The sequence below is a fragment of the Telopea speciosissima genome, chromosome 5 (assembly GCF_018873765.1).
Source record: "Telopea speciosissima isolate NSW1024214 ecotype Mountain lineage chromosome 5, Tspe_v1, whole genome shotgun sequence".
Taxonomy (NCBI): domain Eukaryota; kingdom Viridiplantae; phylum Streptophyta; class Magnoliopsida; order Proteales; family Proteaceae; genus Telopea; species Telopea speciosissima.
Window position 1 is genome coordinate 60004312 of NC_057920.1, and position 72089 is coordinate 60076400.

Below are 72089 nucleotides of genomic sequence, written 5' to 3' on the forward strand. Positions count from 1 at the left end.
GGAGCAATTGATTGAATGAGATTTTTTAATCTAATGTTTCGTAAATTAGATTTTTTTTTTTTTTTTCAGATCTGTGCATGCTAGGGTTTTTTTGTTTTTTTTTTTTTGCTAAAGGTCAGTAATGAATTGATTATGGAATGAAAAGAAGATGTTACAAGATGAAAACCATAACAGGAAAGACCACAAAAGAAGGGCGACACCCCTTAGGTGAACCTGTAATAGGGCCGCCCCATGGCATCCCAGCTTACAAAGTGGGCAATGAAGCCTGGTGAAGGCTGCCAGGAATTAGATTCTTTTTTCTTTGAGGCGTGATTCGCAAGTGCATCTGCTACAGCATTAGCTTCTCTGTAGCAATGAGTTATTCTCCATTGGCTAGAGCCTAGATAGGGGGAGATTGACAACCAGCTTTGCAAGTAACTCCAGGGGATCTTACCGGAAAGAATAGTTGACACTACTGCTACTGAGTCACATTCAATCCAGAGCTTGGGAATGCCCAAGGTCACAAGCTTCTTTAATACCCACCATGAATGCTGCCACCTCAGCCATGAAATTGGTTCTAACTTCCAGGTAAGTAGCAAAGCACTTGATCGGAGTGCCATTGTGATTTCTAAAAATACCACCCGCACCCGAGGAGCCTGGATTTCCCAACGAGGACCCATCAATGTTTAACTTCAACCAGCCTAGAAGAGGATGCTTCCATTTTACTTCCAAGATAGGCCTTGCAGGAGATTTGGAGATGGGAATTTGCAGCGTTCTAGCCAATGATAAATCATGCACTGACTTAATTCTTACCCCATCTGACTTGGAGCAGTACCTCACTTCTCTGAAACACATTGACACCACCTGAGAGTGAGGTCTTTTAATATTATCAAATCTCCTTCTATTGCTCTCCAACCAAATCTGTTGACATGCAATAACAATGAGAGGTCCCCAGATAGTAGGAAGGGGAACAAGCTTAAGTTTTTTCCTCCACCAAGAAAATAAAAGCTGGATACTTGGGAACCCAGTCCAGCTTTCATTGAACTGAAGCAATATATTCCTCCAAACATCACAAGTGAAGGAGCAGTTCAGAAAGATGTGTGTGCTAGAATGACCCCGAATTGGTGTGAGCCCATACACGTCGATCTGGCTTGTTGGAAGGGGGGGCGTTCAATCTTTGGATGATGTTTAGAACATGGTGCATGCTAGGGTTGACCATTACTTAGTACTCCAATGAAAGGACGAGAAATAGACTAAAATGGAAAGTAGATAAGAGTAGAGGGCGCACACAGATCTTCTACGGTGCACTGCCCTGTCCTGCCTATGCTGCGCAGACACAGGGCCACGCGCAAGGACCGCCTTACCCCCTCTCGGGCAAGGCGCTTAGGTAGGGGTAAGGCGATCAATGCGCCGCCTTGTGTCTGCACAGCACGGCAGGGCGGGTAGCCCGCACCGTAGATGATCTGGATCCGTAGAGGACAGGGGCTGCAGGAGAGAGAGAGAGAGAGAGAGAGAGAGAGAGAGAGAGAGAGAGAGAGAGTGCTAGTCATTAGTTTAATTCCTCTCAAGTGCATTTAAATTTTTGGTTTCTATATTTTTAAAAGCAAAATAATTTGGCAAAATTAGTAATATAACATTATTGAGATTAGTCATTTTTGCACTAAAAAAAAAAAAAAAACAAAGATTAGTCATTTAATCATTCAAAAAAATATACATAAAAAGATGATATATATTTGTAAAATAACTGTATTAAAATTTACTATATTACAAGGTAAAGACTGTGTAAGAAGAATTTTTATCCTAGATGGCTCCCTGCCCGATATAGTTGTCCAGTTCCTTTTATAGGGAGACGAAAATTACAACTTAACCTCACTCAGACAGTGTGTTTGAACAGGGGGTTAGGTCATCATTTCCGAACCCCTATGAGAGAAACCAGACAACTGTTCCAAACAAGGAACCGGAGAGGATAATGATCCTTCACTTGACCCTTATTAAATCCGTCCAGTTTGAATTACTCAAAGAATACTTCCAGTCTGCCGATGTTGAAAGCGGTGGCCTCATTGACCATTGCAGGCCTTCCTCTCTAGAAGGTCTTAGTAGATTAGTAGTCGTCAAAATTGTCTCCTTTGACTTTCTCCTACTTAAGCGACCAACATGGAAGAAAGCAAATAAAATAATTCAAAGGGTCGGATTAACAGTTTATACTCTTATAAATAGCCTGTATCGATTCTCAGATTTCATCAAAACATTACTCTTTTTAAGAACAAGTAGGGTGAAGATCCAGTTCCTCCTCCATTCTATTAAGTCTATCGATCTCAATTTCTCAACCATGGCTAGCAAGGAAGATGAGAGAGCAGGAGCTGAAATCGTGCGTGGAAAAGAAGCTTGTGATCGATTTTCGGAGGAACTGGTTAAAGAGTTGGGATTCCCTAGTGGTGTCCTTCCCACCGGAGAACTCGAAGAATGTGGGAGGGTGAGAGCCACTGGTTTCGTATGGTGGAAATGCAAGGCCGCCTACGAGCATTTCAATGTGGCAACCAATACCAAGGCAAGTTATGCTGCTGAGACGACCGCGTATGTGGAGAAGGGGAGGATGAAGAAGATGACCGGCGTTAAAACCAGGCAGTTGATGGTGTGGGTTCCTATAGTAGAGATGTGCATGGATGGGAATAAGATCACCTTCAAGACACCCATGGGGGTTGGCAAGTCTTTCCCTCTAACCTCTTTTATGAACGAAGAAGAGAAGAAGAAGTATCTCCAGCAAAAGGGTGCAGCAAACTAATCAGTTTATAGTCAGTCCCCGAGGGTTCTGAATTCTGACCGATTATACTCTATCTACTCCATACAAGTTCCTTATTTATTTGCCTCTGTGTATCTTTATCATTTCATGAACCGATAATAAATGAAGTATTGTTCCTAGTTAAAACCAAACGATTAAACGCCACAGGTCAATGGATCATTTCATTTATGCATAATGCTGCGCCTTTGTGTTTGTTTACTCTAAAAGTTAGTCCACGATAACATAGTTGAGAATGAATGATGTACGTGCAGGTACAGGTGAACGTATATGTGAGAGGTAACCATTTGTACATTTTGTTTCCATTAATACCCCTCCTCCCCTTCTAAATGGCAAAAATGGGACAGGTTGTTACCTCTCGATCAGTCTCTCACACATACATGCACCTGCACATAAGTGCAGAGGAACTGGAACCCAGTTAAACAGTTTTTAACTGTTGAATGGGATGGGGGTAGAAGTGTAATTACACATCCCCATGTGCACATACGTGTAGAGGTTTGAATGGGGTAGGGGCAAAAGTGTAATTACACATCCCTTTCTCACCCTTCCAACGGTTGGAGACACGGCCGTGTATGGCTGTGCATAAAACATTTTGCCATAACATTTTGTTAGTGAATGATTTTCATTGTATTCATTGATCTCCTCAATGAGAGTATAAATAGATTATAGAGATGTAGAATCCTAAGATATCTCAATAACTAGGAAAGAGGAGATTGACTATAAACCATTATCACAAGTGATACGGTTACTATACAAGATAGACACAATATTGAGTCTCCAACTATAGTAGGACTGATGTGGCAATATCATGAACGTCAATACACCCTCTCAAGGTGGAGAGTCGGAACTACGAATCTTTAGCTTGTCTCATAAAAACTTGAACCGCGAAGTGCCCAAGGGCTTGGTGAAAATATCGGTAAGCTGATCCTGGGTAGAGATGAATTGCATAGAAAGCTGACGCTTCGCAATGTGTTCAAGTACAAAATAAAAATCGATCTCCACATGCTTTGTGCGGTGTGGATGACAAGGTTGGCCAAAATATATGTGGCACTGATATTGTCGCACACAAAATGGATCAACCACGTAGCAGATGACCAAGCTCACGAAATAAAGACTCAAGCTAGATAAGTTCAACCGATGCATCAGCAAGCACCTTATACTCAAACTTGATGGATGAACAAGCAACCGTCTTTTTCTTGCGCGACAACCAAGAGATAAGGTTAGGGCCAACAAAAATGGCATAAACCCCTAGTGGAACGCCAATCAGAACCACTACCAATGCAATCCGCGTCAGAAAAAGCTTGAAGGGTGTGGGATGAGGATCGGGCAATGTGTAACCCATGATCAACAATTGCTTGAAGGTACCAGAGAGTACATTTCACCATGACCTAGTGATCAGCTAGCTGTTGGAGACTGCATAAACTGGCAAACCTTGTTAACGACAAATGAAATATCAGACAGTGTTAAGGTAAAATACTGCGGGCCCCAACTATGGAGTGATACTGAATAGGATTCGGATGTGGCGCACCCCTTGAATCAGCGTCCAACGCAGAGGTAGGCATCTACCTGTCTTACAATAAGCCATGCTAGCCTTTGTAAGTAAATCTCTGATGTACCGAGTTTGTGACAATATAAGACCATTCGACTGAAGAACAACCTCAATTCCTAAAAAGAAATTAAGCTCACGGTGGTCCTTAATGGAGAATTCTTTTGCAGGCTGACGAAAAAGCAAAGATATATACCTGCACAAAGTCGCTACCGGTGACTAAGATGTCATCAATATATATTAAAACATAAAGAACATGCGAACTAACCTAGATAATACATAATGAAGGATTTGTCTAGCTTGCAAAGAAGCCCAACTGGAGAAGGAACTGTGAGAGACAATGAAACTAGGCATGGGTTGCTTGCTTCAACCCATAAAGAGACTTATGAAGACGACACACATAATCTTGGCGGTTGCGATCCTCAAACCCTGGTTGTTGGGACATATAGATCTCTTCAGTCTGTAGGCCATGTAGAAAAGCATTGTGAACGTTTATTGTCGGAATAGACAACCTTGAGAAATTGCAATGGTCAGAACAGATCAAATTGTTGGAGGCTTAATCACAAAGCTGAACGTGTCGTTGTAGTCTAGACCATGTTGATGATGAAAGCCTTTATCAACAAGTCGAGTTTTATACCACTTGAGAGTCATTTCCGTTTAATTATGTACACCCATTTGCACCCAACCAAATTCTTCAGGGAGGAAAATGTGACACAAAAGACCACATGCTATAGCAAACTAGGACATCAAATTCTTCAGTCATCGTGGCGTGCCATTAGAGATGCTTGGAGGCTTGCGTGAAACATGAAGGTTCAGTTGTAATGGTGGTGGTGGTGAGCACGGTAAGTGGTTTGGTATAGAGACAAAGTACCATGGGATGACGGTTGGTGGAAAGGGCAGATGGGTCAAGGGGAGAGCATGATGAGTTGAAGTCTAGAGGGTGGGACGAGCCATGGGTAAAGAGGTTGTAGGACCAGGTATGGGTGAGTGGGCGGTTTGGTATAACTTATGAACTAATCTAGACCAAATAGATGGTGAAGATGCAATGCTAGTAGGACTGGTAAGGGATGCAGCCAAAGGGATTGCGGGAAGCGATGGAGAGGAGGACCTTGGGGAGGGTGAGACCACTAAAGAAGACTGGGGAGTGGCGGGAAGTGTTGGAGAAGGGGATCAAGATTATAATGGGGGAGGGGGGGGACTGACTTCGAAAATGAGACTCAGATAAAGACAATCTACTAGATTTACCCAACTGACAGGATGGACAAACAGGATACGTGCAGATTGACATGGGAGACTATTAGACCACAACATATAGCAAACGAGGTGTTCATTCGGATGACCCAAATTGCCATGTCAGCCATCAATATAGGTGCACTCAGCTACGTGAAAAGATGGAGACGAACTGGATGGACTGGATTGGAGAATGTAGAGACACCCTTTACTCAGACTGGACAACACTGTTGATTTGGTGTCCTAATCCTTCACAAGAAAATAAGAGGGATGGAAACCAAAAATACGTACATTATTATCCTTAGTAAATTATTGTACAGAAAGCAAAGTTTTGGAAATAGACAGGACATGTAAAATATTAGATAACTTAAACAAAAGAGAAGAGGGGGGGGGGGGTGATGAAACCATATGTAATGTTATGTTGTAGGTGGAGGTGATGAAGCATGTGTAATGTTTGTGCATTTGGGTATGCCTGGACGATAACTTGTATTTGTAATTAGGTTTTTCTTATTAATATACTTCGCTGACTTTTTGCCGAAAAAATATAGGCTTAAAGAGGAAGGGAATATAGACTTTGAAGACAAAAATGATTCTTATCAATTCTCGTATGAAAATGAGGTCTGGCTTCCTCAATTAAGCCAAAGACGTTATAGCTTCGTCCACAAAGCTGTTTATGCTTCACCCCTCCCCCCCTATTTTATCTCCTTTCGTTTCTACCCTATTTTCTCTTTTTCTAATCTTATCTTGTATCCCTACTGTGCATGTGTTATACACATTTAACATTTCATATACATTGATGTGATTAAATGAGAAGCCATCCAATTTTCCTTTATTCAATTTCCTTTTATTTCTCCTTTGACATTTATCTAGAATCTTCTTGTTTCACATTTGGAAATGAAAAGATAGTAATGAATTGTTCCCAAAAAGATATTACGATAGATAATACTAACTATAATAGTTGTCAACATTGATAATATGATCAATCTCAAAGTATTGTTGACAGCCATAGTTGTCAAGGTGTTGCCTAGGCATCCAAGCGCTTTGGACGCCTTGGACATCTTGGTCGCCTTGCATCTGAATCGCCTCCATCGTATTGGGTCGCCTAGTCGCTATGACAGCTAATGACAACTGCTACTACTTTTGTAAATGAAATTCCTTATAACAAAAATTATTAAAACACATGTCAGTTGGGAATGTTGGTATTGGTTCCACGAAGTTCTGGGCTTGGTAAACTTACTTGACCCGGTCATTTCTTTCACCTTCTGCTAGGGGAACAGGGTTGCAGATTATCTGGCAAATCTAGCTTGCGAAAGGAAAAGGGATTTAATTTTCCATGGGGAATCACACTTGCCTCAAGAGCTTCGACAAATTGCACACGAAGACGCAATTGGAATGGCGGTTATTAGATGCTAGAGCACAGTGTACAAGGTGGGAGTGAGCTTTACTGAGCGCTAGAGAGTCAGATAAGATGTTATTCGAGTTGGGAAAGGGGTAAGGCGGGCATGTCCCCCCCTCTTGTATTCTGATTCTTTTGATTTACATTAATAAAAGCTTAAGGGCCAGCCCCGGTCCTAGAGAATATTCGGGTTAAAAAAAAAAAAAACAAACAATTATTAAAACCTTAATGAAAAATCGCTTACAAATCAAGTATTGGGACTTATTATTCCCTAGGTTTGGGTCATTGTTAGTTGTTCCTTGTGAGGAGATTAAAAATCTCGTTTTTGGATGGGTTCCATCTAAGAGATTAATTAGAACAAAGATACACATCTATAGATATCAAAGTTCATGTATTATTGCATTAAATAATCTCGAAGAATCCTAAACAAGTTTGAAACTCTAGAAAGTAACATTCGGATTAGATGATTAAATATCATTTATTTACCTTATAAAGAAGGTCACCCGGTTGCGTAGCATGGTGTGTACCTGCGTCCAAGCACATTCGTGCGCACAAAATGACCGACGCACCCCTGTGTGTGTGGGCACAGGTATAAACTGCGCTGCGCAACTAGGTGGCATTCTTTCTCCCAAAGAGAGTTGGGATCTTTATCCCCTACAATTCCCTGCCCGTCCATTTTCTCAAATTCCTCTCATAGGTGGGGCTGAAATGACTACCTTATCCCCTGCCCCAACCTACTGCTTGGGTGGGGTTCGCCCCCTATTACAGGGACTTGAGAAAATGGACCGGACAGAGAATTGTAGGAGATAATTAATTTGTCCGGAGAATTGGAACTCTTGACCTCTTCATTATTGTGAGGAGTTGGTCTTTGCAAAACAAGAAATGTTTAGACGTATTAATGTTTGGCTACACCTGCACACACTACACAGTTTTCTTTTTTTATTGGCCCCAGCCTAGAAACAGCCACTTGGGACAAAATATAGTGGCATTCTCTTTATTAATTGTAAATAATGGGGGCATAGAATGACTTACGAATCCTCAAGCCAACTGTTTTCTGTTCAATCGCCTTTCCTATATCCGCGCAGAAGGTTTTTATTATCCGAAGAACCCAATGACTTAAGTTTGTTTTTTGGGGATCGGGCTCCTATATAGCGTGGGGATCGGACCAGCTGGATGGTGCACGTCAAACTGGAAATCCGGATATCAAAATTAAGAAATCTTTAAAAACTTCTTAAAGAAAGGGGTCGTGGGTTTGGAATAGTATTACAAATATTATTCCAGATCTTGAAAAATCTGTCATTAAGAAGGTTGACAACGACAGAACCACCTTTTTCTGGATTGACAAATGGATTCCTTTCCTTCCTGGGAATTGCTAGAGCACTCTTTAACCTTTGTTAATAAGGAAATGCTGTCTTTTTCTATTGAAAGATTTAGGGTAAGAGACTGTTGGGATGTCAATTCCCTGAACCAAATTTTACCTCCTAATATCGTTTCTAAATTAACTCTTCTCAATTTTTCTCATTGTGAAGATGGCTGGTGGTATATATCCTCCAAGCAAGGCCTCTTCAAAACAAAGTTTGCGGCCACTAGTCTGAATCCTTCCATTAAGCATACTCATCTGATTAACAGTACTTGGTGCAAAATTTTTTGGAAGCTTCACATCCATCCGAAATTTAAAATTTTCTTCTGGCGTCTTCTGAATGCAGGACTCCCTATCAAGGCTGCTCTCTCAAAATGGCTCCCGATCGACCCTTCCTACGCTCTTTGTGGAAATTGTGCAGAGTCATACGGGCACTTATTCTTATCTTGTGATTGGGTTAAGCATCTTTGGGTGGCAGGATCTCTGGGTCTGAGAACTGAATTTTTGGATTCACCAAATTTGCTACATTTCTGCATCTCTATGTTCCTTAAAACCAATCTTGAAAAACAATCTCTAGTCTGATTTTTTAGTGTGTTCATTATAACTTGTTATTTTATTTGGACAGCCCGGAATAAGGTTGTGTTTGGGTCAGAGAGTCCTACTCCGACTCAGATTATGTAGTTAATTTCACGTTATTTATCTGATATGCAAATATCTCCCCCCCCCCCCCCATACTGCATCCCCGACTGTAAATAATGATCCAGATCATTGCATCTCTATTTTAGAATTTCATGACTTACCAAAACTAGATTTTCATGTTTTAATTTGTGTAGGATACTACATACTAGAGCTAAGTACAGCAGGATGGTCCTATCTTTTTTTGAAAAGAGGAAGATTTTACTTTTTTGTTGCTGGTTATCAGACGGCTGCATTGGAACTAGAACCAGTATTGTATAGTATTCGGACCGGGTTGGATTAAGCTTCAGTTTTGGGGTTGCAGTTTCAAGAAGTATGGTGCTCTTACCCTACGATCACCGATGTTCTTCCATCTCCAACTAAATCCGCTTGGCCCTTGCAGAATCTTAATGATTTGCTCTATATTTTAGACTCCTATAGTAACATTAGGTTTATTTCACAGGGAGACCCTATTTGTATATCTATATCTGTGAATTTGGCTCGTCATGCTCTAAGCACAAAAACTGTATATAGTTTCTTATATTAATATATTGTTTTCTTTTTTATCACCAAAAAAATTAAGAAATCTTTATGTTCATTGCATGTGTACAACACTCGGCTGATACAGTTCGATCCCTACAGTCCAAATGAGAGCTCATCCAAGTGGCAAGCTCCAGTACCGCACTTCAAGATCTGTTGCACACCTGGATCCCTTTTTTTGTCTGATTGACTCTCAAGTGACCAACCAGGTCAAAGTCATGATTTGGGAAAAGTAAGTCTTGGTGTGGGACACCGGTCGAACTGGATTTCTTGGTAAAATGGTTCATCCCAAAAGTCAGGTTTAATGGCTGTCAATTTGAAAAAGGGAAAGGGAGAGGGAGGGGACTCCTCATGTTCATGTACGAGAACCGTCTTGTACACTCCTTAGGCACACAAAAGGAATCCAACTAGCATGGTTCTCGTTCGTGAACTAAGCGGGAGTGGTGACGAGGAGGTGGAGCCCGGAACCCATTCTCATTCTTGTACGTTTTAGAGGCCCACATATGGAATCCGCCATGTGGGACCCAGTTGAGTGTATTCCATGTGTGCGTTTGTTAGCATTCGAGATCCATTCTCGTACTAGAATGGGAGTCAAACACTGAGGTATTTTTATCTGCTCCATTTCCTGCCCGTTCCATTTCCCCAAGTTTCTCTAATAGAAGAGGTAGAACCCACCGAGACAGTGTGTTCGGACAGAGATAAGGTGGTCATTTCCACTTCCTCTATTAGAGGAATTTGAAGAAATTGACCTCCCAAGAAATAGGGCAGATAAAGGTGTCCAAAGCCCCCAAAATCTTTCGAGAATCAAAACTTTTGGGAAGTTCTTAAACATTCATAAAACGAAAACGAACTTTCCCTTAAAATAGAAAAATGTGTCCTCTCTGTCGTTGTCCTAAAATTTACGACTACAATAAATCAACCAATTCCCACTGTTTTCTTTTCTCAATCTGTCTCCTTCAGGCATCTGTCAATTGCTCTTTCATCTCTTCTTTTCAGTTTTCTTTGCAGTGTTGAGAAAATGGTTGAGCGTTACAGACAACTGCTCAAGAGTTTCGTTCAGTCCATGTACGAAGAGGTATAACCAATCTTTCATTTTTGTTTGGCATTCTTTTGTTTACGAATTTGAAGTTTTTCCTGCAAGGTTTTAATGGGTTCATTACTTTGTCTCTCCCACCCCTTTTGTTTTCTTTTACAGGGAATATTGGACTTCCAATTTGCTCAGCTTCAAGCATTGCAAGGTGCAAGCAATCCTTCAATTGTAACTGATGTGATCAAGTTGTTCATCAACGAGGCTGTAAAGATCATTGTGGAACTGAACACATATCTGTACTTCCCCTCCTTACATCTTTTTGGTGGTTTTTGACTTAACAAACTGGTTTATTAATTAGTTTTGTTTGTGTTTAATCCATTAGGAGTGCACCGATTGTTGACTTCAAAGGGATGGAGTTATATGTTCACCAGCTCAAAGGGAGCAGCTTAAGGTAATATCCGCAGTTTATTTGTCTAACCAATTATTGTGCAAGTGAGCTTGAATGACATCTTTTTGAAGTCCAAATAAATAACAAAATGCATGAGAAATCATTCTATAGGAAGGAAGGAAAGAAATAAGTTAAGGATGCTAAGATCTTTGGCGGCTGTTTCCCTCGTTGAGTTGTTCAATTTGATATATTATTTGTCCTATGTTGGTTAGGAACCCGGACTAGATCGGGTGGGTTTCTGGGGCAGTTTGTAATTTCATGGGTTAGGGATTTCTCTATATTGTAACTATAAAAGTTGTTTTCTCTTTGAGAGATGACTAAGGGTGTGAGAGAGGTTTTGTATTTTCTTCACAGAAATAGTGGATCTGGATATCTATCGCTCTTTCGTGGATGTAGCCTACCTTCTAGGGGGTGAACCACGTAAATATTTGTCTCATGTGTGTGTGTGTGTGTGTGTCTTTCTCTTTCTCTTCTTCTTTTGCAAGTTGCCATTCTGCTGCGTTGTTATTTTCTAATTCCTATGGCGTTCAATATTTTGTTTTTTTTCCCTTTACAAACCATTGATGATTTAGTTGAAATTCTTGATATATCATTCCTCCCCCCCCCCCCCCTCCCCCCTTGTAATCCATAGTCATCGAGCTTTTTGTAATTGCATCATTAGTAGTTTCTATGGTATTTCTAATAATTATCAATTTAAAGAGTTGGCAAAATCTTGTGTAATTCCACACAATGGATGGAGGGGCCAATGACATAAATGGCGAGAATCAAATCGGAGCTGGGTGATTCCTCCCATACCTCCTGGTCAACTTTATAGATAGTTGATTGATTGTTTCGGTATGATATTTTCTTTGTTCCTCTTTGCATGGTCTCCTTTCAGCTTGACTAGGCCGTAGGTTAGTCCATTGGTTTGTTGTGGAGCTTTCTCCTTGTATTCTTTCACGTTCTTTCCCTCCCTCTTTTTTTTTGTGGGAAAAGTTTATATGTGCTTCGTTAGTATATTTTCATTCATCTAAAAAAAAAAATGATGCTTTGTCCGACCAATATTAGGCTCTATGTTTTCATTTACCTAAAAAAAATAGATTTTGTTTAAAGAATTTCAACAAATTACAAATGGTTCATTCTGGCCTCAAAATTTCTTAAGTGTCATTTGAACAACGAAGGAGACGTGTGTTTACATATCCTACCAGATCATAATTATAAATTCTATGTTACTTTGTGTACATTATGTATTTGGTGATACAGTATTGGGGCTCTGCTTATCAGGGACGCCTGTGATGAACTTCACCAAGCTTGTGATTCCAATGATAAAGGAGGGTAAGAAGTTCCTATTCTTATCACTTACTTGTCAATATTTTTCTCTAAGCTTTACATATTTTTTTTCACCTATAAATGGCTTATGTATTCTTCTGTAGTTATAATGCATTGCTAAGGTGCCATCATTTCAGTACAGTAGTTAATATCTTCTTTGTTCTTTATATTTTATGTATAATTTTTCATTAAATTTCTCAAAAAGTTTGGATATTCTCTGTATTTTCAAGTGTTTTATTGAAACCTTTTCTCTAGTATATCAAGAGAATGAGTGGCATGGTTGCATTACCCTAGATTGTAAAAACTTCTTTTGGAGAATAGTGAAGTTTTCCATGGGCACATCTCCATTCTTTGTATAGTTAGTGAAATAAGTACAGCCAAACAAAGATTGATGAGGCAACAAAATCTTTCTCCAAATCTTAGAGGCCCAGGGGACCTTAGTATTTCTTATACGAATCTCTATCCCAAGCCGAAGAGATAGAGAAAAGCCCCATGTATGTAGGTATCAACCGTACTTATCCTTATCTCTTACAAAGGCTCAACCAACTCGATCTCCTACAATCACTCACCTACCTTATCTCCACTACAAGTGAAACTCTATTTACCGAGATAAGATTGGATCGTGATCATTTACTACAAGGTAGTTGCGGCTCAACCTCTTATCACATGTGATAATAACATATCTGGTTTAGGACTCTTATCATCACATGTGATGATAATCCAGAACTCTACTTCTCATATGTGATAACACTTCATGTACTCAAGGACTCTATCATTGTATGTCAATAGGACTTGATACATCATAAAACCGGCACCTAATTATAGAGGGAAGACACGTGTGTCCTCTCGGGAGAGAGGGCGGAGAGAATGAGGCGTGGGCACTCTACTAGGTCGTTGCAGGAAGGATGAGGTGGGGAAAAGGCCGACCTAGTATAAATGGCAACCCAATCCTAGCAGAGGCCCGACTGCACCACGATAACAAATCCGGATGAAACGGCGAAATCATATCCCAAAAATGAAGCAGGGTGGCCCTAACACCCTAAAATAACCCGCCAATCCAGCCTGATAAGGCGTGATAGAGTGGGGACTCATCCCTAACCCTAAAAAAACTCCTAGTCTCCAAACTTTTTTTTTGCTAGTCTCCTAAACTCACGCCAAGGGATCTCCTTTTCCTATTAAGTCACGTCACCGCCTGCAGGACTCTCCCAATCGCCTATAAATAACCAGGTAACCTCCTTCCATGATCATCTGATTTCAATCACTACAATCTGTTACTAGAGAGTTCTGACTTAGGCATCGGAGCAACTAAACCGGCTCAGCCCAGTCCTCTATTGTTGTTTTCTTCTTTGCAGAAACGGCACGCTCCACCCCAGTTCTTGTCGCAACAGACTCGTACCTATATATATGCATTGATGTAATTGGATCAATGAACTAATTCTAATAGTAGGGCACCAATAGCACCTATCCTCCACCTGAGAAGAAGAAAGTTTGACCTGCGCCACTCGAGAAAAAATGTCACTTAGCCCTATCGAATTAACCTGTGGCAAGATCCAGCTGCCCTCCATAATGAAGTCCTTCACATAGAGGATCATAGGAAAAAGAGAGGCATCTAGACCCAAACTCTCCTCAATGGAACGATCTCCAACCCACAAATCTTTCCAAAATCAGATCCGCTCTTTAGCCTAGTTAAGATGTTTTATTATTCAAAATTAAACTAAAATGTTTTTATATTTTATTTTTAAAATTTTACCTGACACTAGAACCTGCATGATCATAAATAGGCTGGTCGGTTTGCATGTCTATGCCTATTTTTTTGGGCATATATCACATTGCACCCTGGCTCAACCTGCCTGGATCCAACAATGGAGGCCCCACAATGCATTGGAGCACATGTGAGCAAACTGCCTTGCAGTGGTGGTCAAAATTCTCATATATTTTGTTAGGCAAGAGATCTCTACTTGGTCGCATGGTCTCTACACAAGCGGCTGGGTTAATGGGGGAGCACGTATGGGTATCTACGTAGGGGGTAGAGTCGTCATCTGATGGTACCATATGAGAAGACATAGGAAACTCCACCAAGTAGACATCTTTTTCCCTATTTTGTTTGTCCTAACTACAGAACATCCCAGAATTATCCTTCTTTTATGTGTTATACTTTTAGGTGTATCCAGGCTCTAAACAAGATCAATGATGAATACCAGCGGTTGCGTCTTAAATTCCAGACCATTATTCAGGTAATACAATGATGTGCCTTTTTTTGTTTTCTGGACTTCTAATTTTTATGAAAATATGAATAATCTAAAAAATTCCCTCTTTTTTTCCCTCTCCCCCCTCACCATTTCTCCTCTTTGATAGATAATGTTTTCTTATCTTCTTTTGACAAGGTTCTTAAAAGAGAAACTAGAAATTACCCAAAGAATAAAGGGCGTACCTAGTGCACAAGGCTCCAGCCATTGCGGGGTCTGGAGAGGGTCATAATGTGCACAGTCTTACCCCTGCTTTTGCATAGAGGCTGTTTTCAGACTCGAACATGTGACCACTTGGTCACAATAGACCAACCTTACCAATGCACCAAGGCCCACCCTCTAAATTACCCAAAGAATAGTTTTTTGTTTTTTGTAGGCGAACCAAAGAATCATTTATAAGAGTTAGGTGAATACTCTTAATTGGTTGAGTGAGTCCCCACCCTTGGGTTGAATGAATCCCCGAATTTTCTTTTGATCTTGTATGTTATTTGGTTCATATTAAAATACTTCAAATCTCCTTCTACCTTAATTCTCTTTGCATTTTTTAAATTAGCCTGCATCACTTTTGAGTTTTGACATTTTACCTTTTTAAAAACAATTTCAATGGTGCCTGTCTCAAGGAATTAGTTAGTTAATTAGTTGTTTACTAGTGTATTTAGATTCAATTGACTAGATATTGACAGTTGCTTGTTCTAACAATTTTTTCTTTCTGGGCTCTTGGATGCAGTTGGAGGACACAATAATTTCTTGTAGTGGTGGAGGGCAGTCCCCAGACCCCGCAGTGTTAGGAATCTCGCGCACTAGGTTCGCCCTTTTTAGTGGTGGAGGGCGGTAGAGACTGAACTGGTGTTCCTTTGCACCATTCTTATGTTTATCAATGAAGTACTAGAGAATCGGGTCCTGTTTATATGCTTAGTATAATTTAAATATAATTAGTTTCCAACTGATATAGTAATGGCCGGTCTCTAAAGGAATTAGCTGGCATGTGTAAATTTTGGCAAAGGAAGATGGTTTCTGTGAACCTTGTTATTATTTATAGAGGACGAAAAAACCTAGAGAATAAGAGCATGTGCAGGAGCATTTAATTGAATGAAATTTTTTCATCTAATGTTTCGTAGATTAGATTTTTTCAGATCGATGCATGAAAGGGTTGACCTAAAAAAACCAGCATATTGTATCATTGCCAATTGCCTGTATTCTCCAAAATAACAAAAGCATAAGAGAAGAATTGGTGTTTTTTTAAAAAAAAAATTACCTCATACCTAAGACCAAGGTTCTGAAATTCCACACATACATGAAAAATCACAACAAATCGATTGCATCACTGAATTTTATTTAATTAGCTTGAATTAATTGTAAATTATTTATTTTTTCTATCTTCAATTTAATCAATCTTTATTAAATGAAGGTAATTAAAGTATTTAATTTTATTAAATATCTTAATTAAGGTTTCAATCTGATCATGGATTTTTAGGTTTAAATCAATTAACAGAATTAGGGTTAAGTTAAATAAGATTTAGTTTAACCCAACATTCATACCATGTCTAACAAAACTTTACCTGCTTTTTAGAATTTTCATAATAGCCTATAATATGTTTAGTATTATTTTACATGTTTTCTCGTACATTTTTTTCAGTTTTCCAACCTAACAACCTAGATTATGGTTAGTTTTCATTATTTTTACTATATATGATTACTTAATGGGACTAGTAAGGCTAGGAATCGTATAAATAGAAGGAGACCGGTCTCTGGGCGGGTGGATTGAGTACCTAAAACTTCTTAACATGTAACCTTGAGCTTATTTAGAGATGCGTGCGATGATCGACGTAACATCCATTTATTCTCTCCCCCAAAATGGGGACACATTTATTGGTCCTAAACCCTTATCTAGGTGACTGGAGACTCCTTAAAATACTTTCCCCCCTTTCTCCCGACTAGGAAGAGGGGTAATCCCTAAGGTTATTTTCTTTTATACCAACCTTTATATCTACAAATACATATAAATTGTTTTCCAAATCTTATAATCAAATTAAATCATTAAACTATTGGCATTAAACCTCCAATTAAATAAGTAGCTTTGTAAAAAACTAAATATGGAAGTGCTAAAAATATGATGTGAAAGCCATCCACAATCATTTACTGGAGCATAATCTGTTTTAATCATCCACGATTCACTCCCATTATTATTCACCAAATAAACAATGATTGAATCTAACTCCTCTCAGGTTCCCTGCCCGGGCAGGGTGAGGTTGTCATTTTCACTTTCCCTATGAGAGGAACCTACGAACCTGACCAGACAGAGAACCTGAGAGGAGAAAAATTCACAATGATCGATGTAACAGGTCACTGGTCACCAGTGGTTGGCACCATGTACCAATATTGAATTTGTTTTCGATCACTAAAAAACAAGTTTAGAGTATAGTAGTTTAGTACTCTAATAAATTAGTTAGCGTAAACATTAATTAATAAATAACTATTAAATTGTGAGATGAATAATTCAATAATATAATAAATTAGTTAACCTAATTTTTAATAAATAACTAATTAACTATAGGGAGAATGTTCTTTGTTCCGTAGCATAGCTGCGTCCAGGCACATGGGCAGCCTATGTAGAGGGGAGAATGGTCATTGCACCCACCCCCATGTGCTGGCGCAAAGCTGCGCTGCTGACAGAGGAAAAATGTCCCATAACTATAAAATCAGCACTAAATATTTTACATTAAAAAACAAGCTTATTATTTGTCCGGTAGCAAGCCCACTTAGAAAAACGTTTGATTAATCCGGATAACATCTGTTAATAAATTAATATATCCATGATGAATCTAAAAATATAGTTATATTCCATCTTTGAGTGGAAGTCAACCATAATCATTTAAGTTCTATAAAAAAACATTCATAATCATTTAATTAAAAATAAATTCATTTTAATTTTTATTGTTCTTGACCCATTATGGATTAACGCTTGCAGAGAGGGAAAGAGAGAAGTGAGACGAAGCTTAAAGAAGTTCATCAATGGCAGGAGGTGGATTTGTGGACCTAGAGACTGCTAAAAATGCTCACCTTTATGCAATCGACATCCTCTACTTTCGCCTGCCCCTACTTCCATGTGCGCCCTACACACAACGAGGCGCGTAAAGACCGCCTTACCCCCGCTCGGGCAGGGGTAAGGCGGTCTTTGCGCATCCCATTGTGTGTAGGGCGCACATAGAAGTAGGGGTAGGCGGAAGTAGAGGATCCGGACCACCTTTCTGAGTACAAGATCACTGGAACGTTTATCTTTGCTTGTTGTGTTGGAGCCATTGGAGGTTCTCTTTTCGGATACAAACTTGGTGTCTCCGGTGGGGTGACTTCAGTGGATGACTTCTTAATTCATTTCTTCCCAAAAATCTTTAGAAGGAAACAAGAACATCTCAAGGAGACAAGATTACTGCAAATATGATAACCAGCTCCTCACACTCTTCACTTCCTCTCTCTACTTTGCTGGCCTTGTCTCCACCTTTGGTGCTTCATATTTAACCAGAAAGAAAGGGAAGAGAGCAAGCATCATCTTTGGTTCTATCAGTTTCTTCCTTGGTGGACTCCTTATTGGACAGTATTGGATAGTTGAGAATCCTTTTTCCCATTGGCCAACAGAGTATCACTCACCTTTGATCACATGTCAATATCCCAAGATTGATTGTGATCCTCCAGAATTGGTAACTCCAATCCTGGACAGCCATGGCACCTACCTCACCTACCTCACCAACTTTCCTAAAGAGTGCATGGCTCATTTATCACATGTGATATCACATGTGATATATCTCTAGAACTATTATTGGCAGTCAATTGATATCAATCCTAGCCTTGCATGGCAACCCTATCCCTTTGATTCATCACCTTCTATTTATTGTCATCTATTATATATATCTCATTGTACAGAGAATCCCTAAGGCAATGAAATATACTTTGCATTATTATGGTATCATGAGCCACATGCTCCATTGAGCACTCAAAATTTCGATCCCTCCACCACCCCATTTTCGTCCCTCCTTTGTTATCTCTTCTCACTATGGGTGACACCACCACGGCCTTGGCTACCACTCCTCTCTCTATCTCATCTAATCCTCATCATGTGCTTTCTCTCAAACTCACATCTAAAAATTATGTGTATTGGAAAACTCAAGTACTACCATTTCTCAAAGGCCATAGATATTACAGCTATGTCAATGGCACCAAGCCATGTCCCACCGACCCTACTCTTGCCGAAACTTGGATGGAGCAAGATGCAGCAATTATGAGCACCCTTATTTCCTCTCTCTTTGAAGAAGCCCTCCCTCTTGCGGTTGGCTGTGACACAAGCAAAGACCTATGGGATGCCCTCCATAATGCATACAGTTCTTCCTCAACTACACGTCTCTTATCTCTCAATGTGGCACTATAGAATTTATTTCAAAAACTTGATGAAAACATAACCCAGTTTCTTCAACGTGCCAAAGCACTATCTGATGAGCTTGCTGCGACAGGCAAACCGTTACCATTGGCGGACTTCAACATCCATATTTTCAGAGCCCTACGCTCGGATTTTCAAGCTATGGTGCCCACTCTTATGGGACGTTCTGATCCTATTCCCTTCTCCAAATTGATGAGTCTCCTGTTGAGCCATGAACATCTTCAAACATCTCGCCAGGCTATTATTGACCCGGCAGCCACTGCATCAGCCAATATTGCCCAGCAAAACCGTGGCCAACGCACTTCACCTGCTGGCCGTGGCTCCTCCAGGGGACGCGGACGTGGTCACTTTGGTGGTCGTGGTCCTCCAACCAAGCCAAGTGTATTCGGCCGATCCAATGCATTTGCTCACAGTCCATGCACCATTTGCGGCCATACAAATCACCAAGCAGACACGTGTTATTACAAAAATCAAAATCAAGGACAAAATTCCAAACCAATCCTACCCACCCCAAGCCACTACCCGTCCTATTCCCGGCCAAATAATACCCCCATCACCTATTACCCCTCTCCATCCACTCAACCACCCACCCCTCACGCCCACTACACCACTCCTTCATATCCGCCACCCCAAAACCCATCCCTTCATTCCCAATGGATAGCCAACACAGGGGCTAATCATCATGCTACGCCAGATCTTCAAGCATTCTCATCTTATGACCCTTACAAAGGTGACAATGAACTCATGGTTGGCAATGGTAAATCTCTTCCCATCTTAAATATTGGACAATCTGTTCTCCCATCTTCTTCTCGGTCTCTTTCTCTATCCATTGTGTTACATGTTCCCAATCTAACAAAATCTTTAAATTCGGTTCAGAAATTCGCACTTGAAAATGATGTATTCTTTGAATTTCATGCATCTTATTTTTGTGTGAAGGATCGGAAGTCCAGGCGCACTCTTCTTTTGGGGCCGAGTAAAGATGGGCTTTACTCCCTTCAATCATCTCAGCTGCTGTCTCCCTCTTTTCATTTTACTGTTCAGCCATCCTACGCCCTTTGGCATCACCGGTTGGGTCAGCCACATGACTGAGTTCTCCAACTTATTATGCATGACACAAAAATACCTAAATCACCATATTTATGCCCTGCTTGTCAATTGGGAAAATTTTGTCGCCTTACTTTAAGGGAAACTCAATCAAGAAGTACTACTCCTCTTCAATTAATCTTTAGTGATGTATGGGGACCATCCCCCACTCTATCATCTTTGGGACACCGTTATTTTATGTTATTTGTGGACGATTTTAGCAAATTTATTTGGTTTTTTCCTCTAAAGACCAAATCTGAAGTTTTCTCCACTTTTAACCAATTTCAATTACTTGTGGAACGACAATTCTCTTGCAAAATCAAATCGGTTCAAACCGACTGGGGGGGAGAGTATCGTCCTCTGGCTAAGTTCTTTGCCTCTCTTGGCATTTAACACAAGCTGTCCTGCCCTCATACCCATGAGCGACAAGGCACGGTCGAACGTCGCAACCGTCACATTGCTGAAATAGGCCTAACCTTGCTGGCTCATGGCTCTGTTCCTCACATTTTTTGGGACTATGCTTTTGAGACCACTGTGTACCTCATTAACAGGATGCCCTCCACAGTGACCTATAGCAAATCCCCTCTGGAAATCTTGTTTCACAATCCACCAGACTACTCCTTTCTTAAGACATTTGGCTGTCTATGTTTCCCTTTCTTGCGCCCCTACAATAATCATAAGATGGAATTTCGATCTGCTCCATGTGTTTTCTTGGGCTATAGCCCAGCTCACTCTGGCTATAGGTGCTTGCACATTGAGACCAATAGGATTTACATTGCCCGCCACGTGCGCTTTGATGAGAATGTATTTCCCTTCAAAACACACCAATCCCACTGCACTACACCTCAATCACCACCACTCATCACCCCGTGGGTATCCCTACCTCTTAACCCAACTTCTTTACCACCATTGGATGTACCACCTCCACCTCAACCCGCAAACCCGAACCCACCTGACCCCCCATCCACCACCTCTACCGCTCCATTAACACCCTCCACGGCTCCCAACATTACTTCCCCCACATCTTCACCGCCACCAAGTCCTCCACGTCGGACAAGACTTTTAAGCGACATTTATGCTCTCACCGAGCCTCAACCCTCCTCTCTTCATACCAATCTCTCATCATCCATACAAGCTGAACCAACAACCTACACCCAAGCCAGCCGTGACCCTAATTGGCGCTTTGCCATGTTTGAGGAATTTAATGCCTTATTGCGTAATAACACGTGGTCTCTCGTTGCCCGTACTCCTAACATGAATTTAATTGGCTGTAAGTGGATATACAGGATCAAAAGGAAAGCGGATGGTTCTCTTGAACGTTACAAGGCGAGGTTGGTGGCTAAGGGTTTCCATCAACAGCACGGAGTTGATTATGATAAGACCTTTAGTCCAGTCATCAAACCCACAACCATTCGGACAATTCTTTCTTTTGCCATCTCCAATGGCTGGTCTGTTAGCCAACTGAACATTAAAAATGCTTTCTTACATGGCATCCTTGATGAAGAAGTGTATATGACTCAACCACAGGGGTTTGAAGACCAAACAAGGCCCAATCATGTCTGTCGACTTCATAAGTCACTCTATGGGCTTAAGCAGGCCCCGCGGGCCTGGTTTCAACGGTTGTCACAGTTCTTGGTCTCATCAGGGTTCACCCCATCTCAGACAAACACATCCTTGTTCATCTATAAACACGGGGTGAAGCTCACTTATGTCCTGGTTTATGTGGACGACATCTTGGTCACAGGAAATGTCCCCCATCACATCACCAAGTTACTGGCAGATCTTGCGTCTGAATTTGCCATCACTGATCTGGGCCTCTTAAACTTCTTTTTGGGTGTTGGGGTGATTCTATCCCAAGCTTGATACATCAAAGACCTGATTGAAAAGTCAGGAATGAGTGATTGCAAACCGGTTCTCACCCCCATAGCCACCTCCGTTAAAGCATCGTCCACAGGGGGTGCCTTGTTCACTGATCCAACCAAATACCGGTCCATAGTTGGAGTGTTACAATATGCTACATTGACCCGTCCGGACATCACTTACTCTGTCAATTGAGCCTGCCAGTACATGCACGCTCCAAGTGTTGATCATTGGTCTATGGTCAAGCTTATCCTCCGATATCTGCAGCACATGAAACATTATGGGCTACCCATTACCCGCTCTAGCTCCCAAAAGCTACAGGCATTTACTGATGCCGACTGGGCGGGTGATGATACCGATCATAAGTCCACAGGTGGATATGCCATTTATATGGGTCAGAACCTCATCTCATGGAACTCAAAGAAGCAAAAGACTATGGCACGGTCCTTACTAAATTAGAATACAAGGCATTGGCTGATGCATGTGCCGAGCTCACATGGTTACAATCTCTGTTCGGGGAACTAGGCATTCCTCTCACTCAGGCACCCGTGCTATAGTGCGATAATATTGGAGCTACATATCTGTCCGCTAATCCAATTTTTCATGCCCGTACAAAGCATGTTGAAATTGACTTCCATTTTGTCCGCGACAAGGTCGCCAAAAAGGAACTCAATGTTCGCTTCATCGCCACCGCTGATCAGATCGCCGATATTATGACAAAGGGTCTATCTTCAAACCGGTTTGCTTTTCTTCGTGACAAGCTGAAGATCCGAGCCATAGAATCTCCACCTTGAGGGGGTGTATTGGACAGTATTGGATAGTTGAGAATCTTTTCTCCCATTGGCCAATAGAGTATCACTCACCTTTCATCACATGTCAATATCCCAAGATTGATTGTGATCCTCCAGAATTAGTAACTCCAATCCTGGACAGCCATGGCACCTACCTCACCTACCTCACCAACTTTCCTAAAGAGTGCATGGCTCATTTATCACATGTGATATATCTCTAGAACTATTATTGGCAGTCAATTGATATCAATCCTAGCCTTGCATGGCAACTCTATCCCTTTGATTCATCACCTTCTATTTATTGTCATCTATTATACATATCTCATTGTACAGAGAATCCCTAAGACAATGAAATATACTTTGCATTATTACTCCTTAATGCCTTCGCCATCAACATCATCATGCTCATCATCGACAGTATCCTTCACGGTATCGGTATCAGATTCGGGAATTAGGCCGTCCCTCTTTATCTCTCAGAGACTGCACCTCCAAAGATTAGAGGCAGTATCAACCAACTGTTCCAACTAACTACCTGCCTTGGCATTCTAATAGCAAACATTATTAACTACTTCACAGATAAAATCCACCCTTGGGGGTGGAGATTGTCTCTAGGTCTAGCCATGGTTCCTGCAACTCTCATGTTTATTGGGGGAATTTTTCTACCTAAGACTCCCAATAGCCTTGTGGAACAAGGCAAATTAGAACAAGCAAGAGAGAATTTGGAGAAACTTAGAGGTACAAGTAAGGTGGATGCAGAGTTTGAAGATCTAATGGTTGCAAGTAAAGCAGCTCGTGCAGTTGAGCATCCTTTCTGCAACCTTTTGAAGCGTAAACACAGCCCACAATTGGTGATTGGAGCTTTGGGAATTCCGGCATTCCAACAGCTCACCGGCATGAATTCTATACTCTTTTATGCTCTAGTTATTTTTCAGAGCTTGGGATTTGGGACTAACACATCTCTCTACTCATCCATCATAACTAGTACAATGCTCGTGGTCGCAACAATTGTTTCCATGTATCTTGTTGATAGGAAAGGTCAGAGGTTCCTCTTCTTGGAAGCTGGCTTTCAAATGATCAGCTCAATGGTAATCACTTCTCCCCTCTTTTATTTTGTTTCGTCTGTCTCAAGCATTAAATTGTTGGGACTTGGGTAGAACTCATCCTTAAAAGCTAGTTGTTAAAGCGAGGGTACCCAAGTACTTATAAGTCTTCACATCAAGCTACTTAATTGCTTTATCGTAGAAACCAACAAAAATGAGTAAAAGCTTTTCATATTTTATATCCAAAGACTGTAAAATAAGTAGTTCTGAACTGGATCTAGCTCCTCTGTTTGGAGGGCATCGCCCAATGAGGCATCCGACGGCTGGGTTGTGCTGCACACATCCCAATGGTTGATTGGGCATGCATCACCATCAAACTCAGTGGAGAGGAGCCTGATCTGAACTGAACTAACTCTTACCTTCAAAGCAAATTAATTCCCTTTTTCATTGATAAAATTACAGGTGGTGGTGGCCATTGTTCTAGCTCTCAAGTTTGGAAAAGGAGTGGAGCTTCCCAAAGGATATGCAGCGTTGCTTGTGGTGATGATTTGCTTATTCGTCCTTGCATATGGTTGGTCATGGGGGCCTCTGGGATGGCTAGTCACTAGTGAGATCTTTCCCTTGGAAATAAGGTCAGTTGGGCAAAGTGTAGCGGTGTGCAATAACCTCTTATTTATTGCTCTGGTTGCACAATGTTTCTTGGTTTCTCTCTGTAAACTCAATTTTGGTATATTTTTGTTGTTTCGTGGCCTTGATCGTCTTCATGAGCGTCTTCATTTACTTTCTCCTGCCGGAGACGAAGCAAGTTCCGATAGAGGAGATAGTTCTTCTTTGGCAGAACCACTGGTTTTGGAAGAGATTTGCTCCACCATCAGATCACAAGGCAGTGCGTGTGGGTTAAGAATTTTTAAAAGCTTGCTAGCAAGCTATACCAGGAGAGCTAGCCCAAGACAACATTGAATTTAGATAGATCACAAAAATTTTATTTTCATAGATCAAGACAAATTGTTTCTATTTCTTTGAATGTATCGTTGTAGACAACTCTTCTTCTTGATATGCACTATCCTATATTGGACCAAAAAAAAAATTTCCCATTTGAATAGGTAAATATATATATTGGACCCGGGTCCACGGGTTTTGAAATAATCTCTCTCTTCTTTTTCTTTTTTCTTTTTTTTTTTGATTGGGCCCTTATCGGGTCCTGTTTGATCTTCGTGGCAGGTGGCTGACTATGCTGCCACGTCCTCTTCCACGACCCCTTGTTGTGGAGTGGGCTGAGGAGACGGATTCTCCTTGTTGGGTGAGCAGGTCATCTTGCTCATTTGGATCTTGGGCAAACTGCCCTTCATGAAGATGATGGGAGGATAGGGAGTCCATACTGAACCCTTCTTCCTCATCGTCCTCTTCTTCATTTGTTGGGCCGAGTTGGGCCAGTTCTTGCTCCAACTGCTTATATATATATATATATATATATATATAGTTCATTGTGTGTTTTTATTTTCTTTTAGTTTTGTTTAAGTTATGTTGAATGGGTATTAATTTGATTGTACTTTAGTATGTTTTCTCATAATATCGAGATTTTTGTTCTTTTCTATTGTCGATCAAGTTAATCAAAATCATAAAAAAGGTGGTCTATCAAGAGAAATAGATCGAAATCTATTTCAGTCAAAACTGACCTGTCAATCAAGTGACCAGAAAAGAAAAGGATCAATAACAGTAATCAATGATCGACGAAAAATGACTGACCGACAAACTGGCAATGACCAATAAATAGTCAGTGACCGACGAATAGTCATGACCGATAAATTGTCAATGACCGATAAATTGTCAATGACTGATGAACGGTCAGCATGGTGGTTATTACCAATTCTCAAAGAAATAGGTAGTTGTGAAACTACCTAGTGGCTACAGAAACCGCCCCAAAGATGCTTATAAAAGAGAATTTCAACCATAGAGGAGAGGATCCCCGAATCAACCCAAGACAACACTCTATACAAGAGTCTGTATTTTATTTTTATCATTTTTTTTTGTCTTTCAAGATGTAGATCTTTATCTCATCGTTTTCTTTTATCTTTCAAGATGTAGAAGATCTTTATCTCTCGTCTTTGTCTTTTATTTTCATAGATGTAGCATTGTGCTAGAGTTGGATTCTGGTCACCAATGTCTCATTGGTCCGTGTTTCAAGAGACATTCAGGTAGGTTTTGTAGGAATTAATTTATGATTAATTAATTGATGTCCCACAAGACCTATTGACTTGGATTTATAATAGGGAACCCAATATAAATTGTTTTTATTTTCTAAGTTACAGTTTGAGCATAGATGTTGTGGTTCAAGCCCATAAGTTTATTCCCCACTGGGCCTAAGACTATGAACTCAACAGACAACCCCAAGGGGGTAACCGAGTTGGCATGGGCACTGTCTAAATTGACAGGCGACTTGTGTTCGACTCCTTTTACTTGTTTGGAGCCACTCACTTTGAATTTAATTGGCTTCACTTAAATCCTTGAATGACCCGGTCCTGTGACTGTGGGGTTTGCATGGGCCAGGGGTACTAATCAGGCCAGAGGCCTGGATAAAAAATCAACCCAATGGACAACAAAATCAAGTAGTATAGAAACCATTTAACTGAAATTGTATTCAATAGGGTACAAAGGGTTGGTGAATCCAATTCCTCTGCACGTACACGTGAGAAGTAACCACCTTACAAAGTCCAAGAAATAAAACCATACTTATTCCGGCCACCAGCTCTACGATTCATATTCAACCCAAAAAAAATAAAGCTATACGATTCATAAATTCTCATTCTCATTTGATAGATGTGCATTCTGGATTTGAGAATGAGAATGCATGCATACAAAGTCTGTGTTTGGTATGCATTCTCATTAGAATGAGATATTCCCATTCTAAGAACACAAAATGCATTCTTAGCTGTGAATCAGACCATAGTTTGGATGCATATTTAACGAAAAATGCATTAGTGATTTTAAAATGTTCAGATATTCCATCGAACACTTCACGAGTGTCTATGATTATTAAAAACTAAAGCTTTCAACCAAAAACGAATATCCCGCATCCTTCATGATGCAGATCAACCATTCATGGTGACAAAGAGAGATACAAGATAGATCAAAAGATAATGTCCCAAGTCCAAATCCCCCCATTCTGGTGTGAACAAAGATGTAGTCCCTGCCATGGACTTCTCTGTGAAGCTGGCCTGCACCTCTGTGTTCACAAACACCTTTTCCCCAAAAACAGAGTAAATCAAACCTTCGGTAATGGAGAGGCCGGAGCTGACATCCATGTGTTCAATCCAGAGCCATTTCTTGTGACACTTGGCACAGACCTAATTCTTGGGTAGGACAAGATGGCATAAACGGCCCTTGGCGGTGGGAATGTCGCCACTAGTTGATGACATGTAATGGGTGTCATCAGCTCGTTCTTCCCATCTCAGGAACCAGAGCAGTATAAAGAAGGGAAGTTGGGAGATGACTATGTAAGAAAAAGAATCCTAGAAGGATCTCAAACAAGGAACCACATATTTCTAATTCATGAAAAGCAAAATCCTATATGAGATTTATCTATCTATAGATTTTTCAATAAAAGTTAAAAGAAAAAGACATACTTTTTTTTTAAGATGTGAATCTAAATTACTTTGTTGAATGAGTTGCAAAAGAAGATTGTAAATGATCACAATTTGATGAAGCCACTAGAATTTTCAAGGATCTCACAAGCAATCAGGGTTTTCACTCCAGCTAGACAGGTATACCACAAACCGGTATTTTGAGCTTGCAAAAAAAATTAAAAAAAATCCCTATGCTAGTGTGACCTTGAGATATTTATATTTTTAGAGTGGAGATGACCAGTCATAAAGTCCAACCCTAAGTGAGATGCTAACCACCTAATATCCATATCCAAAATACCTCTTGAGCTTACTTTAACAATTACCAAAAATGCCCCCAAACAAAATAAAAATAAAAAAATACAAAATTGTCCTTATAGAAAAACAAATCAAAATTGATTTTACAAAGATAGAAAATGAATAATATTTTTATATCAATAAATAAAAACAATTTTCACAAAGCCATTTTGACGATAAAATCTTTTAAATTGGCAGTTTGTAGGTACTGGTGCATTTCCGTAATTATCAAATCACTGACAATGGAATATTAGTCACTAAGATCAACACTCAACGTACACGAGATTTTTCCATAGATGGACTCCATAGACCTTATGTGTACTGACCATCAAGAGACTAGTCCTCGTGTCTCCCATAGTTTGAGTAATTTTGACTTGCACCCCTCAAACCTATCACAGTCCAACAATGCATACATAAACATGTAATACATCAAGATAGATGTGGTAAGGTCAAGTCGAGGACTACAAAGTGGTTCATCCGGATGATCATCTATAAACCCGGTCCACAAAACTAGTAGACCAAAAAAACATGGTACCAATTTAATCAATTTTATAAGCCATAAAATATTCATGCCACATGTCATATGCCACAAAATGAGAATATAGAAATGTCCAATAATGTGCAAAAATAACACTAAATAAATTTGTGTTAGGCCACACAATTCTAACAGACACTACAACTATTTATCGTTATTCTTCTAACACTGCAGAGAGAGATTTGAAGAAGTCTAATTTTATGGGAAACGGTGATTTTGGCGCATTCTAGAACGAAGACGATTCTTGGACCCATTCTAGGATTTTAGAACAGAAACATGTACCAAACATAGTTTCTGTCTTTTGTAGAAAGCATTCTAAACCCAGATTTGTTCTAAGAATGCATACCATACACAGCCATAGTTGCTCAAACGTTTTGGTACCTGACAATCATTTACACAGCCAAATGACCATAAGCAAGAAAGTGGACAAAGGACAGCGTGGGTATTAGAGAAAACATACAGTAGCTTAGCATCCGCAAGCCTTAACAGGGAATAATAATAAATGATTTGCTTTTATTTTTAATTTTTTTCTAAGAAAAAATTGGTAAGAGCAAATATTAGGGATCCAGATCCTCTATGGCACGCTGCCTGCAGCGGTCTGAGCGGTGCAGACTGAGCCGTGCACGCAAAGACCGCCTTACCCCTGCCCAAATGTCTCGCCTGAGTGGGGGTAAGGCAGTCATTACATGCACGGTCCAATTTACATCGCACAGGCCGCTACGGGCAACTGCGCCATAGACGATCTGAATTGAAATATTAGCCACAGTGTTGCCAAAATCCATTACCAAAGCTAATAAATCGGCTGAGCATCGACTATTACAAGAAAACCACGCACACCATAATCCAAGCCCTCCAAATGAAGCCGATTAGACTGTAACGATACCACTAACAAGATGGGAACTGATTAGTCAGTTTGGTGATGTGTATTTTGGAATAAGAACCAAACCGAACGAAACCAGATTAATAACTGATTAGAATTGATTAGGAATCAATTATGGAGGTTTGGGTTTTTCACTTACTATTCACTCTCTTGGGCCAAGCAAACCGATGTTATAATTGGTCACTAAAGTCCATAGGATTTTTTATCATAGATCGAGTATGGTTCAATATATTGGCTCAAAAATCACTCTATGTAGTTAAATAATCCAGCCTTTGGACCAATTAACTAGGAACATTTAATAATGATTTTTTGTCTATTTAGAGCTTTAAAAGAAGAACAAGAATAAAAAAGAAATAAAGACAAGGGGAAAAAAAAAAAGGAAAAATAAAGAATCAACTTATCTTCTCAATTGATAATTAGTCGAAACCTAAGTCTACATGTTGAAAAAACTATGAAACATTTTGATTTCTGACCTAACCCTTATTTGAAGAGCCAAGAAATATAATACTAACAACACAAAAAACTAAGAAGACTACAATGACTTACTAATGTCCTATTTAATTGCATATGATTACTTGAATCTGCTTTGCCTTCCACTTTGTTGAAAGCTAGTGAGGATAATATTAGTTAAAATGAAAATTAGGCTCACCATGGTAACAGAAGTTTCAACCAGAAAATGAATTAAGGAACAACATTTGAACCAAAGTAATACAGCTCCCCCTCCCCATTCCGCTCCCCCAAAAGAACAGCATTTGGACCAATGTAATACCCCCCCCCCCCCAAGAAGAAAAACATATCATGTTCATGTTATCCAATTTACTAAGATTAAAAGCATAATTAACTCAAACTGAAGCAAAAAGTTGCAACTTCATCAACAAGTACAACAAACTCAATTTTTGAAGAAAATTATGGCTTACTGCTGTTCATACCCCTTATTATAGTTCATCTTCTTTAGTGAGTGCCAACTCCAAGATAAACGTCCTTGATCAGATGTAGCTCTTTAACCACATCATTTATGTTCATTCGATCCCATGGTGATTCAGCTGAGCAGGAAACTCCAATTCTAATAATTGAATTAAGGCACTCTCGCACTCTATCCTTCATATAACCTCGACTTCCAGTGGTGTTGGCTACAGTTTTTGCTGCCTTTTCTTCATATTCTTCAACGAGGAGAAGTGATGGGTCGATGATAGCCATTACTCTGTCACGTAAAGCCATCTTACCCCAGCAGTGAAGGTTAAAGTTGTCTTCAAACATTTCATGAGTAGGCCTCTTCCCCGTGAACATCTCTAACAAGAGAATCCCATAACTATAGACGTCACCATGCGTTGAAACAGCAGCACCTACGCCATACTCTATAATTTATGCATCTTAGGTTAATACTTTTATAGAATAGGAGAAAAATCTATTGGTCTCAATTGGAATTATAACATGACATGGAAAGCTTGTATTTTCCTAAACAGTTGATTGCAAGGGTTAAATTAAGTATAACCATCGACAAAATCCCATAGTGCAAATTGTTTGGGTATAGTGTTTTGAGTGAGTTATGAAACAATTTGCATCTCAAGAGAGGTTAGGGTATCTTCAAATTTGTATCATAGTGCTCATACAAGGAACATAGGTCCTCAAACATCTATAGTTGTGAAGTTATATATAAATCCAACAAAACATCTGATGGCATGATATTTCTATGCAATTTTATTGCACGACTTTAATGTAGCATTTACCCACATTATTCTATGTACAGGAAAAGCTACCAACCCCTACACAAACTAAATGCATAACTCTTCAAAAAGCCACAATTTATAGCATTTGACATTCAAAATATGATTAAATTACAGTAAAGAAAAATGCAGTCAAAACTTTGGTATAGAAATAAAGAGATTCAAAATATCGTCTACACATACATACCATTTTAGTATTTTTATATTACTATTTTTCAATTGTCTGAGATATAAACTTACTTTTCTTTAGGAATGGGCAAAAAGATGTTACAAATGTATATGAAAATACTAATTACGCCTTAATTAATTTTTGTGGTGGAATAGGTAAGAGAACTATTAGATTTGCTTTATCACAACTTTCAAAAGAAAAGGAAAAAAATCATACAAGATATATTATAAAAGAAAAAAAAAGGAGGTACATTACCTGGTGCAATGTATCCAATTGATCCTTTTATTCCGATTGAGCTAGTGTAATTTTGAGTGGCTTTTGAAAGAATTCTTGATATCCCGAAATCACCCAAATGTGCAGTCAAATCATTATCAAGAAGGATATTGCTTGGCTTTAGATTACAGTGAATAATCTGTGTATGACAATGGTGGTGAAGATAATCCAATGCTGTTGCCATATCAATGGAAATATTCAATCTTTGAAAAAAGTTTAAATGCCTTTGTTCATCTTGTATGCCATGCAACCACATCTCCAAATTTCCACCCGGCATGAACTCACATACTAGAGCCTTAAAATCATTGCCTTCAAAATCTACACTTGAGCAAGATGTCAAGAATTTTACAAGATTATGATGCGAGATGTTTCTAAGGGATTCACATTCAACCATGAAACTCTTGGAATCAACTCTTTGATTAATATCGAGGACCTTTACTGCAACAATAGTTTCCCCATGATTGAAAAATCCTTTATAAACAGAACCAAAACTCCCCACTCCAATCAAATTTACAAAAGAAAATCCATCGGTGGCTTTAAGCAATTGGGCATAAGAAATCTTAAAATGACGACCCCTTGTCAAAAATAAAGTGGATTCTTTCTTTTCTTTTCTTCTCCAGTAAAAAAATATCATAAAAATTAAACATAGAGAGCCCCCACAACCACATATGATGCCTATCAACTTAGAAACGTGAGGCCTTCCATCTTCTTTTGACTTTTGAGTTTGGCATGTTGGCAAATGAAGTTCTGGTATACCTCCACAAAGCTTATTGTTTCCAATAACTTGAACTGTACTCGAATTTCCAAAGACTCCATCTACTGGTACCTCACCCTCCAATTGATTAAATGATAAATTTAACTTTTGTAAAAAAGTTAATGTACCCAAAAATTTTGGGATAAAACCAGAGAAATTATTGTATGAAAGATCTAACCCTTGAAGACCTCTTAGAGAACTCAAAGACAATGGTATAGATCCTTGAAATAAGTTAACCCCCATAAAAATGTGCTCTAGGCTTATACAAGCACCAAGTGTGCTAGGGATGTCCCCAAACAACATGTTCTCAGAAACATCAAATATTTCAAGATTAGTCAGTCGACCCACTTCCGAAGGTATAGAACCAAAGAAAGAATTTCTACTCAAGTTTAGCTCTATTAACGTGAAAATATCAAATATATCTCTAGGGATAATACCATTGAATCTATTACCGGAAAGGCCCAAGCGTAACAAATCTTTGCATTTTCCTAGACTCGAAGGTATTTTTCCTTGCAAGAGATTTTCTCCTAAGTAGAGCTCAATCAATAGTGTCAAGTTTCCAAGAGAATACGGGATTGACCCTGTGAATCTGTTCCCATATAATTCGAGTCTATTTAGCATTTGAAGTCTCCCAATGGAATTTGGAATAGTTCCTTCAAGTAAGTTATCAGATAGACTCAAGAGTTGTAAGCTTACAAGGTTCCCAATCTCCACTGGAATCTCTCCAAATATTTGATTTTTTGCCAACAAGAGCTTTGTCAATTGGGTCGATAAGTTTGCTATGGAGTTAGGGAGCACACCACCAAACCGATTGTCACCAAGGTTCAAAACTGTTAAATTACTACAGTTGATCAAAGTGTTTACAAAATCCAAGTCATCAGCTTCTCCACTTCCCAAATGATTTGAGTCCAATGAAAGCCAAGAGAGTTTTGATAGGCCTCCAAAATGAATAGCCACTTTCCCAGTAAGATTGTTTTCGCCAACAAAAAGCTTTTGGAGTTTTGACAAATTGGACACAGAAATTGGAATTGATCCATGAAACTGGTTTGCTGAAATTGAAAACCACCATAGATTAGGAAGACTAAACCCTAAATTTGATGGAAGACTCCCTTGAAGTTGATTACTTCCAACATCAAAAATACTGAGTAAGGAAAGATTATATATAGTTGGAGGGATAGTACCAGAAAACTTGTTTCCAAAAAGTGAGAGAAACTTTAAGCTTGTCATTTGGCCAAAAGCATCTGGAATTCTTCCACTTAAAGCATTTGATGCCGCAGAAATGGTTTGAAGGGATGAAAGATTCTCAAAGGAATATGGGATTTGCCCTATCAATCTGTTGTAATGGAATGAAAGGAGTTGAAGCTTGGACAAAGTGCCAAGTTCTACTGGAATTTTCCCCACAATGTTGTTGGAACCTAAACTGAGCTCTATAAGGTTGGAGCATTGTGATATGTTGGGTGGGATTTCCCCTTCAAATGAATTGTAGGATATAAGTAAATAACGAAGTCTAGACAGAAAGCTTACTTCATGAGGGATTTCACCATAGAAGCTATTGTTTTGGAGCGAAATCTCTTGAAGGAAACTCAGGTTTCCTATTTCTGGAGCCACAGAACCCACCAATCCATTTGACTGTAAACCCAAGGCACTGACCCTGTTTGAATCGTCACATATAACGCCTGGCCACTCACAGTATGGGACAGAGTCATTCCAAGAGCTGAAAACATGAAAGGGATCATTGGTTATTCGAGACTTGATGGCCAACAAGGCTACCCGATCTGTTGCATTTGATCCTTCTAATTGTGAATTTGCCAAGCTCATGTAGTTGCTGAAACAGAGAAGAAGAAGAAGAAGAAGAATAAAACCCATGATCTATCAAATGTTAATTTTCAGAACTATGGAAGAAGAGATGGGTTTATGAACTGATGAGTATAATAGTCTCATCAAGTGTAATTTATAATCTCAGTCAATTGAAATTTATGTATTAAATTAATGAGAAAACAGAGCCATAGTCTATGTATTTGATGCGAAAGTCCTTAAGATTCTCTCCTTGGAAAACTATTTCCACTAGTCTACAATGAAGGTGACTTTAATTGTACACAAATTAAAGTCTTGAGAAGTGGAATTTTTAACAGGCAACTGAGTCAATTGATAGCGAAACTGTTGACTGGAAAAAGCAATTTAAGTATGAAAGAGACTTCCAAAGAAGAATAGTTAGTTTCACTCTTCACCGTGTTAGATGGGCTGGAGACTGAAGACTGGAATGTCCATTCACTCAAGTCTTACCGTGTAGAGCTTCTTGTCTACCTTACTATGATGCAATATATAAATATATATATATAGCTAAATATTTTCTATGCAGCAGCGCAGGTTGCACCCAGACACCTGTGGCTGGACAAAATGACCATCCTACCCGTTGAATGGGAAGCCCATGTATTTGGATGTAGCATGCGCTGTTGCATAGAGAACTTTCGTTCTATATATATATAGGAAAGTAGTTTTCTGCACAGGAGTGTTCGACGCCAGCACTCCCATGAGTTTATCTCTCTCCTTAAAACAATGGGGTAAATATGTCTTTTCACATAAAAAGGAGAGAGATAGACTCATGGGAGTGCTGGCGTAAGCCACACTCCCGACAGAGAACTTTTTCCCATATATATATATATAAGAAGTTTCAAGCAACTTGACCTATAAGGTGTAGTGAGGGCCCAATAAAAGAAGCTAAAGTAACCATCATTTCCAGACGTATATCTCATTGACATAAAAAGATCAGTTCTCCTTTTCCATAGTGGACGAGCTTCAAACTTTCAAAGAACCTTACCCATTTCGTACAATGACGGCCCCATATAGAAAGGTAAAGGAGCCATAATTTTCAAAACGTGAACAAGTGCCCAGCGCACTTCGTAGGTTGTGGTGCGCAAAAGCCCTACTTATCTCTCAAAAACAAAAAACAAAAAACACAATTTTCAAACGCATACCTCATCGGGGACCACCTAAAATGACCTAGTCTGCTTTCCATAGTAGGAAAAATGCGCTTATGTGAATTTTGATTTCCCGAGGCACGTTGGAGTTGTTTAATACGTTCATCTCCGATGAATAACTCGGAAACAAAAGAAAACTACTAAAATCTACAAGCTGGGAAGCCTCATGGTTGGCGAATGCGAACATGATATGGATCTATGATTTGAGGTATAATTACTATCACTCCCCTATACTTAGTTTATATTTACTGATACTCTCTTGTTTTAAATCTGTTTCTGCTTCACCTAATAAGTGAACTTTTATCTCTCCTTCTCTTCGGATATTTATAATCCCCAAATTACCCCCTATCCACACTATAAGAAAACCTATTTTAGGCGACAATAAAAAATTGTCGTCAAAAATAATTTTTCGTTGCCAAAAGTAAAGGTGATACTGTTCCGTCACCTATAGCTTGTAGAAAGAGTATCCATATGTATGAAATATTGGGTTCTCTCAAAATACAATATGCAAAGTTAACCCATGATTAATGAAGTACTATGCATCAAGAGAAATTAAATATTCAAACCATCATAAAATGGTAAAATTGCATAAACACGCATAAATGCATAAAATGCATTCAACAAAAAAAAATGCATAAAAAATGCATGAAAAATCATATTTAAATATCATCATTGATAAAAACATGATTAATACAATAATAACATAAAGGGTTTTTTACAATTACCAACCCAAAATATTTCATATTTATTATTACCCCCCAAAAAACTTTGAAACAACTGTTACCCTCCCCTGTTGCATACTAATAACTAATTAGCCCCCAACGTTACAGACCCGTAACGGCGGGGGTTAGTCGTGACAGTTTGCCATTGTCACGAATTTTTTTGGACCAAAATGCCCTTTTGGGGTGATAATTGTAAAAATTCTCCCACCCAATCACCACCGTCCCTTCTCCTCCTCCTTCTTCTCCTTCTTCTTCGCCTTCTTCTTCATCAGGAAGCGTAGTTGCTGAGCTACTAACAGAAAAATCTCCAGTGCTCTTGCCACCGCCAAAGGCGAAATTGTTATCATAGGCTTTAGGGTGAGGATTAGCATCGTTAGACTTCTCTGAAACACCAACATTCCCAGAGTCTTCCAAGTTCAATTTCTTCATTGACTCTGGAATTTTAGATGCCAAGCTGACTCCCATTGTCACTTCCTCCAAATACAAAACTATTCTCGTCAGAACCTTTAGAGATAAAATTGGCATTTTAGGCTTCTCTACATTGTTGTTCTGATTCTCAAAACCTTCATTATTTAAATCCCTCTTCTCATCTTGTAGCTTAGACACTCTGTTTCCATCAAAATCATAACTTTTCTTACTGTTACTTCCGTAACCAAACACACCTGAACTTGAACTCTCTCCTCAACCTGCACTAAAACTAAAAGTGGAATCTTTAGAAGCCTTTTCCTCTGATTGATTTCCAAAGTTCAACTTCTTCATCTCCTGTCGAAGCGATTCACCGACACTTTCACTTAGCCCGCTCTTTTCCATATTTGAATTTGAGACCAAACTTGTAGAAGCTTCTCCATGACCAAGGTTCGAATAGTTCATGATCTCAGAATCGGTTATCGATGACTTGTTGATTGAAGGAAAACCGCTGAAACGGAAGAGGAAAGGAGAAGAGATCTTTACCTTCGAAAGGGTTAGGGTTTGTTGATTGTATTCGTGGTATTGTTGCCAGAGTTCGGGAATCTACCAAAGCCGGCGACATATCAGGTTAAGAGTCGTGAAACCAAACTATTGGACAAATGATATTCCGTTGAAATCAAATGCTATGATGATAGAAGCAGAGAGGGATGGGTAATGTTATTTTTGGTTTCGTGGCTTGATTATCATTCCCTCTATTATTGTTCCCTTCTGTGGATCTTTTTGCTCTTCCTTTTCTTCCTTTGTGTCGAAGGAAATGAAGGAAGAACTCTATCACGGGTTTTGCAGGATTTCCTGCATTCAATTAGGGTTTAATTATCGGATATTCAGCACCTGCGACGAGTTGACTAGGGAAGCTGAGACTATAGTTCTAAGTTCGAAGAACTTAAGGCCTGGGAATCGTCGCCGGCAGTGCAGATGTGGCAAGAACTGTGCGAAGCCCAGGCAATGGCGTTGACGCTGGCTTGGTGCCTCTGCAACTCAAAGAAGAAGGAGAAGAAGAAGGAGAAGGAGGAGGAGGGACTGTGGTGATGCGGTGGGAGTTTTTTACAATTACCACCCCAAAAGGGCATTTTGGTCCTAAAAAATCCGTGACAACAGCACACTGTCACGACTAACCCCCGCCATTATGGGTCTGTAACGGTGGGGGCCAGTTAGTTATTAGTATGCAACAGGGGAGGGTAACAGTTGTTTCAAAGTTTTTGGGGGGGTAATAGTAAATATGAAAGATTCTAGGGTGATAATTGTAAAAAACCCTAACATAAATGTGAGGCATTCCAAACACCTAAGATGCCAAATATCATGAAAAAGCAATAATTACACAAACACCCCTAATGGGTATAATCGACATTTCATGTGATGAAAATCATATTTAATCATCACCATTGCTATTAAACATGACTAAACATATCAATGCATGTGTGTAACGGTGTAAGGTATTCCAAATACCAAAAATGCAAACAAGCATAAGATTATCAGAATTACCAAAATGCCCCTGATGATAATATAAATCCATGAATTGCATTAAAAGTCATATCTGGACATCACCATTGATTTCAAATATGACTAAATACATTAACATAATGTATATGAGACATTCCTACCGTCAAAAATGCAATCTAGCATGAAATGGAAATAATTAGACAAACCCTGGTGGGCATAAATGCATAAAATGCATTTAAAATCATATTTAAGTATCACTTTGGATAAAAATAAAAAAATAAAAAGCATAAGAAAATGCATTAATATCATATATGAGACATTTCTAATGTCGAAAATGCAATTTGGCACAAAATAGCCATATTTACCAAAATGCCCTTGATCGGTAAAATTGATATTTTATGTGAATAAAACCATATTCAATTATCACCATTGATTTTAAAATATGATTAAAACCATTAATAATCATGCAGTTACATTACAAGCTTGACAAAAGGAGAGAACGAATTTTTAAGAAAATGGATATCGTGACAATACAAGGATCGATAAGTTTTCTTTTAAAGAAAACCTGACGGCGTAGGTTAAAATCCCGAAAAAGCAATAATGACCGATGATGTGTTGAGCATCAATTTTCTCGGTCAGATCATTAGTGAAACCACATACGTACACATCACGAAAAATTGCAAAAAGCAATTAATGATTGAGGCTCTGTCAATCAGATCGTTAGTGAAAATAACGCACGCACATATCACTAAATTTTTGGAAAATATCAACAAATGAGGGTAGGCATGGCCATACTTCCATCACTCAGATCATTATTTTAAATAACGTATGTACACCATGCTGGAAATTCTGAAAAAAGATCAACAACTGAGGGTAAGCATAGCCATGCTTCCATCAGTTGGATTATCATTTTATATGCAATATTGTAAAAAGAATATGCATATGTATGAAATCATATGAACGCCCTAAACAATACTAATGTTTACACTAAAGCATGTACTTTAATGGATTACATTAAGTCAAATGTGAAATTAGTGAAAATACCTTAATTTTAACAGCGCTTCCACTGGATTACAGAATTTGTCCATGAGATGCGGACAGAACCTTATTGTCACGCCCCTATCCCGATGCTTATGCCACAAGCACTGTCAAGAGGGTGATTGGGATGCACACGTCACCCCAAACCTACCAGGATCAACGACACAGTGTCCTGGCGCCTGATAAACACCCAAAGCCCCTCCCAATAATTACATTGAGCATACAGAAATACAATTCCAATATTTGTCAGAGTCATGATAAGCGGAAGCAATAATTACATAAGCAGTTATAGTATGTTCAACCATCTAACTAGTAGTACAGTAGTACTACTGACGTCAGCTGACCGTGACATAACTACTCAAAAACTAAGATTAGTTAATACAGAAAACATTTGAAACATGCACAATGCCTCAAAAGGATCAAAAGTTAGGGAAGTATCCCTGGAGTGTCAATGCCCATAAGCACAGTCATCACAAGGGCAACCCTCGCCGTGTTCTTCCGACACGTACCCAGATTCCTCTGTTCTAATACAATCATACTCGGTCGGCTGTACATCCATGCCGGCTAAGTATCCACCACCTGCATCAAAATCTAAAAAGTTGTGTACACAGGGGGTTAGCTCCACTGAGCCAGTGAGGGGTAAGGGGAGTGCACATACATACAATCACAAATAGCCCATGATGCATGAAATGTTAAATTCATATTTTTCCACCTAGCAAGCAATCTAAATCATGGCTCATGCTACTGTGATAACTCAGGAGACACTGAGGGTCACTTATCCTATCTCCCCAGTGAAACCTCAATTATCACATGGGACCTGCGCCGGTAGAAGCCATCATGACCACCCAGTGGCAGACCCCAGATAGTCATCACTACCCCTATCTTGGCCTTTCCCGACTCCACAGACCACAGGTGCTCAGACCATCCAACACCTATACCCCTGTTGGCAAGGGTCGTAGCATAGGGTGAAGTAAATCCTAACCACAGTTATACTACATGCAATTCTATCGTCCCAAGAGATATTTCGGATGCATCAACGTCCCATTCCATCTAATACCCGGGTACCAACACGACACGGCGCATACAGACCAAAATGTCAAGCAAGTAATTATCATATTTATAAGAATCATGGGGTTCCAGTACTGGTGTAACCGGCACTGTAATCCCAATATTGAAATACACAGCATCATGCTCACATCTCATCAAATCATATCCACAGGTTTCATATGCAACATGTAGCATGGCAAGATAAAACATAGTCACAGGAATCAATATATAATTTTAACTAATGTACCCCTATAAATATATTCATCAAACCCAATCATCACCCAAGGCCCACTCACCGATTGTTTGATTGTTGTTTGATGAAGTTTGGTCAAGTGCACGCAACCCCGTATATAATCCAATGTCTGAGAATGCATGAAAATAGTGTTAGGAGTGTATACATGGGTTCCACAAAAGATCCCAACAAAAGAATGTGATTTGGGCCAAGACAACATGAACGGATGAAGGAACGGAGCCAGACAAGTGAATCCGATAGTGGATCCGCCCAGGTCATGCCCAGAAAATATATGGAACGGACTCACGGGCAGATGCGAAACGTGAGTCCGCTCGTAGATCCATCCCAACCCTGAGACACTCCCACGAAAAAATTAGGATTCTGGGCTTCGAGCGAATCCATCTTAGGTGGGTCCACTCGTAACTCCGCTCCGAAGGAAAGCCATAAAAGGCTGAGCGGACTGAGGAACGGATACACGACAGTGAGTCCGATCGTTCGTCCACTGCTCCTCTTTCGAATAGCAGAGAAGAGCATCACCTCCAGCTCTTCATTTATGGATCCAATAGGGTTTTGGGGTAGAGAAGGTGAGCTCAGACCTTCGTTGGAGGTCTACCACACGAAGCCCAACAAGAATCACCTAGGGTTTTATGGATTTAGATCCATTCCCAAGGTTCGTTTCAAACCCAAGCTAGATTTATAAAGCTAGAACAGCATAAGGCCATTCCAAGGTCATAAATGCACTAAAGAGGGGGAGTAGGAGTTCAAAAGGAAGAAATCAATGAGGTTCCAAGAGCTCTCAAGAGAACCCTCATGCTTGGAATCGATCTTCATAAGATTTCCAAACCCAGAGATGGAAAAGAGGAAGAGGTAGGTCAGGTCATTACCTCAAGGTTGAGTCAATCAATGTCCTCCACCTCCATAGCCTCTCAAGCCCTCCTTCTCCAAGCCTTCAATGCTCCCACAACTCCACGATTTGGGTAGGTAGAGATGTGAATGGGTTTTAAGAGTTAAGTCTTAGGTATTAAAACAAGTCTCTATCCTAAGGTCTGTTTGGCCTGGAGCTCATTGACCCAAAACTCATTAAAAGACTTATTTAGCCAATGGGTCCACCCAAAGGCAGCCCATAACCCAAGGAAAGGCAAGGATGAAGCCACCCTCGTTCAAGAGACAGAACTAGAGTGTCCGGAGCACAAGGTGTAGGTCCCACACAAGGAAATTACATAAAACCCAAAGACAGCACGGGCAGACTAACGGACGGATGCAGTGCTGTGAGTTCGCTAGTGCATCCGCTGCTGCTGTCAGGGCAAAAACACAAGGGAAAAGGGTCGGGTTTGGCCCACACTTCAAGGTCGACTAGAGTAAGGTACAAAATCATTACGAGATTAAAATCTTACCCCCTCGGCCGTCACGACATGTCCCTCGTGATTCCAAATAGCTTCCCGATCACGATACTAAGCTCGTCTCCGAAGGAGGTATCTAACTGCGGGGATACAAGGTAAGCCTTTCAGTATTCCTCACTTTGTGGACTCGTGCTAGGAGGATGATCGACGAAATCACCATCAACGAATCTTCCCCACTGTCGGTTAATGAACCTCTCCTCCACAGGCAGGCCCATAATGTGGTCAACGATCTTGTGACTAGGTTTGACCACAGCAAATACAGTTCACCAGCATACACGGCAACAAAATCTACACGTCACGAGAGAGAAATTATTATTAAATAATAAGTCCGGGTGCGAATGTAACACTTATCTTGTCAAACGAACTTTTTTCAGCGAAACTTGGGCAAAGCTTCGACTAAAGGTGCTACGCAAAGCAAAAGAGAGAGAGAGAGGAATTTCTCTCAAGACCAAATTCGGCCAAGGTGCTGCACAAAGCAAGAGAGAGATGTCTCTCAAGGTGGATCGGTCAAGGGTGAGAGAGGCTTTTTTTTTTTTGGGAAAAAAGTGAGATTTTCACAATTTTTGGACCTCTTTGATATCACTTTTCATTTTGTTTTTTTCCTATTTAGAAAAATCATTACTGAAAACCATTTTTGATGAAAAAATAAAATGTGTTTGGTAACTAAACATAATTAATTGTAGAATGAAAAATAGGTTTGGTGCAAATGATTTTTATAACAATTTTTTTTAAAAAGAGCTCAAACGCAAAGCCCATATGTAGTTTAAGTAGTGGATGAAAAAGACATCTCTTCACCCATCTTCCTCCCCAATCTGAAACTGTCTTTATACTGGTCGTGTTCTTCACCTGATCTCTTGTCTTCTCCATCTTCTTCTTCTTATTATTCTTCTTTTTCGTTTCTTCTTGAATCGAAAATCAGAGGATGAGATCGATTAGAATAGTAGGAAGCGTAAACATAAAGGCTAGCTGAGCAGGAAGCCGGCAGCAAGTGCAGGGGGTTCGATCTAGGTGGGATCAAAGAGAGAGAGAGAGAGAGAGAGAGAGAGAGAGAGAGAGTCGATGGATGAGGGAAAACTAGGTTAGCGGAGAGAAAATCTTGAGACAAATTGAATGAGTGTCTTGTTCAGCCATCTTAAAACATCTCGAGCATAAAAATGCTCAACTCGGTGGATGGCAAGTCTGGCCATGACTGAAGCAGCAGTTTCTTGATCAAACCCAGAGGCAATTTCTGGTGAGCGGTTCAGGACCCATCTTCTGGCTACAGTTGTCACCCGTGAACGAAGTCCCAATGTTCCCATCTCTGTACCGAGTTATGAACTGGATGAAGAATGCTGACCCTGATTATATCTTTTGCTCATCACCTGAGCTCTCAACAGGGACTTTTAATTCTGCTGCTCCAACTTGATCAAGAGGACAAGCAAACAAATCAAGAACAATAGATGAATCACATAATCTGTGTGAGCTGCTTGTAGTAGTTGCACGATTGCTCAAAGAAATGAGCATGACCATTAAGAAGATCTCGGTGGGTCCAGATAGCATTGCTCAAATCATACTCCACTACTATCCCAGGGCCAATAGTTGCAGGCCTAGATGTGAAAACCATGACCCGACTACCTGTCTTGGATAAACACGCTTCTAGGAGTCCAATGGAAACTGATATAGCCACTCCAGTTGGAGGTGCAGGAAGAATCCAGCGATGAGGGAGTCAGTGGGTTGAGGAAATCGATGGGATTCAAGTTAGGGAGAGAATCCGGCGGTGGGTTTAGAGAGTAATCGATTCCAGTAAGGAAGAGGAAGAGGAAGAGGAAGAGGGAAGGTGGGGGGGGTGGTTTTAGCTTTCTAATTAAAGGAGGAAATGATTTTTTTATCCTCGACTTTGGGATTTTTATAAGCACATGCTCATTAAAGTACTGAAAAAATGACTAAAATGAATTTTGAGGGTGTTTTCAATTATTTTGATGTTTTGTTAATAGAAATAGGGTCCATAAATTGTACCAAATACTTGTAAAAGCGTTTCTATATCGAAAAAACAAAAATGAAAAGTGATACCCCTAGAGAAGGACGACCCCCCTCCTTTATAGGCAAAATGAGGACGTGGGAGAAGAGGAGGGGAGAAGATATTTGAGGAGAGAGGATAATGGATGAGCTATTTCCCCATGTGGGGAACGACTCATCCTCTCCTACAAGAGAGAAGAAGAGAAGAAAGGAGGAGATATTTGATAAGGGGAGCAGATAAGGGAGGTGAAGAGAGGAGAAGAGAAGGGAGGGAAAAAGATAAGAGGGAGAAAAGATCTCTCATAAAAGAGAGAAAGGAGAGAGGGGTGAGTCATCATATGACTTAGGCACCGTTAGACAACGTTACTAGTGTTTTTGTGCCGTTTCTGATTAAAAACGCATGTTGGTGTTACTGGTACCAGAATAACGTTACTAGCTTCCTGAAAGGTGTCTGATAAACCTGTTCCAGAAACATATCCAGAACACTATTAATACTGAAAGGAGTTTGATAAAACCTGTTTCTGTAACAGTTTTGTATTAATTAATATAAATTACCAAATTATCATTTTTACTAAAATACATATAAAATCATGGATGGTAGGACATTAAAATTTATTAAAAATCTAAATAAAGTGTATATTAAACAAAAGACAGAGATACACTAATAGATTACTATAAATTACAAAAATACCATTAACACTATAAATTACAAAAGTTTATGGATCGATTAGAGATACAAAAGTTTTAAAGAATACAAATAGAAAATGTCTCATTCGTTGTTGCATCTTCAAAACCAGAAAAGCAATAAAATTCATTCAAACTATCAACAAAAAAAGAAAAAAAAAAAAAAAAAAACACAGAGATGCAAACATTGTATGATGCTCATGATTGTCTTCTATGAACAGCTGAATAAAAAGGGTCATGGTAGATTCGAACCACCATCCCTTTGGAACATGCTTGACACATCTTCATGTTCCAAGTGCTCTACCAATTTGAGCTAAAAACCCAACAAGTAAAGTTTGAAATTTACAAGTAAACATGAGACCATGCCACAAACCATGTTTCAATGATAATACCCAATTGAGACCTTGCCACAATCCTTTCTAATGTTCTCACATGTATTGGTTAAAAAGAACTCTGAGTAGATGAAAAAGTAAGGATTTATTACCTCCTGATCAGACCCAGCAGCCTTCATAAATCCGACAAGGAAGACATGAGGTGTTGGAAATGTCAATCTCCATTCAAGCCTGCCCAATATTGCCTTCTCCATCCCCAATATCTATTCTCTAGGGTATGCCTTCTCTAAAATGATAACAAAGTCATTGACCTGCAAAAAATCACAAGTAGCCAACATGCACCTCCCTTTCATAAGGCTGGAGGTACCCCTTCATCATGCACCCTCCTGAGTCCCAAATCCATTTTTTGCGGTTTGCCCAATTCAAGACATTCGAATAATCACCAAAGTGGTGGTTATTCTTTAAAATGATAATTTATTCAATATGATGCATAGTATAAGGCAGCACTAGAGTTAAAGAAATGTTGAAGAGTTCTTTAAAATAATTTCTCTTCTTCTTTGACTGATTGACAGCACTAGAGTTAAAGAGAAAGAGATGGGTTTGGTTTTGTGATGATAGTTGAGACTTAAGACAGAGACTATGTGGAGAGTGTAACACTGTAACTGGTCCATTTTGGATTAATAATCTGAAATAAACAATAACAGAGACAAGTGTAGAAGAACTAAACTAGAACCTGAAACCATTAGAGAGACAAAAGGGAAAACAGACATATCTCTCTCTCTCTCTCACAGTCACTCAATGAATCGTGTCACAATACAGAAGTGGGCTTGAAATATCTTCTCAAGTTGAAGCAAATGTTGCTCAAAAGGATCCCAAGTGATTCAATTTTCAGATATGATATCCAGTTGTGTGTTATCGCTTGTCCATTAATGTTTTACTAATTAAATGTGTCTCTATCTATCTGTCTAACCATCCATCATTCTCAAAGCTTGCAGCTTTTCTTCATGAGATCTGATATGATAAGATCTATCCATGATAGCTACTGATCCTACCAAAGTATCTCATTCTGCTCATCATATTTTGTTGGATAAGTCAAGACTGTCTGTCATCAAACAAATATTAATTATTAGGATAAGTTTAACGTCTGGCATCAAGCAATATTATTAAGACACATGCATTCCTTTGAGTGTAAATAAACACATTAGAATTGTCCTCATCTAGTTTTGATTAGCCAGCTCCATTAATGGTCCCAACAAGCCAACCCAAATGGGATAAGACAGTTTTTAATTTGCATATATCTTTCAACTGTTGGACTAATCTCTTTCTCTTTCTTTCCAGGTTTAATTCTCTGTAGAAAATGTTTGGGTCATTTAAGGTTTGCTATTATTGGGCCTTTATTGAGACCCATTTTAATAGTCTTTAAGATAAACATACTCATAATTGGATCACATCTTTAATGGGTCCAAACCTAATATTATTACAAATGGCTTCTACTGTTAGGTCCAATCCATCAGATTTATGGGAGCTATGGAATCGAAACATAACAGGTAGCCCACCTACCATTAGGTCATTGATCATGAAATGTGGAGCATTTACCTGTGCAATATACTATCATATCCCAAGAGCCAACTCTTCTTTTAGTCTTCTATAGGTGATAAAGACTACATTACAGGTACTTAAATTAACAGGAATATTAAAGTATCGATGGGAAACTTTAGAAAATACAGAAATCATGAAATCATTTAAGTCAATTTTAAAAAATGAGGAAAGAATATTTTGGAGTGGAATTAATGTTCCCAAAAATGTAAAGACCTCCAACCCCTAAACCATATCTGTTAATTCCTACTCAAACCCATTGTGCCATCCATCAATAAGAACCATAGAAACCATCATCTTCAAGCAAGCAAGCAAACAAACAACTTACAAACACAGTATCCCTTCCCCATCCCATCCCATCCCAGAGCATCCTATACCTCCCGCATCCCTTCCCCCTTACTCAAAAGCAAAGACAACCCCCTATCTCTTTTAGGCTGTCATAAACCATTCATCCATCACAGAAAAATTAGGTACTAAATTCTTACAAATTTACCATATTAATCCTAGCATTTATGGGTTATCATTCGCTGTGCATTGACTATCAACTCTAAAAACTATTTTAACCCAATTAAAGGAAGAACAATAGTGGAAAAACTAACACAGACTTTTGTAATTTAACTACAATTCCATAATCCCATCCAAAAAAAAAAATAACTAGGCACAGAGAAAGAGAGTAATCCTAATAATAACACATTTCACAGTGTCAGAGAAATCATCAGTGCATCAGAGTATGCTTCAAACACAACCAGATCTTGAATTGAAGTCTTGATGGACTCCTCCTCACTTCAGTGCCTAATCTCTCTCTCTCTCTCTCTCTCTCTCTCTCTCTCTCTCTCTCTCTCTCTCTCTCTCTCTCTCTCTCTCTGAAGCTCAGCCTCAGCAAACTCATACTAATTTGCAAATATCAAAAAATTTCTCCTTATTATGTACCCAAAATGCCCAAAAACTACAGCATTTAACTGAGTCTGAGGACATCAATTTACAGACAGCCCAAGACTAACGTTTTTTAAGACAGTAGGTGTATAGAGAGAGGAGAGGGTGGAACAGGTTGGAGCTAGTAGTAATGCTTGCTTAGCTTGTGGATGCAGAGGGAGAGGAAACCGTGTAGGAGACAATGAGTTTGAATTCGAATTCTCACTGGTGCCAATAATGTTCCCAGCAAACAAAACCTACTCCAATGGAAGAGACAGGATTGAAGAGAGAAACCGTAGAGTTGAGTTTGAAGAGGGTAGAACAGTGATCGAGGATATCCTTGATGCCCGTGGCACCAAAGTTGCAGAAATCACAATGGAATTCCTTTTAAGTTGGATTTGGGCTCAAGGGAGAGGTGATGTCGGCAGTAGGTTGAATTTTTTTGTTCAGATCTAGGGTTACATAGCAGTAGGTTTCGTTGTACAGAAAACCAGTTTCATAGCAACAGGTTTGGTTGTACAGAAAACCAGTTTCATAGAAGAGAGAGAGAGAGAGAGAGACAGTTACCTGGACAGTGGGGGTACAGCAGCAGAGATCCTCGAGCTTGAGGTGAGGACGAAGCTTCAAGTCCCAGCAGAGAAAGCGAGAGAGAGAGTAGCAGGTTTTGCATTTTTGAGCGTTTGGAACTTTTGAAGCAAGAGAGATTTGAGTGAGAGATGAACGACTTCGCGTATTGCAAGCGTTTTATCGGGTAACAGTTTTTGTTAAAAGCCACAAAACATTAAAAACAACAAATAGTTGTTATGTCATAAACGTTTTTTTGGGTATAAATTGTTAAAAGAATTTGATTTTTGTTATCAAAAACACTTAAGACAAAACGGATTTATCAAACGGTTTTTCTGTGCCATTTGTGTGCTGGGAACATTATTGGCACAGATACAACAAAAACAAAACGTTGTCAAACGGTGCCTTACCCTCTCAATAAAGAGAAATCAAGCCATGTGGTGTGATGGGCTCGGATCAGCTCAGAAATACGTGTTTTCCTGTTTTTGGTATAACTTCAATTCACGTCCGGGTGCTAGAAATTGACAAGTTATATACCTTTGGAATCATTTTTCCGAGCACTATCCAATGGTGCATGGTTTGATCTAAATTTTTTCAAAAAATATTTTAATTTTGAGGGCAAAGATAAACCCTAATTTGGTGTTAGGGAAATTCCTGACAACCTTTCTAATTAATGCTCCTACACCCTTGACTAGCATCGAATATTTTATATTTAAAAAACATTTGTCCGAACCTTATTGGGTTCATGGTTGGGTTGGTTAGGGAGTCTTGCCCTTCCTCTCTCTCTCTCTCTCTCTCTCTCTCTCTCTCTCTCTCTCTCTCTCTGTGTGTGTGTGTGTGTGTGTGTGTGAGAGAGAGAGAGAGAGAGAGAGAGTTTATCCATTCACGTCTGGTTGTCATCATCGTCGGGGATGACAAAATTTAGGGTCTACACTATGCGTAACATGATACTTGGTTTTGAGTTTTTTCAAGAACTTTATGAAGAAGATCCATACTTTTTCCTATTCTAAATGTTTGGGCCACTTCTCTACATTTTCACCAATTAAAAACCCTTATTTGTTAGGATCATAGTCTACCAAACTTTTCCCAAAACACTAAAATGGAAAGAATTTATCATCCAAAATTGATTAAAAATTAAAAAAGAGTATAAATTTATATGGTTCCTTATTCAGTTTGAAAATAGGCAATTCGGTTGGGTTTAACGGTTTAAGACATGAAAACGAAATCAAACCGAACCTAGAAAAGATTTCAGTTTTGAAAACCAAAACCGAACCGATTTACTTCAATTCGATTTTAAACGGCCGGTTTTGATTCTATATTGACACCCTTACACTATTGCCTCTATTTATATTGGTCCTATTTACTTTATTCATCGGATTCCTAGGAATTCCTTTCGGTCAATAAGGAATGGACATGGATATATTATCCAATGGTTAACTCCAATTGTTCAACAAACCGTTCAACTGCCTATAGCATCCAACCCATAATCGCATGTATTATATATAGCCACTGGTTCAGGTATAAGATACTATTATTACCTTCCGAATATAAGGCATCCAACCCATAATCGCATGTATTATATATAGCCATTGGTTTTTTATTTGAGTTTTTTCAAAAACCAGGGGGTGATTTCAGTTTTGTTTAAAAACCTAGGAGTGACGTGTTATTTACCCTTGAATCTTTTATCCTTAAAATTGAAAACTGTAGATGTTGTGAGGTCTGTGAAATGGGTTTCATTGTCTCATCTCAAGGTGTGGGTTTGGATGATTTTCAAGAGTAGAGAAAGCTTAGGGGGATAACTCTAAACTCTTGAACGTCACCGTTCGCCGTTCAAAATGGCAAGATGGAGTAGAGATCCCTAGGGTTTGAGCGTGTTCAAGAGCAAAAAATGGAGAAAGCCAGAAAGGGGGGACGATAAACGAGGAACGGGGGTTTTGAGGTTTGGTTTCAAAATTTGAACACATCGGGTTAGGTTTATTCAATCTGGTCGGGTGAGAGAGCCAAATGGGATTAAAATTGAGTTTATTAATTAAGGCCATTGGATTCGTTGTTGGCCAGGTGGAAAGATCTCTGGAGGGGTTCTGGACAGTCCAACTCCCACCACGGCTGGACAGGAGCCAAATCCTAATCGCAACGACCCAAAGAGCGGCGCTCTACCAACTAGGCATCCAACCCATAGTTCAACCCATCTCTGGTGTACCAGTAGTTATCATGCCCTCGGTAAACATTGGGTATCCAAGTGTTGGATAAGAAAGCATCTAAGTAATAAGCCCACTTATTATGATCCCTGTTTTGATGTGGACTCCTTCATTTTTTATGTTTGTCAAACCTGATGAGATGTTTGGTAATACTGTGGAATGAAACAATTTTTGGGATGCCTTGGCAATTTAGCCTTGTGGTATGTGGAAAACATCAATCATTCAATGGTGTTGCAGTTGTTATAATGTTTAAGGAAAAAATGTGGGTATTAAACTTCCATCTTAAAACCAATTGGTTCAAAGTGAGGTTCCCATTGGGCAACGCCGCCCGCTTTTGGAGCTGGTTGGCCGGCGTGCCCAACTCTCTCCCAATGTATTAATAGTAAACAGACTTTTTAGGTAGAACATTAGAGTGAATAAACAGTCGCACAGAAACACATTATGTATGAAATAAACCATTGAGGAAACAAAAAAGAACCCCTTCACTCACTAGTTTTAACTAGTGAAATAGGAGTACGTACTACATCAATTTCAATTATTTTCGGTTCATGAAATGATAGTAAAGATACACAAAATCAAATAAATAAGGAAATTGCATAGAGTAGATAGCAGAGGATGAATAATCTATCAGGAGTCAGGACCCCTCGGGATTGATTAGTTTGCTGCACCGTATTGCTGAAGATACTTCTTCTTCTCTTCTTCGTTCATAAAAGAGGTGAGGGGAAAGGACTTGCCGACCCCCATGGGTGTCTTGAAGGTGATCTTGTTTCCATCCATGCACATCTCTACTATTGTAATCCACACCATCAATTGCTTGGTTTTCACGCCAGTCATCTTCTTCATCCTCCCTTTCTCCACATACGCGGTCGTCTCAGCAGCATAGCTTGCCTTGGTGTTGGTTGCCACATTGAAATGCTCATAGGCGGCCTTGCATTTCCACCATACGAAACCAGTGGCTCTCACCCTCCCACATTCTTCGAGTTCTCCAGTGGGAAGGACACCACTAGGGAATCCCAACTCTTTGATCAGTTCCTCTGCAAATCGATCACAGGCTTCTTTTCCGCGCACGATTTCAGCTCCTGCTCTCTCATCTTCCTTGCTTGCCATGGTTGAGATCGATAGACTAATTAAGAGAATGAATGGAGGAGGAACTGGATCTTCCTTACTTGCTTTTAAAAAACAGAGTAATGTTATGATGAAATCTGAGAATCGATACATGCTATTTATAAGAGATTTAAAATGTTAACATGACGGTGACCATCTGTTAAATGGCCTCACCTCACACTTGAATTATTTAATTTGCTTTAACAAGTAGTCTTCGGTATGAGAAGGCGTTCCATGATTACCATAAAAGAAAAGAGAAAGGCGTTCCATGTTGTTTGCTCAAATTGGCTGGTCAGAGTAGACAATTTTGACGGCTAACATTCAAGACTTTCTAGATACGGGAAGTCTTCTTTTGAGTTATTAATACGGGACGGCACTGAATTCATACGCCCCCACCATGCTCCTCTACAATGACTTTACTACCTTGATCAACAGTCCCAACCATTAGAGGAATTTCCTCCACCAAGAACATTTGCAGTCATCTCCTCTCTTTCCTAATAAAAAATTATCCCAAAATTTACAATAATTTAAAAAAAGAAAAAAAAGAAAAAAAGAGGGGGAGACGGCTGTGTTAGGGGTATTTTAGGTTGTTTGTGTTTTTTTTTTACCTCACATAAGGATTTGGTAAAAAAATTTCAACAATGTAATTTGCAATTGTAAAACATAATTTATGCCTATCAGTTTTGTAAATTTTTTTGCTATCTAGTAGATCTAGGTAGTTCCCCCTTAAATAAAAAAGAAATTACATCCAACTACAAAACACTGAACAAACACTGTACCCCAAAAGGGCAAAAAGAAAAAAGTAACAAACACTTTTGTCGTAAGATTAGAAAATTAGGGATGCAAGTTTGGCACCTTGGCCCGAACAGGGATTGGACTGAGATACCCTGGCCCTGAGGACAGGTCAAGGATGGAAATTTTTGACCCTCAGTCAGGGTTGGGCTGGGCTAGGATTGAGGCTTCGGGCTGAGCCCAGCCCGACCTTGTTTTAAGTTATACTACAAAATATACAGCAATTAACATGTACCTCCCCTGGACTATGGTGGGGCTTACAAATTAACCCGAGTCCGTTAAGTTGAAACCGTTAGTTGAAGTCAAAATTTATGAATGACCATATTACCCTTCAGTAGTATAGTTTTACTCTTTCACCCTTACATTACAAAACTCAAACCCATCTTCTCAACCTTCCATAAGAGACTGACTTTATCCATTCACGTCTGGTTGTCATCATCGTCGGGGATGACAAAATTTAGGGTCTACACTATGCGTAACATGGCACTTGGTTTTGAGTTTTTTCAAGAACTTTATGAAGAAGATCCATACTTTTTCCTATTCTAAATGTTTGGGCCACTTCTCTACATTTTCACCAATTAAAAACCCTTATTTGTTAGGATGATAGTCTACCAAACTTTTCCCAAAACACTAAAATGGAAAGAATTTATCATCCAAAATTGATTAAAAATTAAAAAAGAGTATAAATTTATATGGTTCCTTATTCAGTTTGAAAATAGGCAATTCGGTTGGGTTTAACGGTTTAAGACATGAAAACAAAATCAAACCGAACCTAGAAAAGATTTCAGTTTTGAAAACCAAAACCGAATCGATTTACTTCAATTCGATTTTAAACGGCCGATTTTGATTCTATATTGACACCCTTACACTATTGCCTCTATTTATATTGGTCCTATTTACTTTATTCATCGGATTCCTAGGAATTCCTTTTGGTCAATAAGGAATGGACATGGATATATTATCCAATGGTTAACTCCAATTGTTCAACGAACCGTTCAACTGCCTATAGCATCCAACCCATAATCGCATTTATTATATATAGCCACTGGTTCAGGTATAAGATACTATTATTACCTTCCGAATATAAGGCATCCAACCCATAATCGCATGTATTATATATAGCCACTGGTTTTTTATTTGAGTTTTTTCAAAAACCATGAGGTGATTTGAGTTTCGTTTAAAAACCTAGGAGTGACGTGTTATTTACCCTTGAATCTTTTATCCTTAAAATTGAAAACTGTAGATGTTGTGAGGTCTGTGAAATGGGTTTCCTTGTCTCATCTCAGGGTGTGGGTTTGGATGATTTTCAAGAGTAGAGAAAGCTTAGGGGGATAACTCTAAACTCTTGAACGTCACCGTTCGCCGTTCAAAATGGCAAGATGGAGTAGAGATCCCTAGTGTTTGAGCGTGTTCAAGAGCAAAAAATGGAGAAAGCCAGATAGGGGGGACGATAAACGAGGAACGGGGGTTTTGAGGTTTGGTTTCAAAATTTGAACACATCGGGTTAGGTTTATTCAATCTGGTCGGGTGAGAGAGCCAAATGGGATTAAAATAGAGTTTATTAATTAAGGCCATTGGATTCGTTGTTGGCCAGGTGGAAAGATCTCTGGAGGGGTTCTGGGCAGTCCAGCTCCCACCATGGCTGGACAGGAGCCAAATCCTAATCGCAATGACCCAAAGAGCGGCGCTCTACCAACTAGGCATCCAACCCATAGTTCAACCCATCTCTGGTGTACCAGTAGTTATCATGCCCTCGGTAAACGTTGGGTATCCAAGTGTCGGATAAGAAAGCATCTAAGTAATAAGCCCACTTATTATGATCCCTGTTTTGATGTGGACTCCTTCATTTTTTATGTTTGTCAAACCTGATGAGATGTTTGGTAATACTGTGGAATGAAACAATTTTTGGGATGCCTTGGCAATTTAGCCTTGTGGTATGTGGAAAACATCAATCATTCAATGGTGTTGCAGTTGTTATAATGTTTAAGGAAAAAATGTGGGTATTAAACTTCCATCTTAAAACCAATTGGTTCAAAGTGAGGTTCCCATTGGGCAACGCCGCCCGCTTTTGGAGCTGGTTGGCCGGCGTGCCCAACTCTCTCCCAATGTATTAATAGTAAACAGACTTTTTAGGTAGAACATTAGAGTGAATAAACAGTCGCACAGAAACACATTATGTATGAACTAAACCATTGAGGAAACAAAAAAGAACCCCTTCACTCGCTAGTTTTAACTAGCGAAATAGGAGTACGTACTACATCAATTTCAATTATTTTCGGTTCATGAAATGATAGTAAAGATACACAAAAATCAAATAAATAAGGAAATTGCATAGAGTAGATAGCAGAGGATGAATAATCTATCAGGAGTCAGGACCCCTCGGGATTGATTAGTTTGCTGCACCCTATTGCTGAAGATACTTCTTCTTCTCTTCTTCGTTCATAAAAGAGGTGAGGGGGAAGGACTTGCCGACCCCCATGGGTGTCTTGAAGGTGATCTTGTTTCCATCCATGCACATCTCTACTATTGTAATCCACACCATCAATTGCTTGGTTTTCACGCCCGTCATCTTCTTCATCCTCCCCTTCTCCACATACGCGGTGGTCTCGGCAGCATAGCTTGCCTTGGTGTTGGTTGCCACATTGAAATGCTCATAGGCGGCCTTGCATTTCCACCATACGAAACCAGTGGCTCTCACCCTCCCACATTCTTCGAGTTCTCCAGTGGGAAGGACACCACTAGGGAATCCCAATTCTTTGATCAGTTCCTCTGCAAATCGATCACAGGCTTCTTTTCCGCGCACGATTTCAGCTCCTGCTCTCTCATCTTCCTTGCTTGCCATGGTTGAGATCGATAGACTAATTAAGAGAATGAATGGAGGAGGAACTGGATCTTCCTTACTTGCTTTTAAAAAACAGAGTAATGTTATGATGAAATCTGAGAATCGATACATGCTATTTATAAGAGATTTAAAATGTTAACATGACGGTGACCATCTGTTAAATGGCCTCACCTCACACTTGAATTATTTAATTTGCTTTAACAAGTAGTCTTCGGTATGAGAAGGCGTTCCATGATTACCATAAAAGAAAAGAGAAAGCCGTTCCATGTTGTTTGCTCAAATTGGCTGGTCAGAGTAGACAATTTTGACGGCTAACATTCAAGACTTTCTAGATACGGGAAGTCTTCTTTTGAGTTATTCATACGGGACGGCACTGAATTCATACGCCCCACCATGCTCCTCTACAATGACTTTACTACCTTGATCAACAGTCCCAACCATTAGAGGAATTTCCTCCACCAAGAACATTTGCAGTCATCTCCTCTCTTTCCTAATAAAAAATTATCCCAAAATTTACAATAATTTAAAAAAAGAAAAAAAAGAAAAAAAGAGGGGGAGACGGATGTGTTAGGGGTATTTTAGGTTGTTTGTGTTTTTTTTTTACCTCACATAGGGATTTGGTAAAAAATTTTCAATAATGTAATTTGCAATTGTAAAACATAATTTATGCCTATCAGTTTTGTAAATTTTTTTGCTATCTAGTAGATCTAGGTAGTTCCCCCTTAAATAAAAAGGAAATTACATCCAACTACAAAACACTGAACAAACACTGTACCCCAAAAGGGCAAAAAGAAAAAAGTAACAAACACTTTTGTCATAAGATTAGAAAATTAGGGATGCAAGTTTGGCACCTTGGCCCGAACAGGGATTGGATTGAGATACCCTGGCCCTGAGGACAGGTCAAGGATCGAAATTTTTGACCCTCAGTCAGGGTTGGGCTGGGCTAGGATTGAGGCTTCGGGCTGAGCCCAGCCCGACCTTGTTTTAAGTTATACTACAAAATATACAGCAATTAACATGTACCTCCCCTGGACTATGGTGGGGCTTACAAATAACCCCAGTCCGTTAAGTTGAAACCGTTAGTTGAAGCCAAAATTTATGAATGATCATATTACCCTTCAGTAGTATAGTTTTACTCTTTCACCCTTACATTACAAAACTCAAACCCATCTTCTCAACCTTCCATCGAACCAACCTCATCTTCCAGCTCACCTCTTTCTTATCCAGTGATTCGGCGATGTTCGAGGAACTCAACTCTAAAATCCGGCGATAGCACTGTTCACCCAGTAAAATGGGTTTGATGATGGAGCACATGATGGGTTCTCTGAAAAAACAATTATAGTTGCCGAAGGTGGGTGTCAAGTTTATCCCTCCATCATCGATCGAACCCATTTCAGCCCAAGCTCTTGGAATGTGTTCTCGCTCCCATAAGAAGGGTCTCGGCATTGGGTTTTTTCAATCCAATGGTTTAGATTTGCCCATAGTCATGCCATGTAGCAAAATCTTGGTGATGGAATTACACTTCTACATTTTTGGGCTTGCATCGTTGTTGCTGCAAATAGTATCTTATCACAAATAAGAATTTACCTACTCCATTCTAGATTGATAGATTCTAATTAATTTGGAAGTGTGCTCTGAGGAATGAATTCAGATCCCCATGAGATTAAGGAAAAGTCTTGGTTTTGTAGCCAGAAATTACAAGATCTACTCTCAAGGAGTGATACTTAGGCACATGAACAACTGCGGTCTGCAGGGAACAGCAGTTGAACAGCAACAGCTCATGCATTTTCATCAAATAAAATTTTGTAGGAAAGGGGTTGCAGCCTAGCAGGAGGAATTTTATCGTCTCAAGTGCACGTTAAGTGCACCCCTACAAAGACGACACGAGGCATATGGAGATCTGACTGTCCAAATTAAATGGGAAAATTTCACTTTTATTTGACAAAATGCGATTTTTCCCTCCATTCTCTCTCTGCCTCTCTTGTCTCTCCTCTCTCACGACAACCTGACCTGACTCAACAGTGTAGGTGGTTTCCGTCACCGTAAAATGTATCCTCACGTCAGCACGGCAACCTCACATTGACAAAGCACCCTCACGCAACCTCATGAACCTCATTGGTTTTAAATCCCTAACTCCCTCTCTGCCGTAATTCTAGATTCGAATCGTTCAATAGTAACACTTTATAGATGATACACAGTGTCAGTGTGTAGAAAACGTATAAACCTATTTCTGTGTTATTAATGTAAACTTGATTTTGTGCACTATTGAGGGTGTACGTACGTTCCGATTAAAGAACAACAGGAGGGTGTTTTTAGATTAAAATGAGATGATAGCTTATTCCAAAGGGTTGTACCCTCCAATTCCTCCCCTCGATGCTTGTGACGGATTTCGTTTCAAAATTAAATACGTGATATAAACGAGATCCCTTGATGTTCTCTTGCACTTTCTCGTGTGAACAAAAATTTAAAAAAAAAAAGCCATAGAAACAGAGTTTAAAAAATTAACAAATAAACAATTCAGGGCACACAAATGGTGCTTAAAAGAGAAGCCAATTTGATGACAGTGACATCAATGTCCTATAAACCCAGCTAATTTAGAAAAGACAGTCTCAGATTAAAACAAGAGGGGAATTCCCTTTCATAAATGAAGCAAAAGTTATAGCCAAAAAGAATAATTGGAAATAGGTTGGGTCTGAAAAGATGAATAAAAACAAAGTCCCAATGTCTTTGTCCAAGCATATTATTAGTTGTTCTACCAATTATCAATCTTTCAACACCTAAAGCGTGAGAATGCATGAGGGGAGTCCGGATTCTCTACTTTAGCCTGCCCCTACTTGTGTGCGTCCTACACACAATGGGGCATCAGACCGCCTTACCCCTGCCCAAGCCCTTGCCCAAGCGGGGTAAGACAGTCTTTCGTGCCTCATTGTGTGTAGGGCACACACAGAAGTAGAGGCAAGCAGAAGTAGAGGATGTCGATTCTAAATGAGGATGTTCCATTGACTCGAGGTTGTCGCGCCGACGTGAAGCTGTATTTTACGGTGACGGAAACCACCTCCACCGTCGAGTTTGGTCAGGTCATCATTTGAGAGGAGAGACGAGAGAGAGAGAGAGATAATAGAGAGAAAAAATCGCATTTTGTCAAATGAAAGTGAAAAAATCGCATTTTGTCAAATGAAAGTGAAATTTTCACTTTCAATTTGGACCATCAGATCCCCATATGCTACGTTTCATCTTCGCAGGGGTGCACTTGATGATGGTGCACTTGAGATGTTAAAAATCCCTACCACGAGGGAGAAGAAGAAAGGGATTGTAGTTGGAGTTTAATATTGATGGAACCGCTAAAAGGGGTGGGGGCAGGGATGGGAGGTGGGACCAGCAGTAGGGGCGGGGGCGGAATTGCAAGAGAAGAAAGAAGACAAAAGAAGGGGCAAAACTATCTTTTACATCTCAAAACTAACACCTTACTAACACCGTCAACCATCATGGGTACGGATGTAATTGTTCAAACAACAGAAGGTTTCTTATAATTGGACCAAACTACAAGGAGGTACATGTAAATTGCTCTAAAATATATATTTATATAATATGTATATTATAAACTTTAAACGTTACAAACATTTGTTATATAATATATTATAAACTAAGATAATAAGTGATATAATATATTTTATTATAGTGTTATTATGTAAAATTGATAATTTTCTCTCTAGCCCAGTTAAGGTCTGAGTTGGATTTTTCAGGCCCTGAGTTAAGGTCGAGCCAGCTTGGGCCCAGTGAAGGGGACTTAGGGTTGGGATAGGATTTTAAAAAGCCCAGCCCAACCCGACTTTGTTGCAGTCCTACTAGAAATGGTTAACAAAATATCAAAAAATATCCCAAGGCGACACATCCTGATTTCGCTGCAAAAGCGCTAACCAGCACATCGCAGTATGTCCATAATTTTAATTGTTTGAATCCTTTTACTACTGTGTGAAACAAGCCTTGCATTGTGCCAACAAAGTCCTTGTAAGCCATAACTTACAATGGCAAAGTAAAAGTGAGAATGAAACATAGCAAGAGCACCCCATCCACAAAACTTAGAAAGGAGCTAGGTTCAAAAACCGCATCACAACAAATTAAAATAAGGGAAAAAGAACACTGCTTGGTTGCATGGATCCTGCGTAGGGATGTAAATGGATCAGATTAGGATCGGATGTGATCGGAGCCAGATATTCCCTAGCTAAATACGGCTACCTCTAAACGGATTTGGATGCAGATCGGATTCGGATTTTCGGCCATCCATTTACATCTCTGCCTTGTGTAACCCGGACCTTCCTCCCCTTAACGGATACAATTCACTCTGAGTCCATGTTTCTTAGATCATGATTCTCTTTTCATCATACTCTAGAACCTGTTGAATCTTCAAAAACCCTGAAAATCATTATTTACTTAATTTCATATTATTAAATATTTGGATTTTTTTTTCAAACGGATTTTAATTGATATTCGATTATTTTCCGGATATCTCTAAACGAATATAGATGCCCCTCTTGAAATAAAAATTTTCATCCGTGTTGATATCCTTGTGCATGCTCTCATTGACCCCCGCACTGATGTAGGGGCTACACGACCAAGTATTGATCTCTTGCCCTTAAAATAATTAGACGATCTCCAGGTGGTGGAGAAGTTAAATCGGATAAGGACAAATGGGATACATCAGTCATGCATGGGAGTGGTACTAGCAGCACAAGAGAAGAGCCCAAGATCAGATAACCACTTAAAAACTAAAGTCACAACTTGAGAAGGGGAGACAGGTTTATTTTGGAAAACAACTTTCAAAGGGAACCAAATGAAATGCATGGTTATAGTTAAGATCGATCAAACTCTAAAAGATCAAAATGAGACATGGGCGAAGAACAAATAAGAGACTCAAAAACTCACAAAGTGAAGGAGCTCGCAGGAGTACATCTATCTATAACCCAAGATGCCCAGTAGCCCAGACACGTTTGGAAATTGGACAAGAGAAAAATAAGTGCCAATCAGATTCAGATGGCCCGGATCTCAAAGGTTTTCCCCTTTTCAAGAGGCTCCCTTTGGGTACCTTGGCGATTGGGCGTTTGGGATGAACATGAAAAAATGAGTCACCGCCTAGGATGAGGGCCTAGGACCTATAAGGTTAGCTTGATCCATGGTGTGTGGAAAGAGCTATATTTGATGCCATGTGGTCTGATCAAAGTCTAGGTAATATGGAGATCAGGTTTCGAGAGTGAGAAAGTATTAGACACCCACTTCGTCCAGTTAGATTGGTCTTTCTACTAGATATAAGAGTTCTAACATTTTCCCAAAAAGATATATCTTATACCCACATGTAAAGCTACCACACGATTAACTGTTATGCATCAACTATATTAAAAAGAACTACACATTACCCGGCTTGATATGTCTTTTGTAGTCAATAGAGTGTGCCAATTCATGCATGCTCCCACTAAGGCACATTGGCAACTTGTTACCTCAAGAGTACTCACACTCATGGCCTTCTTCTGAAGCGTTCTTGTTCTCGTTCTCGTTCCCTTCAGGCATTTTTCGATGCCGACTTGGCAGGTGATATTAGTGACAGGAAATCCACTGGAGGTTTCACTATTTTTCCTGATTCAAACTTGGTGTCTTGGACTTCCTGCATGCAACGCACTGGTGCACGTTCTTCTACTGAAGCCGAGTACAAGGCCCTTGCGGATGCTTCGACTAAGTTGATTTGGTTGGAATCTTTATTTTTGGAGCTGGGCTTTCCTTTAAATGGCCCACTGTTACTGTGGTGTGATAATATTGGTGTCACTGACCTTTCGGCAAACCCCATCTTTCATGCCCACACAAAGCATGTGAAAATTGACTTCCACTTTGTTTGTGATCGTGTGGCCAAGAAGCAGCTGAATGTCCAATTTATTTCCACTGCTAGATTCGAATTCTTGAGGGACAAGCTGAAGATTCGATCACCCGACTCTCCACCTTGAGAGGGTGTATCAGTATTATACGGTTTAACCTTTCCAGATTCTCTCCATTTCGTAATTGGAAACTCATACCCACATGTGATATTGATTTTAGTCACATGTGAGATGGAAAGTGCCCAATATCTCCTAGCTGATATGGAATCTCATCTTCAATGTAAACAACACAATATTCTTGTGATCTTATTCCTTGTATAGATCAATTAGATTGTACTCTATTTATATCTCCTTTGGAGAATCAAATCAATCTAAGGAAATTACATTGCATTAGCAATCAATTTCAATTATTTTCGGTTCTTGAAATGAAAATCATGGTACACAAAAGTCAAATAAACAAGGAAATTGCATTGAGTAGATTGCAGAAGATGAATAATCGATCAGAACCCCTCGGGATTGATTAGTTTGCTGCACCCTATTGCTGGAGATACTTCTTCTTCTCTGCTTCGTTCATAAAAGAGGTTAGAGGGAAGGACTTGCCAACCCCCATGGGTGTCTTGAAGGTGATCTTGTTACCATCCATGCACATCTCTACTATTGTAATCCACACCATCAATTGCTTGGTTTTCACGCCCGTCATCTTCTTCATCCTCCCCTTCTCCACATACGCCGTCGTCTCAGCAGCATAGCTTGCCTTGGTGTTGGTTGCCACATTGAAATGCTCGTAGGCGGCCTTGCATTTCCACCATACGAAACCAGTGGCTCTCACCCTCCCACATTCTTCAAGTTCTCCAGTGGGAAGGACACCACTAGGGAATCCCAACTCTTTGATCAGTTCCTCTGCAAATCGATCACAGGCTTCTTTTCCACGCACGATTTCAGCTCCTGCTCTCTCATCTGCCTTGCTTGCCATGGTTGAGAACGATAGACTAATTAAGAGAATGGAGGAGGAACTCGATCTTCAGTACTTGCTCTTAAAAAAAAGAGTATTAATGTTGTGATGAAATCTGAGAATCTTCACTACTGGCTATTTATAAGAGATTTAAAATGTTAACATGACGGTGACCATCTGTAAAATGACCTCACACTTGAATTATTTAATTTGCTTTAGCAGCAAGTCGTGGGTATGAGAAGGCGTTCCATGTTGGTTGCTCAAAATAAATGGTCAGAGTGGACAATTTTGACTGCTATCAAGACTTTCTAGAGCAAGGGAGCCACCGCTTTCAGGGGCTCCATACCGGAAATCTTCGTTTGAGTTATTCATACGAGACAGCACTGAATTTGAACTCTGGGAGATCGTATTTTTATCTGTTCCATTTCCTGTGTGCTTCATTTTTTCAAGTTCCTCTAATAGAGGGGTAGATCCCACTCGGATAGGGATAGGGGTAGAGTAGTCATTTTTGCCTTCTCTATTAAAGGAACTTGAGGAAATGAACCTGGTCGAGAAATGGAGCAGATCCGTGGGACAACCTATTGCGTGTTGGACTTGGCATTTCTCCTTGGGGTTTTATTTATTTTTTTTTTTTTGATAAAATAGAAGAAAAATAGCAGTTATTTAAATAAAAAGAAAATTACATCAGTATCAACTACCCTAGATAACTTGTTACCCTTGGCAAACCATGCTGCCTTGGAAGCTATTGATAACATTATAAAAGGTTTGTACAAAACACTAACAAACACTGTACCACAAAAAGGGAAAAAAGAAAAATGTAACAAACACTTTTGTCATGACACTAGAAAATTAGGGGTGCAAGTTTGGCCCCATTGGTCCAAACCTGCCTTGGCCTGCTTTGAGCTTGAACAGGGCTTGGGCTAAGATACCCTGGCCCTGAGGGTAGGTTAGGTAGGATTGAGGCCTCGTGCAAAGCCCAGCCCAACCTTGTTTTAAGTTATAGTATAAAATATAAAACAATTTATATGTACCTCCTCTATAGTTTGGTCTAATTACAAGCAACCCCCTGTTGTTTGAATAATTACATGCACCTCCCCTAGACTGTGGTGAGACTTACAAATAACTCCTCTTCGTTAAGTTGAAACCGTTAGTTGAAGCCAAAGGCCAAACTTGCACCCCTACCTATATTCATGGTCGAGGGATTGAACGAATCCACTATTTCTATGAAGCAAATACAAACCCTCACTCACTCACTCACTCCCTCACTCCCATCTTTCAAAGTGATAACTATAATATATAAGAAAACCCTAACCAAAAAGTATAAAACTGCCCCTAGAGACCTATCCGATTTGGTTCGGACCTAAACCAATATGGGTCGAAATACATGCATATCAAACGAAGACCTCGACAAGCTCTATAAGATTCAACGCCAATGGCGCTGATGTATGCAATTTTTGACCATTATGGTACGTATCAAAGGCGAAATAGCCCATCGAAGAATCACCATAGTACTTTCTGGACTGAGATCAGGCTTCACCAATAACAGGTATGTGGTGAAATATCCATGAGACATCCAATAAAATTATTAAATTAATCATTCTCTTACTATTCCTTATTAAATTAACATTCACTTGTCAATCACTGTCTCTTCGGGGAGAAATCTCATAAAATTATTAAATTTATCATTCACTTAAGTATTCCTTAGCAAATTAACATCGATCTGAACTCATATAGAAAGAGTAAAACATAAGACTATAGAGGGTGGATGGGTGGATTTTTTAAACAGTGATTTTTTTTTTTCAATCCAATAATAAGGCATTGATTGGTTGTTTAAATGCTCCTCCATCAGTTTTCTCGTGACTTTAAGGTTTTTAAAAATGAAATATCCCTCAAATATTGAATCAAATTTGGATATTGGATACACTAAATTTTACTTTTTCCAACCAAAAATATCACCGAAACCTTAGCTATGTTATGGACCCACATGTTTTTATGTTTTATATCAACTCTACCTCCAAACAAACACCCCAAATGAATTCTTCTTTCATAGTTTCTTTCATTTGATTTTCCTTCAGTTTACCACAAAATTTTCATTTTCCACTTTTACTTCTAACCAAATAGAGCCTTGGTTTCATCATCCAACTAGATTCATAACTGAAGAAAACCAATACCCAAGCAAGGGTACAAGATATACCCAGATTTCTCTATCTCTGGAAAGAGGACAACCACAGAGACCATCATTCTTGGGGTTGCTCCTGAGAAAGCGTATGTATCGTTTCAGACCCCACTTCCCACGCCAAATTGGAAAATTCCCTTCAATTATATCAAGAAATTATGTTTACTATTAGTATTATTATGTGTTAATTAATTGTTCTTGCTATCCTTGTGGACAGGTATTTCGAAGCTTCCGAGATGGGCGTAGGGGCCAAATCCTAATCGCAACGACCCAAAGAGCGGTGCTCTACCAACTAGGCATCCAACCCATAGTCCAACGCATCTCTGGTGTACCAGTAGTTATCATGCCCACGCTAAACGTTGGGTTTCCAACTGTCGGATAAGAAAGCATCTAAGTAATAAATCCACTTATTACAACACAAATCTTCTGCGGCGTGTTGCCCTGTTCTGCACGCGCAATGATCGCCTTACCCCCATTCGGGCAAGGCGCTCGGGCAGGGGTAAGGTTGTCAATGCATGCCGCCTTGTATCTACACAGCACGGCAGGACGGGCAGCCCACGCCGTAGAAGATCTAGAACCCACTTATTATGATCCCTTTTTAGAAGTGGACCCCAAGGTATCGTCTCCTTCATTTTTTATGTTTTTCAAACCTGATGAGATGTTTGGTAATGGCCATGGAATGAAATAATTTTGGGGATGCCTTGGCAATATAGCCTTGTGGTATGTGGAAAACATCAATCATTCAATGGTGGTGTACTTGTTATAATGTTTGAGGAAAAAAGGTGAGTATTAGGCTTCCATCTTAAAACCAATTGATTCAAAGTGGAACTCCCATTGGGCAAAGCTGTCCGCTTTTGAAACACGTGGGCGGACCCAACCCTCCCCCAATGTTTTTATAGTAAACGATTTTTTATTTATAATATTAGAGTGCATAAACAGTCAAACAGAAACACATTATGTATGAAATGAAACAAAGAAGAACCCCTTCACTCGCTAGTTTTAAGCTTTTAACTAGAATGCTACATCAATTTCAATTACTTCCGGTTCATAAAATAATAATAAAGGTACACAAAAGTCAAATAAATAAGGAAATTGCATAGAGTAGATAGCAGGTGATGAATAATCGATTAGGATTCAGGATTATTTTGCTGCACCCTATTGCTGGAGATACTTCTTCTTCTCTTCTTCGTTCATAAAAGAGGTGAGGGGGAAGGACTTGCCGACCCCCATGGGTGTCTTGAAGGTGATCTTGTTGCCATCCATGCACATCTCTACTATTGGAACCCACACCATCAATTGCTTGGTTTTCACGCCCGTCATCTTCTTCATCCTCCCCTTCTCCACGTACGCGGTCGTCTCAGCAGCATAACTTGCCTTGGTTTTGGTTGCCACATTGAAATGCTCGTAGGCGGCCGTGCATTTCCACCATACGAAACCAGTGGCTCTCACCCTCCCACATTCTTCAAGTTCTCCGGTGGGAAGGACACCACTAGGGAATCCCAACTCTTTAATCAGTTCCTCTGAAAATCGATCACAGGCTTCTTTTCCACGTACGATTTCAGCTCCTGCTCTCTCATCTACTTTGCTTGCCATGGTTGAGATCGATAGACTAATTAAGAGAATGGAGGAGGCCGGAACTGGATCTTCACTACTCGCTCTTAAAAAACAGAGTAATGTTGTGATGAAATCTGAGAATCGATACAGGCTATTTATAAGAGATTTTAAATGTTATCCTGACGGTGACCATCTGTAAAATGGCCTCACCGCACACTTGAATTATTTAATTTGCTTTAGCAGCAAGTCTTCAGTCTTAGAAGGCGTTCCATGTTGGTTGCTCAAAATAAATGGTCAGAGTGGACAATTTTGACGGCTATCAAGACTTTCTAGATCGACACGGCACTTTGAATCTGAAAAATTCTTTTACTATTCAGCTTTGGAAACATCATCGAGGGAAGATGGTGGAAGATCTCATTACATGTTGGACTTGGCATATCCTTCGTATTAATTTTTCTTTTTTTTAAAATAATTTTATTAAAATAAAAAATAAAAAAAAATAGAAACTACATTAGTATCAACTATCAACTAAAAGATGTCAGCCGATACGGTATCGGTTATTTGGCACGGTTTTGGTTCGGTACAGAAGATAAATAGTAGATATCGAAATCGTACCGTATCAAGGATGTTACTGTATTTTCAATATTAATACTAAAACCGGCTAGATCTGTACGATTTCTATTCGGTCTCTCTGTACACGGTGTGGTAATGAGTACTAACCAAATAGTTGCTATCACATTTGGCTGTGGGTTTGTAAAGGTATTGTTAGAAAGACAACGCACTAGAATGGTAATTTTGCATAAGAAATGTAAACAAAAGAGAAATCAAGCACACAAGAAAAGATTTACGTGATTCACCCCTAACAAGGAAGCCTATATTCATGGTCGAGCGATTGAACGAATCCACTATTTCTGTGAAGCAAATACAAACCCTCACTCACTCACTCCCATCTATGAAAGTGATAACTATAATATATAAGAAAATCCTAACCAAAAAGTACAAAACTACCCCTAGAGACCTATCCGGTTTGGTTCGGACCTAAACCAACATGGGTCAAAATACATGCATATCAAACGAAGACCTCGACAAGCTCTACAGGATTCAATGCCAATGGCGCTAATGTATGCAATTTTTTGCCATTATGGTATGTTTCAGAGGCGAAATAGCCCATCGAAGAATCACCATAACACTTTCTGGAGTGAGATCAGGCTTTATCAATAACAGGTCTGTGGTCAAATATCCATTAGACACCCAATAAAATTATTAAATTAATCATTCTCTTACTGTTCCTTATTAAATTAACATTCACTTGTCAATCTTTCTTCCACTGCTTATTAAATTAATTAATCACTCTCTTCGGGGAGAAATCACATAAAATTATTAAATTTATCATTCACTTAAGTATTCCTTATCAAATAAACATCTGAACTCATATAGAAAGAATAAAACATAAGACTATAGAGGGTGGACGGCTGGATTTTTTAAACAGTGAATTATTTTTTTTCAATCCAATAATAAGGCATTGATTGGTTGTTTAAATGCTCCTCGATCACTGTTCTCGTGACTTTAAGGTTTTTAAAAATGAAATATCACTCAAATATTGAATCAAATTTGGATATGGATATGCTAATTGGATTAAGAATTCAGAACCTGGGGTTATCCGCTCCAAATCCAATCTGTTAATATCCCCAACTGCAAGAATCACTGGGTATTTCTTAATCTGAAAGAGAAGAAATGGACACAGAAGCAGAAGAGGAACCAACATAAATATATACATGAGATGTGTTTGCTAATGCCATGACTGATGCCACAAATTCTACACATTTAACGTCAACAACAATTTGAAGAATTCAACAAGAACATATACGTACACCACATAATGCCAGCCTTCAAAAACACAGCTTCTAGCATTTTCCTGAATTAAAAAGAAAAAAAAAAAAGAGGGGAAAATAAACATTTGTACTGGTCACCTTTGCTGATCTCTCTGATCACCAGCTCCCACACCCGGAACTGTAGAAATCTGACTGTCCCTGTTATCCTTCCCACCATTAGAACCATTTCCATTTCGGCAGCCTGCCAATTCTTTTGCCTCTGCAGGAGATACAGATGGAGATGGAGATGGACCCAGGTCTTCCTCAATTGGGAGGGTCCGCTTTGAGCCCTCCAATGCAACACCGAGAACAATATTTTCTTCCAAGGCAGGCCGGGATATTGGAGGGGGTGCAACTGATGACCTTTCACTTTCTTGCTTCGTCGGTGGGGTGGCTGCAGATACACCTAAACCTGCCTTCTTAGATTGCTGCTTGTCTGAGTTGGCTCGGACCGAACTTTCTGACACCTTTGGGTCAGTTTTTGACATTGCTGCACTCTTAGGTTCTACCTTGGACATTGGCATTGATGAAGCATTATCGTCTGCCTTAGAATCAGACATAGATGAGGATGTAACCTTGGAGTCTGATGATGTTGTCCCAACGTTAGCATCTGCCTTGGACTCGGAAGTTGATGTTGCCTCAACCTTAATCTCAGCCTTAGTCTCAGACGTTGACGCTGCAACTACTTTAGAATCCTGTTCTTCATTCGAACGCACTGAACGAGTTTTTTTATCATCACCACTAATTTTAGATGGAGGCTCTATCAATAGGAGTGCACGGTTAGTAGCTGGTCCAGGACGAGTGAAGATTGTATCTCCAAATGGCATGTTGTCCACATCAGCATCACTGTATACTTTCTGAATCGTACGGATAGGAGTGGCAAGCCGAGCACGGTGATGGCTGATGACTCTGAGGAGATCCAACAAAATGGCTTCCTGTGCCACTCATTCAAAATGATTAGATTCTCACCAACCCATGCAACAACAAACAACAAACAAGCTAAAAATGCACTTGTGGAAACTGCAAAATAAATGAATAGAACATAAATATCAACAAGCTAACCAATTATAAATTGTATGATGAATCTACCAATCCAGCAGTAGTAGTGTTGGGGGAAAGCTACTCTCTACAGTTCAGTTTAAAAAAACCATTTCCTTTGCTTACCAATTAACCTTCTTAAAGATCGAAGTTCTGAATAACTTAGTTCTTGTAGCAATAAATATATTTATATCATTGGTTCACACATTCAGAGCAAAACAAAAATCACGTTTCTAACACCAACTAGGTCAGATAAGATTTAGTTAAAGCTCAGTTGGCTCATTCATTTTTACCTTTAAGGAACTCGCGATGAATTGAATGGGTCAAACCCTTCCGTGTAAAACCGTGTAGAACCATTTAATTGAAAACCGTGTATAACCATTTAACCGAAAACTGTGTATAACCATTTAACCGAAACTGTTTAAAAACCGTATAACCGAAACCGTTTACTAAACGGTTACGGTTTTGGATATGCAACCGTTTAGCTAAACGGGTTGGTTACGGTTTCCACCCTCAAGCAGTCAAAACCGAATCAAATCGAACCGTTTAACCAAAACCGGACCGTTTAACACCCTTACTAATACTAACTAATTCCAACCCTTGTTGGACCAAAAACCCTTGGACTGGTTCTGTTTGGGTTTGGGTCTCCAGATTCTATCATGCTGGTCTAACCAACCAAGTGATATTGCATCATGGTGAGGCAAGAAATGCATAGTTTAGGCCTTGTATCAAGTATGACCTCAACTAGAGCTGATTGGAGGGCAAGGATCCATGTAGCCGACCCCGTTTAGTTGAGATAAGGGTGAGTTGTTGTACACTGTTACGAACTATGAAATCTCACATTATCTGTTCTGTTAGCTGTGTTTGTGTATGATGAAGTTGTACATTAATTGGCATTAGGAAAAAACGTACAATATATGCCTCCTCTTTTATTATTGACTAGCTGCTGTTTTGAGGGCATAAACTTTTCAGATGCTTCTGATTGGAAGACTTGATTGCAAAAGATTGTAATATACTTATATCCAACAGAATTCTTACCTTCCCGGGCCAGATTTAATTGCACATGAGAATTGTCTGTGAGGCTAGTAGCTGAGTCCTATGATTTTTCCTTTGATATAGAGCATTTTATGTAAATTCATTGTTTTGGACTTCTGTTTTTGTTTCGATTCCTTGCCACTTTCATTGCCTGATGTTTGTTTGTTTTCCTTTTTATTTATTTATTTATATTTGTTGCCTCCCCTATTCGTTCTGCTCTCTTAGTTCTTTTTCAATAATGGCACTGCAGGTAGCTCAAGAGATCGAGTCAGAAGCAAAACATCAGACTAACATTATTGCTCAGTTGGTATGCTTTGAACTTTGGATATATGTTCTGTAGTTCTCTTTAAAAAAAAATTCTATTATTCTAGTTTTTAATACAATTGTTACCTCGGCGCAATGATAAGGTCATGGGTTCGAGTCGGGAAACAGCCTCTCCACGAGGTGGGGGTAAGTCTGCGTACATTATGACCCTCCCCAGACCCCATAGTGGCGGGAGCCTTGTGCACTGGGTACACCCCCTAGTTTTTAGTTCAATGATACTTACTATTAGGATATCAAACTCTGGTTGATGCAACCACTGATTCATGTCATCATCATTACTTGAATCAGTTTAACATCGGGAATAAAATTGTGCCCAAAGTTTGTAGTCAGTGTTATAAGGTATGAGGAAAGGCACAAGGACCTTCAAAAGGATGGATTAGGTGTTACAAGCTTAATTAAAGCATATCTTTAGTGAAGAGCTGATGGTTGACTTGACTAGCAAGGACATCTTTGACTCGTTAACTTAAATTTGTCCAATCTATGCTAGATGGTGAATTAGCCTTTGTTTAGTTGACTAGTTGATAAGCGAGTACCATGCTTGTATTTTGCATAAATTACATGGAAAATGTTGTTGTATAATCTTCTTATAAGAAACTTCAGCCTCCCCTAATAGAAGGCCCAAAATACATACATTAGTGCTTCTGATCTAAATTGCTACTTTATTACTTGATTTTAGCTTTAAACTATTAAAGTATTTTAAAGTGTTATGAGAATTATCATTTTATTGCACAATGGTTTCCTTGATGACCCACATATTTAAAGTGTTATATGAATAGTAAAGCTCCATTGGTGTTCATGTCATTGTATATATAAGAGTGGCAACTTTCATCGTAATCTGATTTTATGACATGAAGATATAAAGCTGTGAAAACTGGTTGGAAGCTCAACTTTAGCAGTTTTGGTTAACCATTGAAATGCAAGGGTAAAATCTGAATACATTTTGGGCCATGTGTTTTAGATGGGAGCCCACATTTGACATGTGGCTAATCATGGGTTAAACAAGCAATTCAACTGTAGGTTTGCCAATGCCAGTCTTTGTGGCATGGAATGCTGGGTTATATCTTTGTTGGACCGTTAATTGGAGATTTTGGTTGATTAGGGAACAAATATTTCTTGTTTAATCGACTAGTCACCTTGTTCTTGCCTAGACTTTGTCGAGCATTAGAAAATAATGAGGTATGCAAAATTTTTTTGGGGAGGGGTGGCCCCGGGGGGTGGGGGGGTTGAAGAGATTGGTGAAAGTCTTTCATGAATGAATGTAAAGCCAAGACATGGTTGCTCTTCTTTGTTTAAAAAAGAATCCTACCCGAGCCTAAGCTCAACCCAGGAAAACCTGAGCCCTGGCTGTGCGCTTCAATAGTTTTCTTGAATTGGGCTCTGGCTATCCTAGGTCAAATCTAAGTTAGGGTTGGCTTAGCTGGCTTGCTGTCCTAGACTTCAGTTTGGGTTCAGGCCACCTGTTCAGCCCACCTCATGCCCACTGCTTAATATCGATTGAACCCTTCTTAATTTTCAGTAGTAATTGCCCCCAATGAAACTACATGTTGCAGTTTGTTGTATGGATACTAATTAGAGATACTTTGTTTTTCTGTTATCTTTATCTTGTTAGAGTTGTCTTTAGAAAGTAGGAGTAGAGTTTGAGTTCAACTTTATTTCAGTTTTAGAGTTACGAGTCAAGTTTTGTTTTCAGTTTTAGGATAGGATTAGGACTTCTTTGTTTGATTCTATAAAAAGCATGCATGCCAACGTTTCTCAGTTGGATATTGAATGAAAGTGATTACTGTGTGCTGCCCTAAGCTGGGTGCGCAGGTCTAATCTTTCTCCTCTAAGTTTTCTCTCTCGTCTCAGGCACTCTCTCTCATCTCTCCTTCTTCTTTCCTTTGTTGGATCTAATTCTCCAGTTATACTCCTGTTTCTAATCTTCTTTTCAGAAAATTTTCTTCTTTAGCTGTTGAACCTTCTTGCAGTTACTTGTTTTCGGTGGCGATATTCCTGGGTCTGAGAAGAAAACGTGCAGATCCACTATACCAATCCCTTCGGTTGTTAGTTTCTGGGTGTGATATACTAAACTTCCTGTGACCCTATCCCTAGATTCTCACGCCCTAACTCCAACCCTGTTGTGATATATCTCCTTGACACCAAAACTGGTTATGTAGCTATCGTACAGCTTGATTTTGGGGCTTTGTTATTAATATATTAATGGGTTTTAGGGCTGTGGTGGCATGGATTCAAGAGATTCGTATGGTACGATCTTCGTCCTAAATTTACAAGTCAATTGGTATTCTCAGTGAGGGGCTGCAACTTTTGAAAGAGCAACCACCTTCCTGTGGTAGCTTGAAGTAATCTGATTTGCAGGTTTGATTTTTCACAGCAGAGATGGTCTATTGCCATGAAGCTCCAAGGGTTTGGTCGCCCAGGGTAGGGCTACATTCGACACAAATCTCAGGGAGAAAGGGATATGGTTTGAGGAAGATTAACTTCAAGGTTTGGTGACATCAATGCTGTGCAGAACATGATATCAAACTGACAGGGAAGAAGATAAAGAATATGGAAGAACAAAGAAGGAAGAATAAGAAATTGAAGGAGAATAGAAGATGGAGGAAAGAGAAGTTCACACAAACTGATTCATTCGTACCATTCTGCTAACAAACAACTCAAAAATCCATTCATCAAAATCTGAAAATAAACGATGATTACAAGAGTATTTAAAGATAAAATAAGAGACTGCTAACCCAAATAATCGTAATCCTGTATTAAGCTAAAACAATATGAAACAACCTAGAGGGGGTGAATAGGTTGTATCTAGTGGATTGTGTCCTTTTTCAAAATTAATTGCACAATTATAATTGAAGCAATAAACAACCCACAAAAGACACAAGATTTATAGTGGTTTGACTCCAAGAGTCTATGTCTACTCCTCTCTA

General features: G+C 39.5%; 6 protein-coding genes and 1 pseudogene across 6 annotated transcripts; 2 read left to right on the forward strand and 5 right to left on the reverse strand.

The window, feature by feature from the left end:
• The first annotated feature begins 2233 nt into the window (after window positions 1-2233).
• On the forward strand, window positions 2234-2761 carry LOC122662267. Its single transcript, XM_043857846.1, has one exon. The coding sequence runs from the start codon at window positions 2309-2311 to the stop codon at window positions 2759-2761; it is 453 nt and encodes a 150-aa protein (XP_043713781.1). The 5' UTR covers window positions 2234-2308.
• A 14806-nt stretch (window positions 2762-17567) lies between these two features.
• LOC122662438 lies at window positions 17568-24681 on the forward strand (annotated as a pseudogene).
• A 5360-nt stretch (window positions 24682-30041) lies between these two features.
• Window positions 30042-42874, reverse strand: LOC122663169 (probable LRR receptor-like serine/threonine-protein kinase At3g47570). Its single transcript, XM_043858873.1, has 7 exons — window positions 42697-42874; window positions 39166-39235; window positions 35919-36317; window positions 32013-33835; window positions 31542-31694; window positions 31239-31430; window positions 30042-30445 (listed from the first exon to the last, which is right to left on the reverse strand). The coding sequence occupies exons 1-7, from the start codon at window positions 42872-42874 to the stop codon at window positions 30042-30044; spliced, it is 3219 nt and encodes a 1072-aa protein (XP_043714808.1).
• A 7344-nt stretch (window positions 42875-50218) lies between these two features.
• LOC122661636 lies at window positions 50219-50780 on the reverse strand. The gene has a single exon (XM_043857096.1). The coding sequence runs from the start codon at window positions 50721-50723 to the stop codon at window positions 50271-50273; it is 453 nt and encodes a 150-aa protein (XP_043713031.1). The 5' UTR covers window positions 50724-50780; the 3' UTR covers window positions 50219-50270.
• Window positions 50781-53829: 3049 nt separating this feature from the next.
• LOC122661638 lies at window positions 53830-54402 on the reverse strand. The gene has a single exon (XM_043857098.1). It carries the CDS (start codon window positions 54352-54354, stop codon window positions 53917-53919), a length of 438 nt encoding a protein of 145 aa, XP_043713033.1. The 5' UTR covers window positions 54355-54402; the 3' UTR covers window positions 53830-53916.
• Window positions 54403-60733: 6331 nt separating this feature from the next.
• Window positions 60734-61249, reverse strand: LOC122661640. Its single transcript, XM_043857099.1, has one exon. It carries the CDS (start codon window positions 61186-61188, stop codon window positions 60751-60753), a length of 438 nt encoding a protein of 145 aa, XP_043713034.1. The 5' UTR covers window positions 61189-61249; the 3' UTR covers window positions 60734-60750.
• Window positions 61250-64478: 3229 nt separating this feature from the next.
• LOC122661637 lies at window positions 64479-64988 on the reverse strand. Its single transcript, XM_043857097.1, has one exon. It carries the CDS (start codon window positions 64934-64936, stop codon window positions 64499-64501), a length of 438 nt encoding a protein of 145 aa, XP_043713032.1. The 5' UTR covers window positions 64937-64988; the 3' UTR covers window positions 64479-64498.
• Between the last annotated feature and the right edge of the window lie 7101 nt (window positions 64989-72089).

Excerpts from the sequence above, each read along its gene's own strand:
- LOC122663169 (XM_043858873.1), bottom strand. The coding sequence starts at position 42,874 with ATGCTATCTGGACCCACCGAGATCTTCTTAATGGTCATGCTCATTTCT. Across the intron at positions 39,236-42,696 it reads AGTCCCTGTTGAGAGCTCAG|GTGGTGGATACTTAGCCGGC; the intron begins GTGATGAGCAAA and ends ATTTTGATGCAG. Across the intron at positions 31,431-31,541 it reads TGATTTTAAGGCTCTAGTAT|CATTGGATTATCTTCACCAC; the intron begins GTGAGTTCATGC and ends ATATGGCAACAG.
- LOC122661638 (XM_043857098.1), bottom strand. The coding sequence starts at position 54,354 with ATGGCAAGCAAGGAAGATGAGAGAGCAGGAGCTGAAATCGTGCGCGGA.
- LOC122661637 (XM_043857097.1), bottom strand. The coding sequence starts at position 64,936 with ATGGCAAGCAAAGTAGATGAGAGAGCAGGAGCTGAAATCGTACGTGGA.
- LOC122662267 (XM_043857846.1), top strand. The coding sequence starts at position 2,309 with ATGGCTAGCAAGGAAGATGAGAGAGCAGGAGCTGAAATCGTGCGTGGA.
- LOC122661640 (XM_043857099.1), bottom strand. The coding sequence starts at position 61,188 with ATGGCAAGCAAGGCAGATGAGAGAGCAGGAGCTGAAATCGTGCGTGGA.
- LOC122661636 (XM_043857096.1), bottom strand. The coding sequence starts at position 50,723 with ATGGCAAGCAAGGAAGATGAGAGAGCAGGAGCTGAAATCGTGCGCGGA.